The 70,233-nt window shown below is 53.1% G+C and overlaps 1 protein-coding gene and 1 long non-coding RNA gene across 3 annotated transcripts; one reads left to right on the plus strand and one right to left on the minus strand.

The window, feature by feature from the left end:
• The first annotated feature begins 4,609 nt into the window (after positions 1–4,609).
• Positions 4,610–7,589, plus strand: LOC309853696. Its single transcript, XR_014305881.1, has 2 exons — positions 4,610–6,238; positions 7,411–7,589. It is a non-coding gene; the product is annotated as an uncharacterized lncRNA (long non-coding RNA).
• A 14-nt stretch (positions 7,590–7,603) lies between these two features.
• On the minus strand, positions 7,604–31,721 carry WFDC1 (WAP four-disulfide core domain 1). 2 transcript variants are annotated; one of them, XR_014305876.1, is made up of 8 exons: positions 31,195–31,721; positions 19,084–19,267; positions 14,962–15,045; positions 13,872–14,012; positions 10,668–10,709; positions 9,394–9,465; positions 7,924–8,022; positions 7,604–7,873 (listed from the first exon to the last, which is right to left on the minus strand). XR_014305876.1 is itself a non-coding variant. In XM_082712064.1 (7 exons), the coding sequence occupies exons 1-6, from the start codon at positions 31,348–31,350 to the stop codon at positions 9,407–9,409; spliced, it is 666 nt and encodes a 221-aa protein (XP_082568190.1). In that variant the 5' UTR covers positions 31,351–31,698; the 3' UTR covers positions 7,604–8,022; positions 9,394–9,406. The 2 variants fall into 2 exon arrangements, 1 of the variants encoding a protein (XP_082568190.1); XM_082712064.1 differs by having other exon boundaries at positions 7,604–8,022; positions 31,195–31,698.
• Positions 31,722–70,233: the final 38,512 nt, after the last annotated feature.

Genomic DNA, 70,233 nt, shown 5'->3' on the forward strand with positions numbered 1-70,233 from the left:
CATAGGCTAAGTGCTGTGACTCCTCTCACGTGCGCGGACAAGGAGACTAGATTTCCATCACTCTGCTCGAGTTCTCAGTTAAACGTAGGTCCAGGAGTCTGTCCTCTTGAAATTAACAGTATGTAACTCGTGTTTCCAAGCCTGAGGGACAACCACACCCGGGGCGACTGTCCTGGGTGTTGGCTCTGAGCCCAGCCCCCACCGCCTGGCCCTCAATCTTCCTGGAATCCAGAGCCGCCCCCCCCCCCCCCTTGGTTGTTTGTCCCTGTTTCCCTGCTCAGCCCTGGAGGCCCGGAGTCTCCCAGAGGCATCGAAACTCCTAGAGCCGGGCGGGCCCCTCCCATCCTCTCTCTGGGACTTTAGGGAGCCCATCGCCCGGGGCAACTGTGAGCTCCTTCCCCCCTCCATGTCTTGCCACGTCACTGCCTTGCAGCCTCCCCGCCTCAGGGGGGTTCCCTGCTTTTCCCAGCAGCCCCCCCAAAGCTCCTTCACACCTCCCCAGAGGCCCATCCCCAGCCCTGCCCCTGAGAATCAGGCTCCTCTTCCTCTCACCTTGGCCTTGCCACCCGTGTCTGGTAAGAACACTCGCTGGGCACCGGGGAAAATTCTAGGTGCTTTCTATACTTGACCTTTTGCCCTTCTCACAGCCAGCCCGGGAGGCACGTGCCACCAGCTGCGCAGTGTCAGGATGAGGACACTTTGGCTCAGGGTTTCCAGGAAGTAGGGGAGGAGCCAGACCCCACCCACTAACCATCGGGCTCCAGCGTGGCCAGATCTAACCAGAAAACAATACCACGTAGGGCCGGCCCCTCAGCATCCTTTGGGAGCAGGAGTTAGAACCCGCATAAATAGTAAACGGGGACAAAAGGCAAGTATGGGGAATCACTTCCGTGGGTTGTCCGTCTTTCTCCAGAGCAGAAGTTCTAGAGCTGGAGCCGGCCTCAAGAGTCCCAGGGAGGGGGTGTTCAAACACACAGGTTGGGATGGCTTGCCCAACCCCAGAGTCTCTGACTCAGGAGGGGCGGGGACTGGGCCTGAGAATCTGCCTTTCTAAAGAGTTCCCTAGTGATGCTGCTGGCCTGGGGAACCCTGCTTTGGGAACTGCTGCTCCAGTGAACTTGCCCACCTTGGGAGCACAGGACTGGGCTGGGACTGTCTGTGTCCTCCCAGGACACGTGGAGGGGGTGCTTCCAACACGAACTTTCCCAACCAGTGGTCTTGTGGCGATGAGCATATGGGTACGTTTAAAAAAAAAAAATCCTCACCTGTTCGAGACGCATTCTGGACCCTTCATAGGCGATGTGTAGGGTATCCAGGATTTACTTTAAAATACTCCAGTCTCTGCCCTTGCAAAAAAAATTGAGGGCTCAGCAAAACAATGATAGCTGGGTGGTAAGTCCCAAGAGGTTCTTTACACCATTTTTCTACACCTTGTTTCTATGTGAAGGTGTTAATGATAAATCTTGCTGATTTCACGTTAAAAAAAAAAAAACAAAAAAACTCTTTGTCTCCCACATGTAGTAACTGGATAAACATGAGTAAGAAGCCAGTGATATCCAAGCTTCAATTCTTTCTGCTGTCAACGCAGATGCGGCATCCTTCCCGCCCGCTGGCTGAGCAGGAGATGCAGTAGGCGCTCATCCTGGTAGGTACTCGGGGAAAGGACGACCCCAACTTACTCCGCTTTCGCACATTCTCCAGCCTGGGCCTGGCTGGGTAGTGCCTCATGGGCCTGGCACTCTCCCACCTCAAGGCACCTGTTCAACAAGTTCCTGGGTTGAATATGGAACTTGCCAGAAGCCTGCCCTTCTGGAGCAGGAGGTGTGGGTGTGGAATGTGGGGCGGCCGATCACATGCATGTCCCTTGGGAGGTGAGGCCTCTCGGGAGCCTCGGTGGCTGCCCCACGGGACCCCTGGCCTGGTTTCTGGAGGTGGTAACCAAGGCTGGGGCAGGAATTCCCTGGCACCCAGTTCAGAGGCGTTCCGGTGGATTCCGGGGAGGGGGGCTCCGGCTCGCCAGAATGTCCCAGCCGAGGCCTCCCCTGTTCTGGTGGCTGTTTCGTCTTGCTCTGTTTGGGTCAGGCTTTGATCATACGTAAGAGAAACCCGCTTATGCCAGCCTCGGCCAGAGTCAGGGGCGGCGGGCCCCGGGGGGGGCGGGGGCACCGCGAGTCTGTCCTGGGACCTCAGGACAGGGAGGGCGGCCAAGGCTCTTACCAGCTGGATTCCAGTCCTGGAACGGGGTCAAGAACCCCTGCGGCCGCCCTCCGCGCTTTCTCCGTCTTCCTCCTCCTCCTCCTCCCTGGACGGCTGGCGGCCTCGCACGGCCCCAGTCCCCTCCCGCGGGTCACACAACCGGCGGGGCGGCCGCCTGCCCGGGTTTCCTGCGGGCCCGGCCTCGGGCACACGCTCCGCCGCCGGGATCCCACGACGTCCCACAGGAGCCTGGGAGAACGTGCTGCTCTCAGTTCTCTGCCTCTCGGACCAGGACACCGGAGTGACGAGAGCGTCGGGAAGTTCCCTGAGGACACAAAGCCCAGAGCAGAGGCGGAGGCCGGAGGCGCCTCCTCCCACGCCCGAGCCAGGTGCCTGGGCACCTTCCCGCGTCGAAAAGACTCAGGAGCACGATGGGATGGGGGAGTCTGATTGGTCTACCTTGGGTCAGGTGACACAAGGCTGGGCCAATCAGCTGTGGGCAGGGCGGGGTCTCAGCGTACCAACATGGCGCCCCCCAGGCCCAGCGTCAGAAAACCGTTCTCCGATAGGGTGGTGGGCATGGAGCTTGGTCCCCGCGATCTCCCACCTCTGTCCCCTTCCTCCTTCCCCAAACAGCCTTACGTGGACACGCAGAGCTCTGCCGCGTTTGTCTTCCCGCTGAAAGGGTTAGATGAGACTCGATTTCGAATCTGATTTCTGACATTTTCCTGATGGTCTGTTCTTGGACAAATGACTTCTCCTCTTTGAGCCTCAGTGTTTTCAGGTGTAAATGCAGACAGCATCCCGGCCTCTCAGAGACATGGGGGAGAGTCGAACGAGGTAGATAATAACCCGGGCAAACCCTTCTGTGGCTCCCCATTGTTTTCATGGTGAAGTTCAAACTCGAGCTGGGGACAGGCTGGCACCGTTCAACAACCGGCCCCCTGTCCTCCCACTCCCGGAGGCCCCCCTTTCCGAACCCTGCCCAACCGCTTGCAGTTCCTGGAACGTCTCTGGTCTGTGCCTTTGCGCACACTCTTCCCTCTGCCTGAGGTGCCTTTCCTCTACTTCCCCGATTTAAGTTAGCTACCTTACTCCCCATAGTTGGTTAAATTGGGCCTCCCCTCAAAAAAGAGGTGTTCCCTTCCTAACCCCCAGAACCCTGGAACCTGTGTATGAGGCCTTCTTTGGAAATAGGACAGATATACTTCAATTAAGGGTGCTGAGATGAGATGATCCTGGATTTAGGGTGGGCCCCAAATCCAATGAAAGGTGTCCTTGTAGAAGAAAGGAGAGAGGAACTTGACACGGAGGGACAAAGACACTGAGGGAAGGCCATGTGAAGACAGAGCAGAGATCACATGATAATGCTAGAATTTTAGGCAGCAGCCCACAGGTGATTGCAGGAAATCTGTTTTGGCCAGAGTGACTCTCGCCTTCTCATCCAGGGGCCTGCTCACCTCTTCCCAGGTGAGAAGCAGGGGGATGCCTTTCATGGGATTCTAAGAGGATTTGCCCTACACTGTCTTCACCTGAAGACCCCACCTGCCTTCTTTTTTAGACAGTCTCACTGAGCTCTGTGTGAATGTTCTAGAAAAGACTGGGGGTGGGGGAGTTAGTTACTCCTGGCAGCTCAGGTGGAAAATGGCCCCAGGAAAACTAGCTAAATTGGTCATCCCAAGGAACAAGGGAGTGTTTCACTGAAGTTTGCTCTTACAGAAGAACCTTGTCAGTGGGTGAGGCCTCTAGGTGGCCCCAGCATTCAGCCAAGTGCCCCCAGGGTCCAGCCACTTTTCAGGGGCCTTACATGAGGCTCTTTGTCTCCGGCAGGCAGGCAGGGCTCGGGCAGCCCCTGGGCTTGCCTGTTCTTTCCCAGTCACCCCCCCAGCCCCGCCGTGAGCTCCTGCTCCAAGGTGCCATTCACTGTCAGGAGGGACTCAGCCCTCTCAGAGCCCGGGGCCACCCCTGACCCCATGGCGGTGGACCGGTCCCCAGGCAGCCATTGAGGTGGCTGTAGCCTCTGATGACTCCTCCATATGGGAAGAGAGAAAACTCCAGATGGTGGATTCGGAGAAGGGGCGGACGCCTCCAAGTTCTGGAAGAAGGAAAATGGGAGGTTGGGCTCCTGATAGGCCTGTTCCAAGCCGTGAGGCCTTGGGCGAACTGCTTCAGCCTGTGGAACTAGGGCAAACCTCCGGAGCGATGCAGAGCTCCCGTGCCAGCTTCCTGGTGGCGCTGGTGTATGTGTTACGCAAGCTGTCACCGCGGGCGAGGCGGGCCTCCCGGGACGACTCGTCTCTCCGTGTGTCCCTTAAATGTACCATTATCGCAAATAAGGAGTGTTTAAAAATGTTTTTTAAATAAGAAAAACAGGTAGACAACCTCAGTATAAAGTATAATCTGACTTTGACAATTAATGGGGGGGGGGGGGGACAAATACGTTCTCTCCTTTATACAGTCTTCTCCAGGAAGGCTTCCTATAATTTGTACTCCCAAGGAGGACAGCAGTAAGTGTATAACCTCTCTCTGTGCTGAATGACTATAGGTGGGAGAATGTCCTAATCGAGTCAAATGTTTTATTCAAATCTCAGTACCTGTGCGTTCATACAACTACACAAATTACAGGCTTGTTCTCCTCGATAAGGAAAAAGAAAAAAAAAAAAAATCCGTACTTCCCAAAGACGAGAATCTGATTTTTTAGGTCTATATCTTCACCCTCCCATTTACTAGCTGTGTGACACTTGCTAAGTGACTTTATTTCTCAGCACCTCAGTTTCCCTAATATGTAAAATGGGTTGATCGTGTCTTCCTCATGGGCTTGGGATAGTTCAGATGAGTTGCTTGTGTCTGTAGGAGGCTTACGGAGGTGCCTGCAACACAGTAAGTCCCCAGAAGGAGCTGGATCCTGGGTGAAGGTTCCCATGAGGACTAATGTTACAATGTAGGGCAAGGGCTAGAAGCAGAAGGAGTTCCTCCTAAGAATGCATTGCCCACCTTTCACTGCCTGGCTGTGTACGACCTTGGGCAAGTCACAAAACCTTCTGAGGTTTGCTGTCCTCCTTTGTAGAATGAGGTCTCTGGTGTGGACATCTAGAAGACTGGCTGCCGGCCCCCAAGGTGCGCGTTTTCCTGGGGCACCATCCCCACTGCTCCCCTCATTGCCCCTGCTCGTGGCAGAGCTGACAGTTCCTTCTTCAGCCTTCCCTTGGCCTCCGTTGATGACCCCAGAAATGGGTGCCTTCCCCAGGGTGCCGGAGGGGTGGCAGGCAGGGCACAGGTGTACAGGATGGAGTCTGGAGCTGCCGGGGCCTCGTCTCACATCATGGGGAAGATGGTCAGTCTACCCAGAGAAGACAGAGAGAACTGGGGGATTCTATCCCTGGTTCCAGCCGCCCCTAAACCCAGGTGAGGCCCTGTCTTCCCAAGCAGGGGCTGTCGGGTCTTCCTTAGACACAATAACGGTAACAGTAGTAGCAAGGAGCGCTTACACATACGTACTGTGAGCCAGGCACTGAGCCCTCTAGGTACTAACACTTTTACTCCTCCTAGCAGTATCAAGAGGTAACTTCGCCCCCTTTTACAGATGGGGAAACTGAGGCACGGCGAATAACCCGTGCAGGGTCACGCAGCCAGCAAGTGTCAGAGCCACCATGTACCACTCTTATGTGTACCTGACAAAGGAGCTGTAAGTGAAATGGATAGAAAAGGTATTTCCTAGAAGGTCATCGTGTATGGACCCAACTCTCCTGAACTGCTTTTCCACGCCAGGTTACCAGTGTCTGAGTCTTTCTGCCAAGATGGTCCTGTACGTCCCCAAGAGCACTTGTGACACAGAATTTCCCAGAAGGCTGTTCCTCTGTTCTTCTTGGAAGTTTCCACCAAGCTTGCTTATGCCCCACCTGTTATGTTTCGACATCCTCGTGTGCGGGCAATGATGCACAGTGTCTGTGACCACGACTGGGGCACACCCCAGCTTCAGGGAAACGCGGAGGTGAAGAAACGGGGCATCCTGGATTCACCAAGCAAGCGTGGTCTGTGCTTGGTAAATATTCTTTGCCAGAATGGATGTGTGAATGAGTGAATGAATGCGGGACAAGCCAGTGGGGAGGTTAGTGAATTTCCCTGCACCTGAAGGCTGCACGCCAGGGCAATTTACAGATAGAGGAAGGGACACCAATTAGAGGCTCATTATTTGGGCTTCCCCGGAGTTCTCAGTGAGGGGGCAGCTGTGCCTCCAAGGGACTTTGGTGCCAGGCTGATAATAAGGAATTCTAGCCAGACCTGCCAAGCACCTGCTGTCCATAATCTCCCTGATGCCTCCCCAGTGAGTCTGATAGGCAGCTACTCTTACCAAGCCCACCCCACTAAGAAGAAACTGAGGCTCAGACAGGCTAAGTGCCTTGCCCAGGATGGGAACCCAGGATGACCAGTCTCTCATCTCCACACTGTGCCCTCAGCCCTGATCAGTCTGGCTGTTCAGCGGACCCCCTCCACCCTCAAAGGCTTCAGCCAACTTCAGGTCCAGGTTCCTCCCAGCCCAGTGAGATCAACCCTCCAGGACAGGGGGGCTACTGGGGATTTCACGGGTGAGCCAAGCTGTGAATCCTGTAATCATAAATTTCACAAAGGGGCTCATGCCTGGCTCGGACAGACACGAACCTCACTCCCCAAAATGGAAACCGGATTGGTCTCTTGTTGGACCTGCCATTCTTGGAGAAAGTCGTCTTCCCTTTCCATCAGGAGGAAGGAAGGTCACAACGTCCGCCCACACGATGTGACAAAGGCACACTCTATGTAGGTCGTGTATGAATCACTGGGCTGTTTCCCTTTCATGTTTCCCCACAAAAATAAAATGAAACAAAACAAAGACCCTAGTAGTTCTTCAGCAACATGGAGGCACTGAGGTGTCCGTCACCAGTCTTTCCAGTGGACTTGGAGCGCTTTGTTCTACAAGAGTGTGCATTTTATGGGAGAAAGCGTGCTTCTGGGGTCAGGGAGGTGCCTGGCGCCGGGGCTGCTTGTTTTTCGAAATATGGGAACGTGGGTGTTTGTCTTCCACCGAAGCCCACTTTGGAATTGGGAAGGTTGAGCCCTGCAAAGTTAGAAATTATCCTAACAAATCACTTCCCAGCTGGTGATTCATAACCTATACCCCTGGGGCAAATGATACATTTTATGTTAATAAAAATAACTTTTAAAAAAATCACTTTCCAGGTCCACCTTAGAGGGATTCGACCCAGAGTGGCGCGCACATGGCTGGACATTCCAAGGTTCCAGAAGGAAAGCTGCGCAGACACCTCATCCCAGGGTCCCCCTCCCCCACCCACCCCCAGGTTTCGAGGGCTTGGGCACATGCAATTTAAGATCTTGGGGAATTAAAACCATGAATCCCACCTGAGTAGCCAAGTTCCTTTCCATTTTATAAGGAGCGATTTATTTTGAGCACAGTTGGGATAGGTACGCACCTCCCAGAGCCAAATCTGGAAGAAACGTGTGGTAAGGGGGATGATGAACTCTGACAAAGGAGCTCCGTGCCGCTCCCGAGGGCAGTGACCTCTTCCTGCGGTGGGGTCAGGCCGAATGGGACTGCTAGGTGTGCTGTATCTTCAGGATGACAAGTCAGGGACCCAGGGCTGGGAAGGGGCTCCCACCAAGTCCCCCAGCCAGGCGGGTCATGCTGGCCTTGAAAGCCAGCTGTCTTATACTCTTAAGTATTTTTGGGATCACGCTCTGTCAAGCTGGGCATAGCCTCCGGGGGTCAAATCATGTTTTATCCAACTGTTTCCAAGACTTAGCAGAAGAATGGAGGAACGTTCTCGCAACTGGCTGGAAGAGAAGCAGAGGAGGAAGGGGCGTGAGCCACTGCTGGGGCAGAACACGAGGGGACAGTCCGCGTCATCTACTTCCTTGTCACCCGCCGCATTCATCAGTCAGATGCCGCTCTCCCTAAGACTGAATTCTTAACTTACTTTCCGTCTCTCTGGGGACCGTCCTGTTTAGTTCCTTACATATCGCTCCCCATCATTCCCATTACATAGATAAGGAAAGCGGGACGGGAAAAGTTGAAGGCATTTGCTGAAGGTCACATGTGGTGGGTCAAGAATTTAAGCCCAGCTCGGGCGGGCTGGCTGCTCCCAGACGCCGCCGCCGCAAGCCGCCTCGCGTGGCCCGCTCTCCCGTGCTGTCCCCAGCGCTTCCCCGTGGCAGCTCGCCGTCCTCGGTGGGTCAGACCCACTCCAAGGACCGGTCCTGTCATCAGCAGGTAATAGACACGTTGGCACCCATCCTCAAGGGCTCAAGACTTTCCCAGAGGACTCACGCCGGAATATTCTGGAATCTGAAACCCAATGTTTGCCTTTCAAGGACATTCTGGGGAAATCAGCTGCTTTCAAGGGCCTTTGTTGGCTGTGTGAAGACATTTGGCCTTCACGGGGTTGGGTATTACTGGCAAAGATGCTTCCAGTCCTTGGCACCCACAGGCACGCATCTCACGCTGGAGAGCGTCTGAGAGCAGGGCTTGTGCCTTCCCTGGGGTCCCCCTCTGGTGACAGCCTCACCGCCATCATTCTGTGCCTACCCCAGTGGCTCCCTGTGGCTCCACGAAGCCAAGGTCTCTCCCGCCCCGGGGACTTCCGCTCTCCTGGCTTCTTCTGCACGGACACCTGCTCCCCGGGTCTCCCCAAGGCAGCTGCTTCTCCTTGCAGATCTTGGCTCGGACGTGACCTCCATATGGTCCTTCCCCAACCTACTCTTCCTCACGCCCCATCCGGTTCCCTCACAACACTTACTGCGGGCTGATTTCCTTGCTGCCTTCTCTAGCCTCCCGCAAGGAGGGAAGCCCCTAGGAGCAGTGCTTGGCACTTGAGAGTATCAGGTGACCGAGGGAGCGAAGGAGGGATGGACTTCAGGGGACAATGGAGGACTCATCTGCTGTTCATGGACGCATTAAGATAAGGAAAGGAAAGTTGCAACCCGGTCTAGTATTTGGATTTAGGTCCGGATGGGAGAGAAATGTACACTTCTGGCTATACACCACGTTCTCCTACGTTTACTGCCATATTGTAAGAGAATTTTTAAATTCTACCCCAGGGGAAGCCCTAGTCTCCGCTCTCATAGTCAATTTGGTGATTAAAGCTCCCAGGACACCTGGCTGGGCAAACCCTTCCCTGGCCATTGGCCACCACTCCTCCCACTTACCGGCACCGCTGCCTTATGAAAAGTGCCTCTGGGGTCCTTTCCCAGGCTCCGCCACATTCTTAGAATCTCCCTCTGCAAAAAGACCAGGGTTGCGTCAGGGCAGTCGAATCTTCTGCTGCTCCAGTGCTCATGGCTCACCAGCCACAGCCCAACAGAGTTCAAATACCAGGTGCCCTGGCCCTGTCCCCTCTTCCCCAAACGTGGTCCCCGAATCCCAACTTGCAGCCTCCCCCCGCCCCTCACCGCAGCCACACCTCCGGTGCAGGGTGGTCCTGCTGCGTTTCTGGCCCAGTCTACTGCCATCCCCCACTTGCTCACTACACACCAGCTACAGTAACGGCCAAGTTACTTCCAACCCTAGGATTCTCACACTGGCTGTTCCTCTGCCCACTGTTTCTTACTCTCTGGGCTGAGCTTAAATATCTCCTCCTTGGGAAGCCTCCCTTGACATTCAAGACTAAGGGGTCCTTTTTATGGTGTCCTGTATGTGACCTCCATCACCCTAATCACTATTATTACTAAATAAGCACTTGGAGGCTCTCCATGTCTGTATTTCCTGATTGACATGAGCTGCATGATGGCGGCGACCGCGTCCACCAGGATCACAAATGTAGTCCCAACTCCCAGCACAGAATAAAGGTTAACGCTTGCTAAATATGTGCTGTAAGTTCTTAATAACGATATGATGGATGGAAGGATGGATGGATGGATGGAAGGAAGACTGAAGATGGATGGACGGATCAAGGAATGAGTAGACAGACGGGTAGCGTCAGCCGTACTTTCAATGCCCTGAATGAAAGTAGAAGGACTTAAGCATATCTGGTCCCAAGTTCTAACATTTAGCAAAGCCTTTTTTTCTTCTATGAGTCCCTCTTCAGCTTCCACCTCGTCTGTTCATATCAGGCAACGGGGCTTCTACTTTATTCCCCAATCCTAGTTCTCATTTTGTCCCCAGTGGGACATCCCTAACCTGCAGCCTCTCTCCCAGGCTGCAGCCTAGAAAGGCTCCCGCCTATGTCAGACGCCACCTGGAGGGCTTCTCCGGATGGAGGACAGATTTCCACACCAGAAGCATCGTGGCTTCCCCCCACCAAAGGGCCCTCCGATGGCATAAAAGCAACTGGGAAGAGTCCGGGCATTTCCCTTCAGAGCCGCGTCTAACTGTAGCTCTCCAAACAGGCGATGGGATTCTATTTTTTTTTTTTTTCACCCAAGAAATCCTTACCATTCCTTTTAGTGACTGCTGCAAAGAAGAGTGGTTTTTCTTCTCTTACCTGGGTATTCTTTGTAAAATTTGTGTCGGAGGACTCGCCCATCTGGAAAACACAGGAGAGGATTAAGCTCCTTCCAGTGAGTTCGTGTGGCCAAAACCATTTCATAATAGGATCGAGGAATTCCTTGTGTTTTCACTCTCATTCCCTCCCAGGTGCCCACAGAGCATCCAGAGGCTGCGTGACGTGTGCTGTCACGGCGGATGGGATGCAGAGGCAGGCGTGAGACCTGAACCCTCCTCTCTGCGCGCACATACCAGAACTGCACAAATGTAAATCCGGGGCCACGGGCGTCTGCGGGGCTCAGTTACGACCTCTGCCTTCGGCTCGGGTCGTGATCCCACGGTCCGGGGATCGAGCCCCACGTCGGGCTCTCTGCTCGGTGGGGAGCCTGCTTCCCCCCACACCTCTCTGCCTGCCTCTCTATCTACTTGGGATCTCCGTCTGTCAAATAAATAAATTAAATCTTTAAAAGAAAAAAAAGATGAATTGGAAGCCGAATTTCAATATATCATTCAGCAAGTGTGATTACAAGCTATGTATTACACATGGGGAACACATGGTACTTTTCTGAGTCTGTTCAAAGGGGTTTTGAATGTCCTCACTGCATTGGACAAAGTAATGAGTAGCTATCTCATTGCACTGCTTCCCTAATCCTCTCTGGACCTCAGATTGCTCACCTGGAAATGGGCACAAAATTAGCAACTCATGGGGCGCCTGGGTGGCTCAGATGGTTAAGCGTCTGACACCCCCTTCACGCCTCCACGTTACCAAACACGATCACAGGTCATTTTAACAAAGCAGATCTTCCCTGCTCAAGGCAACACGATTCTCTGTCCTTTGCACGCAGCACTGGCCAAGCTGCTCGGTCAGAGGCAAGCCTGGGGGACACGGGACGTGTTGCCTCTAAGTGACCTCAAACTCACTCAGAGAAATGCACTGACTCCCTGGGCCCTGCTCTCCAAAGAGGCGATTTACTGCCTGTGTCGACGTGCATTTTCCTCTTGGGAAAGATGTGAACCCCTCAAATGCTGGTTCCAAGCTGATGTACCATAAAACCCAAATGGTCCCTGGCACCCTCTAGACACTGGCTCTCGGAAGAGACTGGCGTCCTAGAGGTGGGCATGAGATCTGCAACTTATTCTCAAACAGCCCCCCAAATAAATACACCAATGTATATGGAGACACAGCGGGGACTGGCAGGAGGAAGAGCGAGAGAGGACGGTAAAGTGAATGTGACCGGATTTTTTAACAACTGATGGGCCATTGGGGTGGAGGGTTCAAGGTATTATTCTTGCCTCTTTTCTGAAGTCTGGAATTATTGCTTTAAACAAAATATATTTTTTAAGATTTTTATTTATTTATTTGACAGAGAGAGAGAGCACGTGTGCACAAGCAGGAGGAACAGCAGAGGGAGAGGGAGAAGGAGGTTCCCTGCTGAGCAGAGAGCCCAATGTGGGACTCGATCCTGGGACCCCGGGATCATGACCTGAGTCGAAGGCAGATGCTTTACTGACGGAGCCACCCAGGCAGCCTGAAGTCTGAAATTATTTCAAATATGTAGTTTGAAATGATAAGACTTAAATAAAAGGCTTCTTTCTGGTTAGCCTGGGACAAGTGCCCTGTTCCTCCCCAAGGCTGTGTTCCAAGAGAAGTTGTTGGAAATCAAGACATGTCCAAATTCCCATATAATTACCAACAGTTGCTGCTCCCTGATGCCCCTGGGAGCAAGGCTAGGAGGAATTTTGTTTACATTTCCATCTGCAGGGCTCCGAACATTCCTGGAGCAGGGGAGAACACAGACCCACACCCACCCACAGACTCTACAGCCCACGGACAGGCTCAGAAATGCGCCCCCCACCCCCGGCTTCTGGTCAGCTGTGCACACTGTTGGCAAGTTCCTCTTCTGAAAGACAGATGAGAGCATGAAGTGGCCTATTATGAGCCCACTTTACAGGTAAGAAAAATGAAGCCCCAGAAGGTTAGGCTATTTGCCATACACAGCAGTGAGGGGCCAAGGGACCATCAGAGCCCAGGCTGCCTGGGTAGAGAACACACTCGTGTTCCCCAAACAGCAGGTGGAACGTAAGAGAAACCACCAAGATGCCTACTGTGGGCAGAGAGAGAGAAAGAGACAGACAGACAGAGAGGGAGAGAGCTCAAGTGGTGGGGAAGGGGCAGAGGGAGAGAGAGAATCCCAGGCAGGCTCCACACCCAGCACAGAGCCTGATGCAGGGCTCGATCTCACCACCCAGGGATCACAACCTGGGCCGAAACCAAGAGTAGGACGCTTAACCGACTGAGCCACCCAGGCGCCCCGAAATGCATCCTTTTGAAACACTTGCGGGAAATACCATTCTCCAGTGAGGAAAAGAAATGCTCAGGCAGATCACGTGCCCTGTTGTGTTCTTTGGGCCTCGGTGTAGATCGAGGGTGCCAGCCCCTCAGGGCTGAGAGATGCAGAGGCGGGGGCTGGGCCCTGAGTCTGGGCTCAGAATCCCAGGAGCTCAACTGTGACAAGGCCAACTCACACTTCCCTGTAATTCCAGATTCTTCGCTTGTCCCGCATTTCTTCCAAGTCCTGGGGACCTTACGCCCTGCCTAAGGCTCGGAGGGCTTTAGCGAAGTATCACCAGCCGTCCGTGCTCACCAGCCGGCCTGCTTGGGAAAACTCACGTCCACTAAAGCAGTGCCATTCCTGCCCCTCTCTGATCGCTTTGCTATTTACTATCCACCTCCAGGGACCGAGATGACTGAAGTCACACCGAACGCTCCTGCGGAGACCCTGGGAAGTCAAGGGTTCTCAGACAATTTAAAAGATAGCTGATCAGATGGATATTAAATATCCAATGTTCCCTGATCACCTAATTCTCCTTGGCTCTGCTCTGAAGGCTTTACACTACGATTTAAATGAATTCCCATAAGGGTGCACAGTGGCCCCATTTCACAGACGAGAATACTGAGGCTCAAGGTTCAAAGGCACCGATTCCAGTTAGGAGGTGGCAGGGCTCAAAGACCTGTGTCCCACGCAGGCAGGGAGGGGAAGGATGGAAGACAAAGGTAGAAGCACAGAAGCAGGAGGGCAGGAGGAGCTCTCGGCCAGGCTTCGGGGGCACTGGTGGTTGTCTCTGGGACAGGGGTCCCATGTGGGGTGTTCTAGGGGGAGGGGGCAGGGGCCAGGAGCAAGGCTTGGGCGCCCACACTCACCTGCCTGCCGGCGCTGCTTGACACACTGCCCGCGGTTGGGGATGCCCTCGGCCGCATCCCCAGGGCTCAGGATGTGGCACTCGTAGCCTGAGGGGCAGAGGAGGGGTTCCGCCCCATCCTCCGTGGTGCTGCAGGCCTCGGCTGGGGGACAGACACGTGGCCAGGTGTCAGGTGGAGGTCATGAACTAGAGGGCCTGCCTCTGCTCTGCACCCCACCTTCTAGGCCATGCCTCAAGTCTCACTCACAGCAGTGTGTTTGTACACATACATGCACACACAGGGGCCATGCAAAGTCACGTGATCTCAAATGCCCTCGTGTGCCATGAGCTACATACATGTTCACCTACACACATGCTCATGCTTATAGTCACGTGTTCACGCACAAAAGCCCGACACACACACACACTCACAGATATGCACACGCTCCCTCACACAAGTCCTGGCCTGTACACATGATTCCCGAACAGGTGCACACGCTCACACTTACAGCCACTGGTATACACGTGCATTCCTACACAACTTCTGATGTGCACACATTTGCACACCATGGCTCTTAGATGCACACTCACACCTAGAGGCACACACATTTTCACACGCGCCGATGCACAAACATTCACACAGCCCTGAACAGCCACACAGGTGCACACACAACCGCACACCCTGGGGCAGTCATGCCCACGGATGTGTGCAGGGTCACAGGGAGAACCCAGTCCACACAAGTACAAGGACACACTCATGCCCTCCAGTTCTCTAGGCCCCCGGGGCCACCAGCCTGCTCTCCACCCACCTGGAGAAGGCCTCATCCTCGGGGAACAGGGAACGCCTTATGATGATTTTGGGGAACTGAAAACCAACCCCAACCCCCTGCCTCTCACATCTGCACCCTGTGTGGTGGGGGGAGCAGGAGGCCCCATTTGCAGGGCGCGTCAAGCCCTCTACTGTTCAGGGGCTTCGGAGCGCTGGGCCCACCGGCAGCCGCCACCCTTCTACGTATTGGGCTATCTGAGAGCAGACAGCCTGCTGGAGCAGAGGCAGCCTGAGAAGCAGGGCCCTGGCTCAGACGTCAGGTTGGGCTTCACCCGGCACATACCTTGCAGCACCTCCTCAGGGCCATCCAGAAGCCAGCCGTTGCCGCCAAGCCATCGAGGTTTCGGCTGCACCAGCCAGTCTAAAACTAACGAAATAATACATGCTTAAATGGAGCCCTCCCCCTGCCGGGCCCCCGTCTGACAGTCGAGAAATGCCCCAGCTCTGGGATTTGGGGAGCTACACCTCATGAAGAACACAGAGGCTGCCTACCACGTATTTGCGCTGCCTTTCAGTAGCAGAACTTTGAGTTTCCTCGAGGCACTGGGTGGCCAAGCTGGAGACTACATTTCCCAGCCTTCCTTGCAGCTAGGTATGGCCACATGGCTGAATTCCAGCCAATGGGATATGGGCCAAAGTGATGACACAACTTCCTGTGTTGCCCAGGCAAGGATGCCTGTTTGCTCTCCTCCCTCTGGCTCTCCCTCTTCCTCCAGCTGGGGAGCCACTTCCATCATGCAGAGCAACAAGATGGAAGGAACCTGGGTGCCTGGATGACAGGAATGGTTGCGTTTATGCTGGCCTATTAGCCAAGAGAGGAGTAAATGCCTGATAGATTGGACTCTTGGCTCCTTTTTATCATCACAGCATAGGCTGCTCTGTGGCCAATATATTTTTTAACAAGAAGAGCAACCCACATGGTAGATCGTAAAGTGTTCAAAATCCCAAAGCAGGGGTCGAGAGCCCAAATGCTTCCAGGGAGCAGGTAGGTAACACACAGAGGAAAAGCAGGTCAGGTAGGACCATGGTAAACTGCCTCAGTGGGGCAGCTGCTGGTCAGCTTTGGCCAGGACTCCCCTGTGTTCCTAGAGCCTATGGGTTTGGTTTTTGTTTTGTTTTGTTTTTTAACTTCGGGGATTTTTGAAAAAATGTAAACTCCTGGTTTTTAAGTGTTGGCAATTAATTTTTAAAAAATGTTATGCACCATAGAGGCATCTGGGTAGCTTAGTTAAGTGTCTAACTCGTGATTTTGGCCCAGGTCATGATCTCAGGGAGGTGAGATCAAGCCCCACATCAGGCTCCATCCTAAGTATGGAGCCCGCTTGGGATTTTCTCTTTCCCTCTCCCTCTGCTCCTGCCCCTATCCCCCCAAATTTTTATGCATTATGTAGATCAAATAAATTGGTCTGGGATCACATTAATTTATGACTTCTGCTTTTGTTGGACTCCAAAATATGACAAAAATAAAGAGGTTGATGTGCTGTCTAGCATCTTTGAAGGCACATAGGTGGATATTGGTAAAAATGCTGGTTAACCTTTTGTTTAAAAGAGCACAGATGGGGGGCGCCTGGGTGGCTCCGTGGGTTAGGGCCTCTGCCTTCGGCTCGGGTCATGATTCCAGGGTCCTGGGATCGGGCTCTCTGCTCAGCAGGCAGCCTGCTCTCCTTCCTCTCTCTCTGCCTGCCTCTCTGCCTACTTGTGATCTCTGTCAAATGAATAAATAAAATCTTAAAAAAAAAATAAAAGAGCACAGATGATCTTAAGACAGTTGCTCACAGCGGGCAAACTGGAACAGAAGAGCAAACAAGCAGGTGGCAACTGGTAACTGGAGGGCTGACCGGAGGAGTCTCCGCAGGCTGACTTCCAGTCTCCTGTTCCTTCCCTCCTCCTTCTTACTACCTCGGACCAGGTGATACAAAATGTTTTCGATGCTATTTTTACCAAATAGGAAACTGTATTACTATTTCTTATTTGTATTCCTTTCTTTGTCAAAGGCTCCTAAGTAGCAGGAGATACATATTCCCAGTTTGCTGCATTTTTAGAAACTGAAACTTGGTCGTGGTCTTGCCTTAACCTGCAGACCCCTAAAGGCCTGGAGGCGCAGGGTCTCCCCTCTTTGGACCTCCATAGAACTTCCTGGGATCACCTAGAAAATGAACTCTCTGCACCACTGTTCTTACTTCCAAGACCTCCGTTGGAGGGAACCGACCTAAAGATTGCAATGAAGTGTGTCAGCTGCTTCCAACCGGGCCTGGTGCATTTCAGGTCACTGGCTCATGTTAGATCAGTGGTTCTCAATTTGGGGTGATCTTGTCCTCAGAGAACATACAGCAAGTCTAGAGATACTTCTGGTTGTCACAGTGGGAGTGGGGGGACTAATGACATCTCGTGGAGGGGGGAGGTCCAGGGGTGCTGCTCTACATCCCACAGCACCCAGGTCAGCCCCCACCATACCCCAAACTAGAATTATCCAACCCCAGATGTCCAGAGTGCCGCAGGTGAGAAACCCTGTGTTCGATGTTACTATTATAATTCTTACTCTAACAAACAGCGGGAATCTTCTCCCTGGCCAGTGATTCATTGATTCGTTCAATATTCATTGAGTACTTTTCAGGTGCCCAGAGACCAGTTAGATGGTGGGCATCCAAGAGTGAATGAAATAGACCAAACCCTGCCTTATGGGGGCCGACCGGCAAGTGGGGAGAACAGTCAATGAACAAACAAAACCCAGTGTTCTAGATTGTGCTATAAAGAGAAATTAGGCAGGGAAAGGAGGGTAAGGAACGGCTACAGGAGGGTTTGCCATTTAGAGAGGGGAATCTTGCCTGAAAAAGTGACCCCCTCTGGACCAAATCTGAAGCCAGTGAGGAAGTGAGCTGTGCAGGTGTCTGGGGGAAGGAGGTTCCAAGGCAGTGAGGGACACCCATCTATGGGCCGGATCCGAGAGCAGAACCCCATGTCCCTGCAGTCAGGGCATAAAGCACTGGACACTTCTCCACAGTTCTGGAGAAATACCAGCTTTGCCTGTGATCTTGGCCCAGCAACTCAGCTTCTCTGAGTTTCTGTGTCTTCAGCTGTAAAATAAGCCTGATAACAGCCTCTCCCCACCATAGGGCTGTGTGAGCATTAAGTGAGATGATGTAGAGACAGGTTATTGGAAATGTCATGAACAGTTGCATAGTTCGTGCACTGCTCTACAGCTCCTGGCATCGGTGGTAAGTAAGGCTAGAATCCTTGGTCACTGTCACAGTCCAACGGAAGGGGCACCTTTTTTGACTTACCCACCCAGAGGGCAGTACCTTTATGTGTTTCCTCCATCAGAAGGGGGTGTCACGTTGTCTTTTTTTAATAAAGGGCCCTGTAGAAGCCTTCCTGGCCCTGCCTCTCTCTGGCCAAGCAGGGTAGACTGTAATTACGAGCATTACCGAGGGTGTTGACTACCTTGTCACCGCTGTGACCTCATCCCAAAGAAAACAAAGTGCGGTGGCTGGTGTTCCTGCTTCAGCCTTGGGAGGAGGGGTTGGACCTGCCTTCTCAAGTGGCCTCCGGCAGGCAATCTAGCCCACCACACCGGAGAGCCCTCTCCCTGAGAGGAGCGGTCTGAGCAGGCTGCTATCATCTGAAGGCTCAGCCGGATGCAGAACAGAGAGGGAGGAGACTTCCCTGCACCCATCCAACTCACTTAGGGGTACCTTTTGTTTCCCCTGGGCAATGCACCGCCCACCTGCTCCTCAGTATCCCACAGGCTCTCCTCCCACCCCTCCCAAACCTCTCCAGGAGGGATCCCAAACTCCTTCCCTTCAAAGATGAATGAGTCTTTGCGGGCTGTTTCTCCCAAAGACATCACCACTAAGACTCAACAGACTGCTTACCGCTGATCTGCTCCCTGCCAAACCAGCCACCGTTCAGAGCCCTCCAGGAGCTGCACGTTCTCATTTCAGTCCCGTTTTACAGCTGGGGGGACTTCTGGGCAGTGACCAGCTGGCCAGTGAACTTGAACCCAGGAGCCTGCATCCCCCCTTCCCCTCGGGGGCACACCTGGCATCCGGACTGCTGAGGTCCCAGGGCTCCACCTCCAATACCCCCGGGGCCGGGATCGCCAGGGAAGTGGGCGTGGCAGGGCCAGGGCAGGGGAGGATGCCGGAGACTGGAGGACCCACTGCCCTCTTGGGGCACCTGGGGTCCCCGCGGAGGGTGGCCCAGGGAAGGCGGTCCAGGGACAAAAGCCGGAGACCTGGATTCTTTTTTGAATGAGAAATCGCCCCCATCTTCTCAGGAGGGGGCATCTTCCCCGGAAGGGGCGTCTCCCCGCGGCGGTGGCGGCCGGTCGGTGTTGGGGGGGCCGGCTCCGCCCCCCTCCCCGCGCGCGCGTCCCCCTTCCCCTCCCTGTCCCCCGGGCGCCTACCTGGCGGGGGCGGCACGGCCTCCAGGCAGGCGTAGGCACAGCCGTTGTAGCAGCAGCGCCGGTGCCGCGGGCACTCGGAGTCGGCCTGGCAGCGCGCCGCCTGGCAGGCGCCGGGGGGCAGCGAGCGCGGTGGCGGCGGGCAGCGGTCGGCGCGGGGCTGCCGGGGCCCGGTCGCCTCCTCGGCCTGCGGGGGGAGAGCGCGGTCAGCCGCGGGCGGACGCGCACGCTCGTGTGTGCGTGTGCGCGGGTCTGGGGACGCACACACACCTAGACACGTGCACACGCGGGTCTCTCTGCAGATCCTCAATCGCCATGCGTTCGCGAGCTCTGAGAATTTCCAGATCACACAGACACACCACTGGGATGAACCTCGCACATTAAAAAAACGCCAGCTCAAAAGAGAACACACAGTGTGACTCCATTTAACTTTGTGTTCAAACACAGGCACACAGGGTGTCTGGTGTGAGAAGTCAGCACAGGGGCCCCAGGTGGGTGGGGGCCCAGAGGGAACCTCTGGTCTCTGGGGACAGGCCCTGTTCTGCTTCGGGATCTGGGCGCTGGCTACACGGTATGTTCACCTTGTGGGAAGCTGGAGGACAGGAGATTTGCCCACTTTCCAGTATTTGTTCAATAAAAAGTTAAAAATCGTACAGTACTTAACATGTAGGAAACATGGGCACGTGAGCAATAAAATTAGCATTTTGGAGGCGAGGTGGGGGGCTCTGTCACACCAGGCTACCCACACTGGGTCCCTCGGACACCAGATGCCGTCCATGCCCGGCACACTGTTCTGCTTCCGCATTTGAAAGTGGGCTGTGTGGACGGCAGGTCTTACATACACATCCCTACACACAAACACACAGACACTGATAGAAGAGGTTCCCTGGGAGAAAACACCCCGGCCTGCCTCACCTCCTCACCACTCCTGTCATCTGAATCCCTATCTACCCCTTGTCCCTGCTCCCCTGCAAATGCATCCGGATTTCAGATTCCTACCTCCCATCCAAGTAAGGGAAGCTTGTCTGCAGACTGGAACCCTGCGCCCTTACCCTGCTTTGAAAGATTAGCAAGATACAGTGGTGGGTGTGGAGTATTAGCGTGCAGAACAGTTTGTATGCTACACACCTAACGGTGCTTTAAAATAAGCATCTGCACACTCATGCAATATGTATAGGGTTTGCCTAAAACATTTTTGGAAGGATACACAAGGATATACAAGACACCGTTATCACAGATGGCCTTTAGAGAGGAGCATTCGTTTTGAAGCCAAGGAGGATTTCTCATTGCCTGCTTCAATATTCTTTTGGCCATGCACACACTCTTTTTTTCAATTTAAAGAAGGCCATCAAAAATTTAAAAAATTTTTAAATCCAAGAGAAGTACTTCTGAAGCATTTTTGTTGACAAGAAAAACACTTGTTTAAAAAAAAAAAAAAGAGCAAGGAACAAAGCGGCATATGCACTCTGACCTCAAGGGAGTAAAAAGAGGAAGGTCAAAGATGGGTCCACGTTCTTCCCTTGACCTCTACCCGACAGCTGCTACGGTGGCGGCCAAGCCCATGCGCTGCTCCTGGTGCCCTGCAGGGGGCGCAGGTCACCGAGGACTCTTACACGACCAGGCGCATCTTGGTATTGGTGCCAACGAAGGACCAGGGGGGTTTCAAACTACCTCCTAGGGGGCTCAACATTTGGCTCCTAAGGAAATGAAGACTTCAGGAAATTGGTGGTTCTTCCCCAAAACAAAAAGGAGATCCCGGAGACCACAGCATGGATTTTCAAACCGGCTCAGCCTTTTCGCCAGCCCCTGCTCAGCCCAGGCCCTGTAATTCCCGCATCATGAGTAATTTTCAAGCTGCAAGCCTGCAAGCCATCGGCTCTTAGTTCTTTTTTTTTTTTTTCCGGGATTAACAAAATTGGACCCATGTTGGGGCCCGACCATTTTCATCCTAATAGAACGTGACAGCTGCCCGGGCCTCCTTGGGAGGGTGACGAGGCCGGGGTGCATGTGGTCGGGAGGAACCCGGTGGGATTTTTCTGCCCGGCCTGATTGTGAACGAGGCCTCATTTACAGACCTCATTGCAACCTTCAGATCATAAATGAGACTGTCTCCTGCGCGCTGCACCTCCCGGTCTGGCTTCCCCGTCTGGGAACATTAGGAGGCCCACGCTGGGGGCGGGGGTACAGAGATGGATCTGAGCTGTGTGCCCTTGTGCTCCTCTCCCAGGGAAATTCAAACCTCGGGTCTCCCAGAATTTGGAGAGAACAAAAGAGATAAGCGCCTTAAAAGTCAAATCTCCCGAGTTATTTGCGAGGTGGCCCAAACAACAGATGGCTGTGGTGATAAAGCACTGATTTCACCGAGGGGCCCAGATTAAAGGATTAACTGTTCGGGAAAATATTTCATGTCACACAAGGTAATGCTCAAAAGGATCCTTTAAAAGCATGTTTCCCAGAGTTCTGAGAAAGAACTGACTTTATCAGAGAGATAAATAGATCACCAACACCCACCCCACACACCCCTGGGTGTCCCAGCCTGGGGGAGGACAAAGGGTTAAAGGTCAGATGGAGTTGGCTGGCTTCCCTCCCCTCAGCCCCTCCACTTCCCAGGCTCACCCCCCTCTCTTGCTCATTCCGTCAGCTGTCTTGACCTCTCTGAGGTCCCGGGAACAGTCCTGCCCCTGGGCCTTTGCACAGGCTATGTCTCCTGCCTTAGATGCCGGCCTGGCTCCGCCCTCACTTCCCCCAGGTCTCTAACTGACACATGCTGTCCCCCTGCACTGCCTGTAGCTCCCCCTGGGTTTTGTTCCCACCTGTGTCCCTGGTCCCCACAGCAGGGCCTGGAACAGAGTAGGCACTCTGCACAGATCTGTGGTGGTTGAATGAATGATGACGGTTGCCCAAAATGAGGTCTGCCACTTGCCAGTGGTTCCCCAGGCCTCCCTCCAAGGGCTTCTGTGTTGGGACTGACCAATCTGCAGGCACAGCGGTGCTGTGTGGTGGGCATTGCTGTCCGGGCAGCCTTCACTGCCCGGGAGCCATGCCTTGTATCAGATCCATGCAACAGACACCTCTTCCCAAGCACTGACACCCTCCTCTGGTCACGTGAGGCCAGCGGGGGAGGTCCAATGACTACCCACATACACTGGAGCCTGCAGAATGAAAGGTCTGCCCCAGGCCTCAGGCTGAGCAGAGTCACGAGCCTAAGGAGTCCACTCCTCTGTCCCGAAGCCCAAGATTCATAGCATATCAGCTATGAATCTAGAATCGAGGGCCTTGATGACTGAAGGTCTGCTCAGGCCCCTTCCTCCTCTTGGCCTTGTGACCTTCCACACACTGTTCCCTGCACTCAGAACTGACTCCAGCTGCCTCCCCTTCCTTTGGGGCAAGAACAGAGGAGCATCTGACTTTGGGTGTACCAAGAGGGGTGGGGCTCACAGCCTCATAACAGTACAGGCTGAGTTCAGCTGGGATCTAACTCAGGCTTAAGAACTACACAAGTCTGGACTTGTTTGGGGGCTTGGGGGCGGTTAAATTTTTTAATTCGATTGAGTTAACATATAGTGGACTATGAGTTTCAGAGGGAGTTTAGTGATTCCCCCATTGCGTCCAGCCCCCGTGCTCACTCCATCACGTGCCCTCCTGTCTGTCACCCAGTTGCCGCCTCCCCAGCCACTTCCCCTCCAGCAACCCTGTTTGATTCCAGAGTTAAGAGTCCCTCAATTTGTTGTCCCGTTTTCGTCTTATTGTACTTTCCCCCTCCCTTTCCCTATATTCGTGTTTTGTTTCTTAAATTCCACCTTTAAGTAAAATACTATGGTATTTGTCTTTCTCTGATTGACTTATTTTGCTTATAAGTAATAGCCTCTGGTTCCATCTGCGTCATTGCAAATGGCAAGATTTCAGTCTTTTTGATGGCTGAGTAATATTCTGTCGTCTTTATCCCACATCTTCATCCACTTGTGTGCTGATGGACACCTGGGCTCTTTCCATAGTTTGGCTACTGTGGACACTGCTGCTATAAACATCGGGGTGCTGGTGCCCCTTCGGATCACCGTGTTTGTATCCTTCGGCTCAATACCCAGTAGTGTGATTGCCGGGTTGTGGGGTAGCTCTATTTTCAACTTTTGAGGACCCCCCCCCACTGTCTTCCAGTGTGGCCACACCAGCTTGCATTCCCCCCGACAGTGTGGACTCCCCTTTCTCTGCATCCTCTCCAACACCTGTCATTTCCCAAGTTGTTAATTTTAGCCACTGTGACCAGTGTGAGGTGGTCTCTTATACAAGTCTGGGTTTGAACCCTGCAGCTCTGGGATCCTACAGGAAAACCACTGATGTATCTGAGCCTTGGTTTCCCTCATCTGCAAAACGGGCACGCATATCTCCCCTGCTGCGGGTGTCTGTGGCAGGAGGCCAGGAGCTCACACCTGTGCCACCGGCAACACCGGTCTGCTGGAATTCTGTTTGCTTTTCCTGTGGTCGACCTGGTGGCCCTGAAAGCCTCCTGTCCCCCAGCCAGGGGTCTGCCAGCTCCTGGTAGCTTTGGTCTTCGCATGCCCGGGTCTTCCTTCCTGCCTGCCTCCCTCACAGGATGGTTTAGGTCTGAGGCTGGGACAGATGCTACACGAAATGAAAAGCTTGTCCCTGCCCCGGAAGAGTCGGGATCTAGCTGGGGACCAAAGACGCACCTCCAGGAGACGCTCAAGCAGCAACGCCATGCGGCACTTGGCAGCATTGTCCTGTCTCTGTCAGGCGAGGGCAGACAACTGGCAGAATCCCTAAAGGATGGGGGCATGTGGACACAGCCATGCCCAGTGCCAAGGATGCCCTGAAGCGGCGTCCACCCCCGCTCCGTAGTTACGATCACTGTCCCCATTGTACAGGTGGGGGGACTGAGGCACACGGCCACCACCCCGGGAGGCGCCAGGCTCGGGACCTGGGCGGCCTGATCCATAAGGACAGCAGAGCAGGTAGCATCTACGGGGCTCCGCTGTCTGCCGACGCCGAGCTGTGAGCTCCCATACTCAATTTCCCGGAGACCTCCCACACGCTGCAAGGCCGCTGCTGTTCTGAATGCACTTGACAGATGAGGAAATGGAGGCACCGAAACATGACAGACACTTGCCCGAGGCCACCCAGCGGGCGAGTGCAGGGGCGGGATTCGCACCTGGGTCTGTCCTACGCAGGGAGCGACTTCCCACCCTTGCCTGTGAGTTCCCTCCTGGTTGGTCATCTCAGGGGTGTCCCCCTCCCATGCCCCCACCACCTGCCCGCCCGTGGGCCAGCCCCAGCTCAGGACGCAGTCAGAGAACTGTCCCCCAGCCCCCAGAGATGCATTCTAGAAAGAAATCATCCCGGCCCTCACCCTCTGCAGCCCCATCAGCCCTGCCCTCCGTGACCACTCAGCGGAAAATAAAATAATGGCATGTCAAGTCCCTCAGACAGATGAGGCAGCTCACCTCAGACTGACGGCATCCTTCATGAAAATCCCAGGGTGACCATAATTTCCATCTCTGATTTTCCTTCCTGCTAAGGGAGCGTATCCCAAGTCCATTTCCAAATAGCTGCTGAACACATATTTACAGCACGACGTAGACCAGAACTCTCCAGTTCTGTATGCCTTACTTGGATAAAAATGACTCCCTGAAGGTTTCCCACCGAGTGGCTATGTTTTTTTACTCTTCAGGGAGATCGTTCTGGAGACCTCTGTGGGTCTGCCAAGCCATTCTGCTGCCAATACCCTCAGGAAGTAGGTTAAGGAAACTCCGGGTGTGGACTCTTGCAGTGGAAAACCCGATTCTTCAAGTCCAAGTCTGGCTTCTAGGGAGGCAACCAAAGAAGTCTGGATAAAGGAATCATTGCCTATCTGCACCGTGGAACACCACAGAAGCCTTTGAAGAGAAGACACAGAGCCACCAGGTCAACATATGGAACTATCGACATATGCCGCTCAGTGAAAACTACAAGGTAGAAAACAGTACCAACAAGCCGGACACAAATTCCAGAGAGTGTGGGGTGGCATTTCCACACACCGTCCAGACAGGGCAATCCAGAGCTGGAAAGCAGACCGGCAGCTGCCAGCGACCGGGGCAGAGGGGAAGGGGGAACCCCTGTTAGCGGAGACCCGGCTTCCTTTCAGGGTAATGGAAATGCTCAGGCACGAGACGGAAGCGGCAGGCGCAGAACGTCACGCAACTGCACGCTTTAAAACGGTTAATTTCACATTATGGGAATTTCACCTCAATAAAACGTTTTCTACAATAGGAATAAATACCATCAAGAAAAAAATGTCTGAGTGTCATTGTTTCATGGAAAAGTCTAGGTGCACCCATGCCAGAATGTCAACGGAGCTTATGTCTTGGAGGAAAAATGTAGATCTTTGTTGCGTGGTTATGACTTTTTGTATTGTCTGAACTTCTTTTACAGTAAACACTGTTTTTATAATGAGGAAACAACCGCGCGCCACCGCCATTTAAGGAGAAAGAATCCAGTCCCCGACGCTGTCCCCGTTTCCCCGCATCCCTCCCCGGTGCTCTCGACCCTCTCCGTTCCGGGGCAAGCTCTACTCTTCTTCGGAATGTTTCAGTGACTTAACAGCCAGACCAACAAAAGTGCACCCCAGGACTGATTTGATTGGCGCCGGAAGAAAGCCAATTTTCCTCCAAGCATTACTTGCTCTTCCTCTGGAATTCGGACGTCAAAGTTCTAAAAATATGCCTCTCCCTGGAACAGAGGCTTCGAGTTCAGTGTGCCTTGATGAATGCCATTTCCTGACACCCTGTGACCTCAGAGCTGGGCTCGGGGAGCGGAACTGGGTGCACCGCTGAGGGGACTTCCTCAGGGAGGTCCTCAAAACCCCGGATCTCACACCAGGGACAACCCCTCTCGGTGCATGACGAGAGCAAACCGGCATCCATGCACACTGCCGTGCACAGGAAGTCTTCTGGAAATTTCCATCCCCACCTATCCTGTTCTGGAAGGTTTTAAAGTAATGTATTCATTCATTCATGGTACATTCACCGTTCCCAGGCCTACTACATGCCAGGCACTGGGCTGGCTCTGAGCTGAACTAGAAGATGTCCCTGCCTTCACGTGGCTCAGTTCCAGAACAAGTGACAAACCCTAAACCAGACCGCACACAGATAAAGAAAATAAAAGTTGTTAATGAAAACTAAATCCACAATAAAACAGCAGTCATGCAGGTGATAGTAATGGAACTAAATGCTTTGAAGAGGTCGGGATGATAGGAAAACATTTAAGGGAACGGCCTCCAGAGAAGAGCGTGAAGTTAAGACCAGCTACGACTGGGGTCTGGCGGGGGCCAGGAGCGAGCGCTGGAAACACCTGCCCGGGGTACTGGGGACGGAGGGGACGACCGTCCAGTGCCCGGGCCACGTGGATCCCGTGGGCCTTCAGAATCCTTACCATGTTGTACCTTGGGTTCCCACTGTCCCCTTTCTTTAAAATTATTGTGGCCGAATATATATATGATATAAAGTTTGCCACTTTAACCGTTTTCGACGATTCAGTGGTACTAATTCACAATTATCAGGCAACCAGAGCATCTATTTCTGAAACGCTTCCATGCCCCGAACAGAAACCCCATTCTCACCAAGCAGTTCCTCCCCATTCCCTGTCCCCGGCCCACCGCCCCCTAATCGGTCTGTCCCTATAAATTTGCCTCTTCTGGACATTTTGTATAGAGCGATCGTACAGGACCTGGCCTCCCATGACTGGCTTTTTCACTCAGCCTACGTTTCAGGGCTTATCTGTCCTGTCACTGGTGTTAATATAGCGTTAATGTAATGTTTTTGTAACATTCCACTGCATGGAGAAGTCATATTTTGTTTCCTCACTCGGAGCTTCTAGACCGTCGGGCTGTTTCCAGCTTGGGCGGTCCTGGCCCACAGTGCCGCTCAGACACTCACACACTCTTGCACGCACACGCCCAGGTTATCACCACACACGGCCTGGAAGCTTCTTCCCTTGCCCACTTCCACCTGGGGTTCATTCCAGGACTGGAACCTCAGATGGGGAAGCCGGGTCCAAGAGAGGAGAAAGTGATCTGCCCAAGGTCACCCCCAAAATCACACTATCCAGTTCCTCTTTCCTTCCATCTACCCACCCAGCCAGCCAGCTCCCCACCACCACCCCTGCCGCATTTCTAAAATGATTCTAGATGCCTACGATGTGCCAGGATCTGAGCTAGACACAAGGCCATGGCCAAACCTACAGCGGGTTGTCTCACTTCTGCATGCCACACGCCCCCAGGTAGGAGCCACAGAGGCTTGGCCAGGAACACCCCAGGGCCCACATGCAGCTCCTGCTCCTCTGAATGGGGGCATCCCAGCGGTCCTGATGACGGGGTCCTGTGGGGGTGGGATCTCACATCTTTCAAGGAGCAAGGAAAGTCCCGAGCCAGAACACTCTCCACCAGGGCCTCGATGACCTCATCTGGAATTGTCCAGCATCAGGAGTGCTGGTGACAACCCTAGCAGCCAGCTCTGTTGGTGCCCAGAGGCAGACTGGGGGAGCTGGGGCCTGACCTTCAGTTCCGCGTGTTCCCACGGTGTGACCCCCCCCGCGTCTTGGCCTGTCCTGTGTGCCAGCTGGGCGAGTCCCCCACCGGACAGAGGGAGTCTTCTGAAGACCAGAGCAGACGGGAGGTATGCACAGCTCCAGGCCTCCTGTCTCTCCCGCTCTTGCTAACTTCGCAAAGCTTAGAGATGTGATAGAGAGTTCCGGAGCTCCCAGAAGTAACAAGGGAAAGGAGAACCAGTTTGGGGAGACTGAGGAAGCCGGGTCGCAGTGGGCAGGGGCTGGTAGCCGGCTCCTGGGGGCCCAGAGCTGCCTGCATGCGGGAAGGGGTCCTATGGGGGGGGGTCACAGAACGGCACCCCTTGCCCCTGCAGCCCCTCGTGGCCCCTCCACCAGGCAGGCCCTCTGGGACAGTGGGCGAACTGTCCAGCCACGTCCAACCGAGGGGACAAAACAGACTCAGCCACAGTGACATGCAGAGACCGTTGAGCCGCCCACGACATGGTGGCTGCCATGGGCCCCACGTGGTGGGATTTGCCGAGAGGCTCCTGAGAGCTAACGCGGCAAAGGCCTGTCCTGACGCCCAGCAAGTGCTCGGGCAGGCGCCGTTCCCCCGGTGCCAGGGAAGATAAGCCCCAAACGCCCGCTCCAGGGAGCGGACTGAGCCCCCTCCACCTCAAAAATGTCACCGGGCTATTTACAAACTTTCTGCTTCTGTTTTCTCCAGCCTGGAGAACCAAATATTTGGTTCTGTGCATTTGTCTGGTCTGGTTTTCTTTTTAATAGCGCACTTGTAGAGAAGGGGGTTCCGGGCCAGGCATGGGGCAGAAAGCTCCCGCCCCCTTTCTCCTGGAGGGCACAGCCAAGGCCCCCGCTCCCCATGATGCAGAAGGGGCGCCGAGGCTCCGAGAGGGGAGACCCCTTTCTTACGACAAGCCCTGCAGTGGCCTCCTTGGGGACAGCAGCAGTGCCTCCCTCTCTGCTGTGTCTCTAAGTTCTTGGGCAGTCACAGGGACACAGGGTTCAGGAAGGGCCCTGGGCCCGATTCGCCCACGGCTGGAGGGACTAGCCGCGCCACCTCCCTGTGACGACAACGCCCAGACACTAATAACCACAAGAGCAGACAGAATTGTAAGAAGGAGCACAAGCACGAGCAACTGACAGAGTCCTAAGAAGGAGCACCTACTTCCCGTTGACATATGAATCACAGCCGTCCGGGGGCCTCGCCCAAGGCTGCAGACCTGCCTCAGTCTGGGGTGCGGGGGTGGGTGCTGTGTAGGAAGGTCATGCTTCTCGGTGTAGCGGAGCTGTTTCCTATATTCCGAATTTCCCTGTTGGACATTTCCAAGGGCCCTGGAAGTCCTCTGGTCTCTTCCCTTCGTTTCCCAGGTAATGACCAGAGAGGGGCAGTGAGTGGCCCAAGGCTGCACAGCTTATTAGAGATGCCACCGAGATGAATCCCTGGGCCGGGTGCCCACAGGTCAACAGCCTGGATCCTTCCCCAGGCGCTTTCTCTAAGGCCGATTCTGGCACAGACCTCTCGTGTGTCCCAGCACTGGGGGGGTGGGGATGCTGGTTACTGCTGATAACAGGGGAGAGCTCCAATCCAGGGAGGGGCGGACTCAAAGCACTCACATTCTGGCAAACGGTGGCTAGGACCAATTTGGTTTCTGAAGACCCCTCCCTGGCTCACATGCACATCATCCTGACCACCCTGCTTCCCCTTCCTCCTAGAGAGATGACGCAATCCGCTCCAATGACACGCTGGGACAAAGGGGGGGATCAGACTAGACGATGTATTGGAAATCCCTCTGTGGTCCCAGAACCAAAGTGCTAACGACCCTGGAAGACGAAATCGTCCTGCCAGGCCAGCAGAAGAGGCTGGGAGTGTCAAACCCAAGCAGGGTCCCCCCTCCTGTGGTGAGCACTGCCCCCTCAGGGGCTCCCAGATACAGTTTTTGCTTCAAGACCTCTGCCTACATTGACTCTTCTTCAAGGAATGTCCTTCCTCCCCCTAATTCTTAATAGCTCTTCAAGATCTGGCCAGGATCTTGCCTCCTCCAGGAAGCCTTCCGTGATTACGCTGTCTCATACAAGCTCTCCCTTCTCCAAGCATCCACCACCACTTCACTTGCTACGATTCTGTTCCGCTCCCAGCGGCTGGCTGCCTCACATGCAGAACGTGAATCCAGGAGGCCACAATGAGCCTCAATACGATTTCATGCATCTCACCATGGCAGCAGTCATTAAATGTTCCCTTTTACCACTTAGCTAGCTGGAAAACTCCTATTCATCTTTCAAAGCCCAGTGTTGAATGTCCCCGACCCTGGAAAACCCTCCCTGACTCTTCCTGGGTGGAGCCAAACTCATTCTTCTGTGCTTCCAATGCATCTCCCCATAATTCACTCCCAAGGATGTACGGAGCGCCGAGTTACCCGCAGGCAGCGGGCAGGGCACCAACACTGAACTGAATGAGAGAAAAGCAGGCCCCACCCTGGGGAGCCTACATTCCACCGGGGGAGGCAAGCCCCTGCCAATTTCCCAGTGACTTAATGACATCACCAAGGCGCACTGAGCTCTCACTAGGTGTTAAATGTTGCATGTGTTGTGAGTCATTTCATCCTGAGAGCGCCAGAGCCTACTCCTTGACCCTCCATGCTTCCGCGCCCCCTGCGTGGGAGGCGCGCAACTTCCACCCTCCTGCCCCCACTCACTCTCCTGGTCCCCTCCCTGCTCAATTTCCCTCCTTGGCCCTTGTCACCAAACACGCTATGTTCCTCTTATCTCTTCCTTACCCTCTGCCTCTCTCACAATCGTGAACTCCCCAAAGCAGGGACCTGCCCTCTGTGTGCCCACAGCCTAGGACGGTGCCCCGTCAACACCGCTGACCCAACACATTTGCCCAAAGGAATGCATCACTCTTTCGTTTTCAGATGAGATCACTGGTGCTCAGAGATGTCATTAACTCACCCAACGTCACACAGTTGGTGAGCTGCAGAGGCTGGAAGCAAACCCGGGCCCCTGGCACCAAGGTCCACGCTTCTTGCCACTTGCTACATTGCACCGTCCCCTCGGATCACCACCGCGTGTCCCCCGACTGCCGCCCCCACCTGACAACGTCGCCCTGGAGGGTGGGAGCTGGCGCCCTCATCTTGTCCTCCCGGGACCACACACAGTGCCTGGCCCGGAGCGGTTTCCACTCACCGTTTACTAAATGAGTAAACAACCCCATGAATGTCTAATTATGTTTTATAAACATCTGGTTATTGATTGTTGAGACAAAACTCTCAGTTTCCAGTCCCTGGAGTCTTAGAGGGGTGCTGTGAGGAGGACTCCACTGTGGTCAGCGAAAGCATGTCCCAATCCCCCTTGCGCATTGCCCGCGTGCCCTCTGCTCCTCTGCTTCCAGACCAGGAGCCTTCTGAGGGCAGTGAGTTCCTTCCCTGCCCACACCCCCAACCCTGGCGTGCTCTGATCAAGACGCTGCCCTGCGCGAGTGTGCAGGGACCACCTGCCAAACAGACAGCGTCCGGGGGTCGCCCAGCCCCTCCCCGCCTCTCTTCCCCAGGCACTTACGCGGGACTTCTCGGCCAGCCTCGTGTGCAATGCCCGTTTCCAGAGATTCTTGGCAGAGCCGGCTTCGAGAAGAAGCAGCAGGAAGCACAGAGCCCAGATGACCTTCCTTCGGCCGCTGCCCCTCCTGCGGCTGGAAAATGGCATTTCCTCCCACATGTTCAGGGAAGAGGGGCCCTCCGGCCGGGTGGGTGCTGAAAGTGGGGAGCCGAAGTGTGCACGGTCTGCCACGCTCTTAGCTACACTCGGCCAGGTCGCTGGGATCCTGCGTTGGCGCCCAGCACATGCCCTCACCCTACCCCCACTCCCGGTGGTGGCCGGCCCTCCTGGTTATTTTTAGCTGGGCCCTATAACATCTGGCCCTAGAGGCTCCGCCATAAACGTCTGTGGCCCAGGCAGTTCAGACGGTGGAGGCAAGAGGAGGGGGCACCGGGCCGGCTTGGAGACGTGGCTGGGAGTTGCCCTGTCCCGCTGGGATAACGAGCACTTCCTTGCAGACTGGGGCAGTCTCTCCTCCCCAAGGAGGTGGCTGGCTGCGGGGGCTGGGGGGGCGGGGGGGGGCGGGCACACAGGGGAACCGGCCCAGGAGGGTGGGTGGGGGTTGGCGGCTTCTAGCTCGGCCAAGTTTTGAGCTGAGCTGACGAGCCATCTACGGGCTTCTGCCCGTAGAAGCCTCTCTGGGAGAGGTGCTGCAGGGGGACTGGCTGAGCACGTGGCCGTGGGAAAACAACTCACCGCCTTGAACCCTGGTGGCCTCCTTCACGCGGGTGTGCCAACAGTTACGTCGCGTATTCTTGGGAGAGTTCGGTGACGTTTGACCGTGACCCGGGGCACATGCGTCGTGAGTGTGCCGTGTCAGCCTGTGCGTGCTCTGGACACATGCAGAAAGCGCTGTGCTCAGTATCTGACAGTCTGCTGCCTACTTGCAGCAGCCCCTACTGTGATGCCCATTTCACAGATGGGAAAACAGGCACAAATACTTGCCTGAGGTCAGGCAGCAGGAGACCAAGTTGGGGCTCGGCCCCAGGCCCATCTGACCCCTGCGACCTACCGTCAGGAAGGCGGAAGGGGCCCAGGCCCCAGACTGAGCCACGCCTGGGCGGCATACCAGCTTGGCCATGGAGATGTGACGCTGGGAAAGCCTGCCCTCGGTCTTTCATCTGTGATGCTAGGTTTGTGGTCTTAGCTCCGGCGGCAGGAGAAGCTCAGACACCCCCATAGGAGCGCTGCAAGGTCAGGGATCTCTCACTGTCTACACGGGGCCTGGCCCGCGGGAGCCCCCAGCAAGTCCTGGATGGGGTACAGAATAGGTTTAGCCATCACGACAACCGTCCGAGGAAGTACGCTTCATCTGCAGACGAGAGATGGAGGGCAAAAGTCAGTCCCAGTACATGGCACGGGATGGCACACAGTAGGTGCTCGATACATGCTCTTTGGCGGAGAAATCAGCTCCACGGCAGTACTGGGATCCCAAGGACCCAGGGCACCGAGCTGGGACCCATCTATTCATTTCCTGCAAAGATTAACTTATAGAAATGACCATCCAAAGTCTTTAGGACAGGAGGGGGACACCCGGGCACACGTGTGCTCCAGGCTCAATATGGAAGGAGAAAGGCTCTAAGGAGAGAAGTTACTATGGAACAAATCTGCCTGGGAAACCAGCGGCTTTCCTTTGATCAGCTACACTACGGGCTCCTGGCCTGACAGCCCGCCTGGACCGCCCCACGGGCGCCGTCAGGGCCAGCCAGGGCCAGGGACCTGCCGTGACTGGGGGGCCGCCAGCTCCACCCGGCTTTCTGCCAGGCCTCGGAACTTGATGTTCCAAGCAGTGGAGGTCTTTCTGGTTTATCTGAGTTCTGGAGCCTGGATTTGATCCCAAGCTTCATGGGCTGTCCTCCCAGGACCAACTAACCCATGAGTGTGACTTCCTGCCGCTCCGGGGGGCGGGAGGTTTCCTCTGGGAAAGCCTTGGAGCCAGGAGGACTTTTATCAAGTCTCCTCTGAGTGAGGGACCCACTGGGGTCTGACAGCGGCTGCCTGCCAAGGGCTTCTCTCCCTCTGAAAAAAGAGGAAACAGTCTCCTTTAGAAATATTAAGGGCACAAGCACGTTAAAGGTCTCCCACTCCAGAGCAGAGGACGGGGCCCACAGTCACAGGGTCTAGGAAGAAATCTTGAACCTCCACCCCTGATAAAACTCCCCCGCCCTATCACTGGGCCTTTCCAAGGAAGGCAGAACATGTTTCCCATGGTGATCAGATCAAGCCAAGTGCATACTTTAGGAAAGGGGCCATGGTGACTTTCATCCATAAATCGTACTAAAGTGCGAATGACTTGCAGCAGAAAGAAATATAGTGGCACAAGAAAGATGACCAGGATACATTTGTTCATCCATTCAAACATTTGAGTACCTACCTGGTGCCTGGCCTGGGGATCCCAGGGTCAGTAAAACCAGACCCAAACCCTGCCCTGCTGGGCTTTCCTGCCAAGTGGGCAAATCAGGAATTCACCAAACCATGATTTTCACGCACAGTTAGACAGCACTTTTCAGTGCAGGCATGGCTCGAGGGCTGTAAACATACTCATTTCATCTCTCTGAACTCTGCAAGTCAGGTACGGTTACTACCCCGATGTTACAGATAGGGAAACTGAGTGTCAGAGACATGAGCAACTTGGCCGAGACGACATCCTGGACAGTTCGCAAAGCCGGGAGTCACTCCCGGACACTCGCTTTCAGAGCCTGTGCTCGAAACCGCTGCTCCATGTGCTCACGGGGAGCCAAGCTGCAGGTGAGGGGGCGGGGGTGGATGCTGTTCGGAGGAGGCCTCCCAGGGCTCCCTGGAGAAGCGGACACACACCTGAGCGCTGGAGAATGAGGCTGGACAGACGGCCTCGGTTAGAGCGCGTGGCTGGGGGCCCGTCCTCCAGGTAAAATTACTAAGTATCAAGGATCTACTACAAATGCGCTGATGAGAAGACAAACAGAGGGGTGCCTGGGTGGCTCAGCGGGCTAAGCCTCTGCCTTCAGCTCAGGTCATGATCTCAGGGTCCTGGGATCGAGCCCTGCATTGGGTTACCTGCTCCGCGGGGAGCCTGCTTCCCCCCCTCTCTCTGCCTACTTGTGATTTCTCTCTGTCAAATAAATAAATAAAATCTTTAAAAAAAAAAAAAAAAGAAAAGAAGAAAAGACAAATAGAACCCAAGTTGGGGCATATTCTTTTTTGTTTGTTTGTTCTGATGTTAAGAGAAATTCAGATACTTTCCTGAGCCCCCTAAAGGTCTCGGGGGCCGTAGGCAGCATGCCTGAGGATGGCCCTGGGTCCAAAAAGCACTGTGTGACATGGGGCAAGCCTCTGCACTCTCTGAGCCAGGGAGCTGGGTAGTGTGGACGAGCCCACCGGCGCCCGGTCCCTGCCAGCCCCTCCTGACCATGTCCTCTGGAAGCGAGGGCAGCCCCAAGTGGAAGAGGGCCTCAAGCTGGCACTAGGCCTTAAGCACAGCCCAGCCCAGCCCAGCTCTGCTCCAGGCTGTGAATGAAAACAGATGTCCCCTGAGCTGCTTGTCCTTGGACAGCCAGACCCTGGCCTCCGTTCACCCCATCTCCCCGCCCTGTTACCGACCCCCACTCACTGTCTCCCATTCCACTCACTGCTGATGCCCTCCCTGTTAGGGAACTCCCAGCTTCTGTACCCCCTTCAGCAGGCCTGCTCGCCTCCTCCCCCTGCCCTTGCCCCAGAGTGAATGGTGGCCCCAGGGCCAGACCTCCCAGGAGAGACCCCCTGGTGCTGGCTGATGGGACCTTCCCCGGTTCCTTCGCATTCAGCGTTGCTGCAGGAGAAAGCATCCCCTTTCAAGCAGTAGGAAGCCCTGAAGCCAATGCACACGGGTCAAAAGTCAGGTGTGAAGGCTGGCCTGGCTCTCTGCACCCTTGACCGCGATGATGCTCTGGTCCCATCAGCGCCTCTCTGGCTGCCGGGCCAGGGTCCACCGGGCTTCTCTGGCTTCTCACCCATGTGACTCAGTCACGTGTTTTTGTTTCTCCCTCCAGAGCAAATCTGATTGTGAAACCCCTCCACGCCCCACCTCCTAGGCCCCAAGCCGCAGCCCAGCCCTACTAAGGCACGGACAGACACAGGCAACCCCACAGGCCTCGCACATCTATTTTGGACTTGTTCAACCCGGCCGCACATTAGCATCTCCCACAGGAGGGGTTTTCAACCAGCCCCACAGCCAGGTCAAGCCCAGAACCAAGAACTCAGAACCAAGGTCAGTGAGATCAGAACAGGTGGCATCCAAAGATCCCAGCGTGATTCCTGTGAGCAGCCAACGCCAGGAGCACCAACGCTGCCGGTGTGTCTCTCAGAGGAGCCCCCAGACCCCCCCATGCTCCCTCCCACCCCCCTGCTGCTGCAGCCCGGCCTCCCCACAGGCTGCTCCCCTGCCCCTTTGCTCTAGGGCCTTTGCCTGCGCTGCTCCCTCTCCCGGACACCCTTCCCTGATGTCTTACCAGGGAAACTGGTTCAGGATTCCACATGTCTCCACTCTCAGCAAAACACTCCGCGGCTTCCTCCCAGAAACATTCCCTGATCTCCAGACCAGACCAGTTCCCCCAGAACAGGCTTTCATAGACCACATGCCTAGGCTGGAGGACAATCGAAGTGATGTTTCTTGTGACAATGCCTAACTCTCCTAATAGGTGGTAAGTACCGTAAGGGTACGGATCGTCTCTTCATTTTTTTTTTCTTTCTCACCCACGATGCCCACTGGACACAGTAGGTGCTCAGTGAACATCTGCTGTGTGGCTAAAGGGATGCTCCCATACCCCACCCAGGGCTCCTGCCCAGATGACTTTGCCAGGACTTCTTAATGGTAGTCAGTGACCCTAGAGCCCCCCACTGCATGGCACCAAAGTCCCCTGAGCTGACTGGACAGATGTGACCCGCGTAGCCACACCTGTCCCCACGCTGTCTCCCTTCCCCAGCCACTACCTATGCTAGACAGCGTCTTAGGAGCTGGAGACACCTGTCCCTCTGCCGGCTGGGCTGGAAGGTTGCTCGGCGTCTTTGTTTTTTTTTTTGTTTTTTTTTTTTAAGATTTTATTTATTTATTTGACACAGGGAGAGAGAGAGAGGCAGAAGCAGGCTCCCTGCTGAGCAGAGAGCCCGATGCGGGGCTTGATCCCAGGACCCCGAGATCATGACCTGGGCCGAAGGCAGAGGCCTAATCCACTGAACCACCCAGGCGCCCCTTGCTCGGCGTCTTTGACACTCGGGGCTCATCCTCTGTCATGGCGATTGCGCCCTGCACTAAGGGACACTTAGCCTCTACCCACGAGATGCCAGCGGTAGTCTCCCCACTACCAGCTGTGACTACCAAAAACATGTCCAGACATTACCAAATGCCCCCTAGTCTGGAGACCAAATCGCTCCAGGGCGAGCCTCTTCATTGCTGGAGCCGACCACAGTAGAACAGAGTAGAGTAGGGACTCTGGCGTAGAGTTGCTACCAAACCGTGCACACCTATCTGTCTAAATCACACATGTGCGCACACGCATGCGCACGTGCACACACACACACACACACACACACACACTCATTATTTAGGCAAAAAGCAGCACCCAGTAATAAACTCACAGGAAGCATGAGCAGAGGTCCGGGGCGTGGAAGTCCACATGAGGTTCTGCTCCTGCTGTGATTGGTGAGCCCAGCGAGGCACTGTCCTCCCCAGGCCTCTGCTCCTCGTCCACAGCAAGACTGCGGCGCCCCTCATCCCTGGGCTACTGAGCTCATGTCAGTACAAGTGCAACTTAGCATCGCGGCCATCAGTGTTCCTCCAACATCCAGTTCAAAGCACATTCTAGTTAGGGACGCATACCATTCAAGCAGACAACGACCACACAAAGGGGGCCAGATGCGAGTGGGCGGATTTGGGGAGAAGGGCATGTTGACATTCCCTGTAGAATTCTTCCATGTCTCAGTTTGGGTGACATCGAGACAAAGAGGTCTAAAAATTTAAAAGGGTACAATATATAAAGAGTTCTTGTAACTCAACAAGAAAACAATTTAAAGCCAATTTAAAAAATGGTCCAAGGACCTGAACAGGTATGTCTCCAAAGAATCTGTACAGATGCTAACTGGTCCACGGAAACGTGCTCAGCATCACCAGTCACCAGAGGAGGGCAAATCAAAGCCACAGTGAGACTTCCCCTCCCCACACTGGGATGGCAAGCACCACGCATGCACACACACACACACCCACATACGCAGAACACAGCAAGTCTTGGTGAGGATATGGAAAAACAGAACCCGTGGACATCACTGGTGAGACTGTAGCGTCCTTTGTGCAAACATCTGGTGGGTCCTCAAAAAGGTAAGCACGGGCGCCTGGGGGACTCAGTCGGTGAAGCATCTGCCTTCGGCTTAGGTCACGATCCCGGGGTCCTGAGATCAAGCCTGCATTGAGCTCCCTGCCCAGCAGGAAACCTGCTTCTCCCTCTCCAGCTTGCTCTGCTTGTGTTCTCTCTCCCACTGTCTCTCACTCTGTCATATAAATAAAATCTTAAAAAAAAAAAAAAGGTAAACACAAAATTACCATATGACCCACCCATTCCACTCTGAGGTAAAGATCCAAAATAACTGAAAACAGGTGTTCAAATAAAAACTTGTAAACAAGTATACAGAGCAGCACCGTCTGCAGCAGCCAAAATGCGGAGATTTTTAAAAATTCTATAAAAAAGATTCTATAAAAAAGAAGGCAGTACTGATTCCGGCCACAGCACGGAGGAGCCTGGAGAACATGATGCTGAGTGAAGGAAGTCGGGCCCGTACGGAGTGCGCGGGACGGACTAACGTCCGGAGACAGAAAGCAGACGGGTGGTTGCCGGGGCTGCGGGCCTAGGGGGATGGGGCGTGACAGCTCATGGGGACGGGGCCCCCTTTGAGGTGCTGAGGACATTTCGGAACTCCAAGGAAGTGCTTGTTGCACAGCCATGTGAATGTGTTAAAGGCCACCGTATCAAACACTTTAAAATGGTTAAAAAATTTTTTCTGAGACGGAGCACGAGCCGTGGGGGGTGGGGTCACGGCGTGGGGGGGGGGCAGCATGGCGGTGGGGGGGCAGAGGGAGAGAGAAAATCTTATGCAGGCTCCATGCTCAGTGTGGAGCCCGATGCAGGGCTGGATCTTACCACCCTGAGATCACGACCTGAGCCGAAACCAAGAGTCAGATGCTTAAGTGACTGAGCCACGCAGGTGCCCCTAAAATGGTTCATTTTTTAAAATGTGAATTTTACTTCAATAAGAATACAGTGGAAACAAAATTTAAAAGGGCCAGGCAAGCGGAAACGGACTTGAGCTCTGTGTGCACCTGCTGCTTCTGGCTGGGCACTCGACCCTCTGCCTAGGGTCCATCCCCTCACCCCCTCCAGCCTGTGTGGTTCAGGTCCTGTTGTGGTTCAGGTCAACCTGATGGAGGGGGTCAAGGTTAGACAACCCCAAGAGACACTGATGTTAGCACCACAAAAACTTGAACCAGGCCAAGCCATCCAAGATGTTATTGGCTAAAGATGTCCTTTAAAAAAAAAAACCACACACACACACAAAAGCAAAAAAACTCTTGACTTCGGGGGATCGGTTGGGCATCAGAGCACTCCCTCTCTGCTGACAGGATGCATGGCCTAGAGGTGAGCTGGAGACTTCACAGCCCTTCTCCAGAGGAAACTCGTAACCTTCCAGAGAAATAAATGCTCAGTTCCTGCACAGAGCCTCATCGTAGGTTGTCCTGGGATATATGGAACACGGAAGGCCCCGGGGACAGGTCCTGCTGCCCAGTGGGACACGGATAAGGCCTGAGAGCGATCCCCTCTATCAAGAAGAAGATCCAGTGGGAAGACACAGACCAAGCAAACAGGTAAATTGTGCTAAATGCTCCAAGGACTCAGAAGTCTAAGAAAGACATGGTGGGTGCCGTGTCAGATGGGGAATCCCCTTCAGAGAGGGCGGAAAGGAGCAGCATCCAAGGGGCGACATCTAAACCCAGAGATGAAGAGCCCGGCAAGTGGGGGGGGGGGATCTTCCAGGCAGGGGTCACCTGCCTCTGGGCCCAAAACTGCTCCACTCTAAACTCACGTGGGGTCTGAGAGGCTGGAGGAAGCTCCCACTGCAAGCAGAGATTAGGGGAGGAAGTGCAGAAAAGGGTGGCGGGAGCAGGACTGCTAAGGAAAGTCATCTAGGGATGAGGGTGCCTGACTCCCCCAAGAAGCCTGAGCCAATCACATATCCCACCCCCCCTCTTCCTGGTGATCAGTTCAGGAACGGGTGGGCCATCTGGTCTGGACCAGTGAGTGTCAGGGGAAGTGAAGTGTGATACTTCCGGGAAGGTGATGCTCACACCGGACAGACATGCAGGAGAGTGATGTTCCCTCTGTGCATCTGGACTTGACCTAGTTAGGATGCAATGCCAGGATCTTCAGCAGCCACATTGCCACCATGAGAAGACAGTTAGGAGAGGGAGGCCAATACTAGTATTGGGGGGAAGGGGGGGGGACCCTGAGTCCTTGCTGACTTTGCTGAACCACTGAGTTGGGCCAATCCTAGAGTCATCCCATGTGGGCTTCCCGCTATATGGGACAAAGTCATCTTAGTAGTGTTAAGCTGATTGACTTACAGCTCTTTGTCACTGACTGCCAAATACATCCTGACTGATAGACACCAAGTTCACGCCCAGCCTGGCAGATAAGCATCCATGAAAGCAGAGGCTACAGGGGAAAGAGTAGAGGAAAGTAGCATTTCTTGAGCACCTACTGCATGCCACGCTTTGTACGAGGCACCTCTGCAGGTCCCTCCTTGATCTTCAGATCAGCCCTTCCAGACATCCACCACCCAATCATCGCTACTTAACGGAGAACTAAATAGGCTGAAAGGTGACTGCGTGATTCCAAGGGGCGGGACCGGGTCATGGCCCAGGTCTGCCTTGGCAGCTGGCCAGCCTCTTTCCAGTGGTGCAACTGTGCTGCCCCAGCAGGGGGGGGCCTCAGCCTGAGCTGAACACTGGTGTCTGCCAACATCCATCATCCCCTCAAAAGATGCTGACTTGGGGGGCGCCTGGGTGGCTCAGTGGTTGGGCCGCTGCCTTCGGCTCAGGTCATGATCTCAGGGTCCTGGGATCGAGTCCCGCATCGGGCTCTCTGCTCGGCAGGGAGCCTGCTTCCTCCTCTCTCTCTCTGCCTGCCTCTCTACCTACTTGTGATTTCTCTCTGTCAAATAAATAAATTAAAAAAAAATCTTTAAAAAAAAAAAAAAAAAAGATGCTGACTTGGCCAACGGCCAGCAGCCCCCAGAGCCAGGAGCCCACCGAGGGAGGCGGGGAACTTAAGCGGGTCCCATCTGACTGCAGAGACACAACGGTTACAACCCAAGAGATAATTCCCTGTGAACCCTTCCTGCTTCCCTCTTCCTCCCTGGGCTCAACAAGTCAGGCCACTTGGCCAGGAGCGGTCAACGAGGCAGTAAGACAGCCTGAGCTTTTTTTTCTTTAATTAATTAGACAGAGAGAGAAAACATGAGCACACAAGTCAGGAAAGGGGCAGAGGTCAAGAATCTCAGGCAGACTCCCCGCCACTGGGCGCAGAGCCTGAGGCAGGGGCTCAACACAGGGCTCGATCTCACGATCATAAGATCATGACCTGAACCAAAATCAAGAGTTGGACACTTAACCGACTGAGCCCCCCACAGACGCTCCAGGACACCCTGAGCAGCCCTTCCTGGCAGGGACCATGGAGGCTTCAGCTTGGCAGGAGTTCAGGAGAAGAAGACACAGCAAGTCTCCTTGGCCCTTATTATTCAGTGCCTGGTGCAGGTAAATCTATCACTTGGCAAACACAAGCTGTCCCGCCATCACTCACCATGGACGGGCACATAAATTCAGAAAGTGACTTCTGCCTGGCTGAGCACGCAGGGCCCCAGTCCTGGTGGGCAGGAGGGAGAGGTGACGGCCCACCCCTGGGGCCCCCTGTCCGACCGTCTTCTTCGTCCATTCCTCGACAATCAGATTACCTAACTCCGATTCCCTTATCTTTCGTATTACCAAGGCACAGGATTTGTATCAGTGGCAAAGAGAGGGGGTGGTGTTTCTCGGGCCTAGGACCTGGGTCACCCCAAAGAGTGGGAAGCACAGGTGTTTCTCCCCCGTCCGGGGATGCTGGAGCCACAGACGAGACACCGCCCCTGACCAAGGCGCATCCAAGGTCTAGAGACGGGGAGAGACACCCGGGCTTCTCCCTTCCTTCCGCCCTCCGCCTCCCCTCAGGGCCTCCCACTGGCTGAGCCTAGTGACATGAGAGCAGGGGACATGCTGTCAGGGGAGTCGGTCCCCTAGGAATGTCCCCCAGAGTGGTGAGGAGGGCGGATCCGGGGCAGAGAGGCCCAGGCCCAGCGCAGGTGGTCCCACCCCTGCCACCTCGCCACCGAGCCACACACATAGGTGACTGCATTCTCTCCCTTCTCCTTCCTCTAATGAGATCAAAAGCTGATAGAACCCAGAGTGATGGCAAAAATTCCCATTCATTTGTTCAACACTGATTCACTGAGCATCTATTAGGTGCTGGCTATTCTTCTTGGCCCTGGGATCTGGGGAATGTGCATTCTAACTGGGGGAGTGGGGAGAGACAGACTACAAACAAGAAGCAAATGGATGAACAAGAAAATCCCAGAGCAGTGGGCACTATAAAGAAAGTAAAATGGTGATGAACCTCGTAAGAATGAGCTGGCTGGGGTGGTCGGCAGGAAGATGTCCGTGAGCAGGTGACGTCCTAGGCAAGACTAGAGTGATGAAAATAAATCACCTCTATAGAAAGAAGGTCAAGGCATATTCCAGGGAGGGGGTACAGCAGGTGCAAAGGTCCTGAGGCAAGTACTAGGCTATTGCAAGAATCATGACGTAACTGACACTGTCACAAGGTCTCAACTTACTGGTGCGTAAACAAGAAACATATCAATGGCGCCATGTGGAATCTGTCTGCTCCACACTGTACCCTATCAGGACACTTGGCTATAAAATCCTGTCCAGCCTGTGCACACTCCAGGCTCACATCTAGCTCAGTGTTCTCCTGAAGACAAGCTAGGTTTGAGGCCCAAGGCGACCACACACCAGGCTGTTTCTCCAGGCACTCAGGCCCTTTGTCCTTTGGGGCCAGCTGCTCCTGCCAGAGACTGTCTTCGCTCTTCTTTCAACCAAAAGAGCAGAGCCTTCTCAACTATGTAACAGACTGCTAAGGGATGAGAGCTAGGGTGTCAGCAGGCATCCAGCCGACCGATCAGAACCACCTGTGACACACCAAGTGGGCAGGAAGCAGGCCCCAAGCCAAGATGCACAGCGGGTACCATTTATACCCTTGGCTCTCCCATCGAAAATGCTCCTGTTGACTTTTTCTGGACGGTAGAACTAGGGGAAATCGAGTGTCATCTATAGTTTCTGGCTTGTCTATAGTGGATCACGTATGAGTCAGAAAATGGATGGCCGTGGGTTCCAATCCGGCTCTGCCAATTTCCAGAAACGTCCCCTGAGCTCTGAACTCCTCTCATCTTCCAGCAAATGGCATGATGATGGCACCTGCCCCATAGGACGCTGCGTGGAATCAAACAGAAACCCCGCAGAAGTCCTCTGCATAGAACACGGCACAGGGTCCTTCTGTTACCATCAATTGCAGTAGTGTCCTCATAGGAAGCTCTAAAGAGAGTCTAAATAAGGGACTTTCTTGGGCCTTGTGATCTGGGGGCGCACACGGACTCACGGAGGACACTAGGAAAATAAAAGGCTGAGGAGTGATCTCCTGCCTGCAGATCAGCCAGGAGGAAAGGGCATCAGGCGGGGCTGAGTGACAAACATGTCTGGGACCAAGAGACGTGTGTGTCACTATCAAAGGCAGCAGTTAGAAAAGCGGAAAGCTTCAGGACCAACCATGAACAGCAGCTGAGCAGACGGTGTCTGACCCCCAGTCCCACAAGGAGGTCAGACAACAGCAGGTGGGGTCCCGGGGGCCTCCAAGCTGTCCCCACCCACCACTTATTCCTCTGAAGGGAAAGCTGTGAATTCTGCATTCACTGGGGGCTGGGGCTGGCGGAGGCAGAGGAGGGTTATAATAACAACTAATTCTAGTCCTAAAAGTAATCACATTAGGGGTGCCTGGGGGGCTCAGTTGGTCAAGCATCAGCCTTCAGCTCAGGTCATGATCTCAGGGTCCTGGGATTGAGCCCCACATCGGGCTCCCTCTCAGTGGGGAGCCTGCTTGTCCCTCTCCTGCTCCCCCCCCTTGTGCTTTCTCTCTCTCTGTCAAATAAATAAATAAATAATGTTTTTAAAAAATCTTTAAAAAAAAAGTAACCACACTTAGTGTTTCTCTAAGCCTAGAACTTCACACACTCACTTAATCCACACGACGACTCTAAGAGGCAGGCACTGCTCTGATCCCCATTTCACAGATGGAGGAAGTGAGGCCCAGAGGTGGCTTGCCCAAGGTCACCCATCTGCTTACTGACTGAGCTGGCTCCATTACAATCAGAATCTCTCTGTCACCTCAGGTTTCCCTCTGTCATTTGCTGTGCTAACAGTTCACCTTGAAGATGACCCTCAAGTCATGTGATGGCTCAAGATCTGGGCCAACCCCCCCCCCCGCCTGCATGCCCACAGGTACCTCCAGTCACCTGAGTCCAGGATTCCCTGAAACTAGGACCCTACTTCAACACCATCGCCCAGGCCCTGTACCTCGGGCCAGCCTGGCCTAGAGGAGAACTTCCTCCCCCACAGGCTGGCAGAAGGGCCCACACCCTGCCCTGCTCCCAGAGGACGATAAGGGAACCTGGACCCTGGCTGGGCATCTTCGTGGTAAAGTCTCAGGGCGTGCTGGGGGCCAGACACACTCCCGTCAATTTGCTTTTGCTGGTGCCCTTCCCTGCGCCTCACTAAGCCCTACTCCCCATCGTCAGGGCCCGCAGACCCTCTTAGGGTTGGGTAAAGGACATGGCAGCTCCTGGAGGACAAGTGGCTGAGGTCCTCGGTCGCGAATCATGAACCCTTTCCTTCAACCAGAGCAGCTCTGCGATCACTTCCTCCCAGTGTCACCTGCTCACTGAGCAAGAACCCACCAGGGCAGCGCCAAGCCACCCGCATCCAGCACTTCCCACCCCTAGAGAAAACTGGGCACTTTCCCCAAATTCAGGGGGACAGTCTTAGGAATTAAAAACAGCCTCCTGTATTTTTCAACAGTGCTTCTGTGCGTTAGCCACTGTTCGAGGCATTTACGAGCATTACCTTATTTCATTCACCGTGAGTGTTTTTAAAGTCCCCTAGAGATCAAGGAGCAACACCTCGGATTCTTGATAAATGTGTCTAACAGAAGTCTGAGAAAATTGCTCCAAGGTGGGTAGAGTAAGTGAACACAATTGAATTTGCAGGAGGAATAGGAGAAGGAAGAGGAAGGGAGGAGGGAGATTTATCTGAACTGGAGTTGCCAACGGATACTGAGAAAACTAGTCGCCCCAGGTAATATCCAGGGGGGGCAGGAACCGGCCATTAATTACGAAGCCGGTGGCACAGGTCTAGGACGGATGCGGGGCTGACTCACGACACCACCTGCTGGAGGCCGCCGGCCACTGCTGAAGGAAGGAGGGGGATTCACCTATCGGCAGGTAAACACCGTGTGGTTCCCAGCTAGAGAGCCCCCTTAACTCATTTCCTACCTTAATAAAATGAAATTTGTCCTGACTTGGCTAGCACTGGTCTGCCTTTTATCTATCACCTCCCCTCACTTTGCGAAGCACACAGACTACAGGGAAAGATGACGTCATTGAAGACGCCGCTCACCGCACAGTATATAATGGTAAAGTGGTTGGTGCGGGCAGGAGGGACAAATGTTCTGGTGTAAGAGAACCACTTCAGAGAATGAGAAGTATTTAGGCAGTGGGATTCCATACCAAAGTGGTGCACACCTCCGCCGACTTGTGGAGGAGAAAATGTTGATAACGTATTGCTAAGACATACAAAGGAGTTTTACAACAGAATGTATATTTGAGGTTTTACAAAAAAAAAAAAAAAAAAAAGTGTATTTCTACACATATGTGTGTAGAAAAATGTGGAAGATGTCTCTGAACAGGTGACATTGTAGTCAAGATGGGAGTCATGAAAAAGGATCACCTGTGCAGAGAGAAGGTCAAGGCATATTCCAGGCCAGGGATACAGCAGGTGCAAAGGCCCTGAGGTGAACACCAGTTTGGCATACTGTGATTGACATGTTGAAGGGTCTCGTTTTAGGGGTGCCCTCAGCCACAGCTCCATCCTCCTCCAGCCCAGCATCTTCCCAGCCACGTTGACCTGTTGTCCCTCAAAACAACCAAATCCATTTCTGGACCAATCATTTTCACTTGCTATTCCCTCCACCCACAATGCTCTTCTTCCCCTACCAAAGGTGGCTCAGTCATTGGGCCTCTGCCTTCAGCTCGGGTCATGATCCGAGGGTCCTGGGATCGAGCCCCGCATCGGGCTCCCTGCTCAGTGGGAAGCCTGCTTCTCCCTCTCCCACTCCACCTGCTTGTGTGCCTCTCTTGCTGTCTTGTTCTCGGTCAGATAAGTGAACGAAATCTTAAAAAAAAAAAATGTTTGGGGCGCCTGGGTGGCTCAGTGGGTTAAGGCTCTGCCTTCAGCTCGGGTCATGATCTCGGGGTCCTGGGATTGAGTCCTGCATCGGGCTCTCTACTCAGCAGGGGGCCTGCTTCCCTCTCTCTCTCTCTCTCTCTCTCTCTCTGCCTGCCTCTCTGCCTACTTGTGATCTCTGTCAAATAAATAAATAAAATCTTTAAAAAAAAATGTTTGCCTCTTTGACCCGTATCATTTAAGCTTCCGTTCAAATGTCACCCCCTCAGAGAGAGAAGAATTCCTGCTCACGCTAGCGAAAACAGCCACCTATCATTTTCACTGCCCTATTTTACTTCTCCTGCCACACCTATCACTCACACATTTCCCTGTTTATTTTGCAAGTTGCCTGACTCCCACTCAAGAAGGTCAGCTGCATGAGAGAAGACCTTGTCTATCTCACACACTGATCGCTAGAAAAGAACTTGGAATACAGCAGGCATCCACATACGGATGGCTGGTTGGCTGGGGAGACGGATGCTGGGGAGACGGCCGGCTGGCTGGCTGGCTGCCTGGCTGGGGAGATGGACGGACGGGCAGAGAACCGGTGGAAGGAAAGATGGAAGAATGGGTTGGATGTTGGATGGGTGAATGGATGTAGGAAGAGATGAAAAATCCCCCAAAAGGTGGCTACCAGACTGAGCTGTACTGTTGAAGCTAAACACCTCCCATCTGTGTCTAAAGGGGCCCGGCTGCTCTATTCCCTTCTGATGGGGGGACTTTGGTTGCCAAGTGACAGAATTCAACAGCCTGTTTGTGCCCCTAATCCTCTGAATCAGACTCCATAATGATCTTACTCATCAGCACGTATCTATATTTCAGGAACTCCCCACGGGATGCCTGGCTCCCCACATCAGCTATTGATTTAGCTGCTTTCTCACAGGCCTTGATAATCCCAGTTCAAAGCATGAGCACGAACTTCTCCCACCACCAGCGGGGTCCCTCTGTGCTCTGGCCTTCTTCCAAAACAAAAACAGAAACCCTGCTCACAGCACTTCACTGCTTGCAACCCCGGGGAGCGATCTGTGACTCACAGAACAGGTGCAAATTCCGGGACACTCGAAGTCCTTCCATCCTGGCTCCCGCCTGCCTCCCCAGCCTCATTTCTCGGTTCCCACCATATGAGATGCCTCGCTAATGTGAGAACAGACCTTGCTGCCCCGGGCCTCCAAGCACCCATACACACGGTCCTCTCAAGCTAGCACCGTTATCCCATAGCTCCAGCTCGGGAATGGCCCTCATTCTGGAGGCTCGAGTGTCCTGGCACGGCAGCTCCACTTGTCCCTTAAAGACAGTATTGTCACAACAGAAGGCACTGCCACCCCCTGCCCAAAGCTGACGCCGGTGTATTATCCGTGTCCTTGAAGGATCCACCCCGTGCCCCAGACCAGAGACCCGGCAGGAGCCACACCAGCCTTTTCCTCGTCCTTCTGACCCCATCAGATGCCAAGTGTCAGCTGTCCCAACTCTTGAAGCGCCCAAGCCCCCACTCCAGGCTCCCACCCTCTCTGCCACCACCAGGTCCCCTCCCTCCAACACAGACAAGGCAAAGGCCCCCACACTTACCACCCCGGCCCCATCCTGGCGCTATCCACTCAGCCCCACGGCAGCCAGCCAGCCAGACCTCGATAGAGCCTTAACCTGGTCCTCGCAGGCCACTGCTACCCTTCGAACAAAACCCCTAACCCTAGCCTGGCCTCACAAGGGCTTTCTGGTCTACCCCATGCCTACCCCTCCAGCGAGTGACCACCATCCCCCAAGCCCCAAACTCTGACTGTTGCTGCACAGGCTTCCTTTTCATTCCTTCTAGGCTTCAGGCCCTCTCAGCTCCCAGAGGCTATTGCCTCAGCTCAGAACAGTCTTTCCCACCCGTCTTAGCCCAGATAACCTTTGTCAACAGCATCACCTCGTCATTGTCATTGTCCTGTTAACCAGAATAAGAACATCTGAGAACTTCTATGTGCCAGACACAGTGCTAAATGCTCTACAGGCATACCCTGCTGGGCCCTTAGAGCAACTCTAGGGAGCAGGGAAGACTGTTCTCCACATTTTACAAGGGAGGAAAGTGAGGCAGAGAGCTCAAGTGACGGGCTCAAGCTCTTGACAACAGAAACTGGGACCGGAAGGCAACAGAGTCTGACCCCAGAGTCCCCCTCTTAGCCCTGAGACTCTAGACCCACCCCAGAGGGAGGCCCTAGCTTCTCGGGAAAAATGATACTGATCGCTAACTTCCAGGTGTGATATGAGGATTAAGTGAAAGTACCTTGCAAATGAACACGGTCAGCTGTTGGCTGCCAGTTTTTCACTTTGGATCAGCCAAGAGAACAACTCTTCCTTCTAACCCAAGTCCAGGCTACTCTTCTGTGCCCAAACTGCCCAGACACACAGCTCTCTGCTCCCTTCCCTGCCTTGTCCTTCTGTGTCCTGCCTGGTGCTGGGCTGTCCTGGCCAGGCCCACAGGGATGGGGATGGGGACAGATGTCCTCCACTCACCCAGAGCAGTGGGCCCTAGGGGGCGGTCGGTGAAGGAATCCAGAGAAAGGACTCCATCCAGTGCAAATCCACCAGTGAAAACCACAGCTCAGATGCAGGAGACGGACCCTTGTCGGCATCTAGAACACACCCTCGCTGAACACTCCAGATTAAAGGATGATCTGACCCAAACCTGCTCTCACAAGGGAGAAATGAGGGGGAAAAAGGGATATTCCCATCGGAAAACACTCCCAAGATCCTCTCTTCCTGGAGTCGCAGTTTCGAATGGCTACAGGGCCAGGCGGGGGACAATGACGGAACACGGCAAAGCACATGACACAGAAGTTAGGATCACAGTGCAATGCCTGCCAGGTGCCCTGTGGTTATTTCAGATACTTGTGAATCTAAATTTACCCTACAGACACACGTCCAAAGCACAGAACTCACAGTGGATTAGCAACCGCCCGGGGCTGGGGGCGTGGGGGTAAATGGGGAGTGACTCTAGCAGGTACCCGCTTTCTTTTCGGGGTGATGAAAACGTCCCAGAACCGGAGGTGGGGCTGGTTGCCCAGCCCTGCGAATACACGGAAACCCACGGACTCTAACACCGTGAGTGGGTGGATGTTCTAGTACGTGAGTAACAGCTCAATAAAGCTGCTTGAAACATCCAAAGGATATAGAAGAGCAACAACGGATGGAGCTCGATGAACTTTCACAAAGTGAAACGGAAATGAGCTCCAGCTCCAGCTCATTTTCTGCACCCTTCCCCTACTCCTAAAAGGTAATCGCTATCTTGACCTTGAACAGGATGCTAGTTCTGCCTGTTGCAGGCCTTCTCATGAGTGGGCTCATTTGGTGTGCATCCCGTCATGTCTGGCTTCTGTCACCCAGTGCTGTGAGATTCTCCCATGTGGGGTCTCCATGGCTGGGGGTCCACCTTCACGGCTGCCAACCCTCCACGTGTGAACACCCAATGATCCATTCATCTGTGCTGCTGGGCGTCTGGGCCCAGCTGTGTTGGAGCTGCTCCCACGAGAGCTACCGTGGACGTTCTTCTGGGACGTGTCTGCTGGTCAGAGGACTCACCCTGCTGAGTAAGGAGGTGGCGGCGGAATTACTGGGTCACGGGCTTAGTAGATACTGCCAAATGGGTTTTCACAACAGTTGTTCCAAATTCCACTTCCTTCACCTTGTGTTTTAATAACATCCCTCCGAGCCTCGATGTACTCATCTGTAAGATGGGGCTTACACGGGGTTGTTGGGAGGATCAGGTGGAAAGCCACCTGGAAAGCATCTGAAGGCTCCAGAGATGGGATTTATCATGGCTGTTGCCCCACTACTGACACCCAGGACTGTCTCACTCGGAGTCCATCATCTTCCATCAAAACCCACGCACACCGGTAAACACCGATTGCTAAAGCTGAACACGGATGAGCACAGACAGCTTCTCACTGGAGAACTCACAGCGCTAAGTCATACCAGGGTCAGGCCCCACCGCGTTGCTCCAAACCCTGAGGAACTACATCTGGATGGCTGTGTTCGGACACCCACACTCCCACGTACGGAGCAGTTCTGTGAATCACGTGGTCCTGAATCACGCATCTGTTCTTTCAACTGATCCTTTTCCCCTTTTACTAAGGTCTGAAAAACCTTAAAAGTTTTAAAGTTTGTCATTTATGCTAAAACCAAAAAAAAAAAAAAAAAAAAAGGTATGTCTTTAATTTTATTCAAGTTTATACTAAAATCAAAAACCAAAAAAAGAGACAAAGACGTCCAGCTTCGGAAAGCTGCAAAGCCCTGAGTCGCGTCCGTAGTGTCCTTCTACAGAAGGTTAACGTTGGAAACGGCTTTCTAGTTACATTTTGAAATGGTTTCATGCGCTATTAACCACTTTGTAGAGGCATGAATTTTCCCAGGGCACCGTTTTTGCCACGGGGACTGATGGCCTGCGAAGGGAAATGGGAACCTGGAGGCTGCAATGTCCCATAAAGCCTGGGTTTCATGACCACGGAGAAGATTAAGCTCCTGGGCGCCTCATTGTTCATCTCAAGTGGTGGGGGCGGGGGGGGGGGGGCTTTTAATCTCCAGGTGAAAGCTGCGATTCAAAGGGTGATAACAAGCAATCCTGTTCCAAATGGTCTAGAAAGGAAACACAGCCTGCCCTGATGGCTCGTCTTTCTCTTTTTTCTTTTCTTTCTTTTTTTTTTTTTTAATTCCCTCTCGTTGGAGGCATCTGATGAGGACTTAGTATAATTAAAGTGGTGGCAAGGGCCGGAAGATAAAACAGCTATTTGAGGGAGGGAATTTCTGAGCTTAAAGGATCAATGAAATCCCTGGGCTGAGATATCAAATCATTAGCACCTCCCTAATCCAAAAGCAGCTCAATGCTGCCAGGGAATGTGGAGAAGGGGCATGGAGACCCTAGGGCTGGTGCTAAGCCAGGGAGGTAGTCTGGGAGTGCAGACAAGGCAGGTGGGCCCCTGGGGTCAAAATCCCAAAGCCTCTGTCCGGCCCTGGTGAACTCTGGGTGCCCTGCCCACTGAACTCGCTTACTGAGCCAAAGGTGCTCTGAGGCCAGATCCTTTCCCTATTTTGCCTGATTGTACATATCTCAGATGGCCTCAGACCCCAAATCCCAGCCCCTGTCTCCTGACAGTGCTTAAATGCCTGAGTTCACTTACCAGCTCCAAAATCCTGAAAGCAGTACCAGTCCCTCTGGTCGCTGTTTCCTCCTCTGCAAAAAGAAAAAAAATAATAATCCCCCATCCTAGGCTAGCTGGGTGTACTAGTGAGCACGACGGCAAAGCCCTGGTCTACGGCGGGGCTCCTCAGGCGTCGTCTCTCTCCCTTAATCTTTCATCTGAATGGTGCCGTGTTTTATTTCTCTAAACTCACAGCAGGTGGAGAGCTTGGAGGTTAAAGGAGACTAGCTCTGCAGATTCATTCTTCCAAACCTTTCCAACGTGAACAATTTCTACCTGTCTCTACTCAAGCTAATACGGGGCCCATGCATACCAGAAACAGCCATATAGGTGGTTAAACATTGAAATCTTTCCATATCCATTAGCAAATATCCCATCCCTCTCCACCCCCCAAGTGCCCCCCGACTCCAGGCTCCAGGAACCCACCCCTTGGACTCCCCCATGGAAACAGAAGGGTTCACCCTGGGCAGAAGGAGCCTCTTCTGGGACCCTAGAGCCCACTGGATCTACTGAATTGTCAGTGCCATGCTGTTGGGCTCACCATGCTGTCAACAGGAATATGGGCTTGACCATCCCCACGCAGAGTGGAAACTAACTGGGGGGTCGTCCTGGAGGGAACCAGCTCGAAGTCAGTCTTCCAAAGAGAAGAGCCAAGACCTGAGCACAGGAGCTACTGGACATGAGGTGGGCACATGCAGGGTGTTGTGGAAACCTATTAAATGCATCTCATGCCCTGCTCGTGGTGCCCACCGACCCTCACCTGATCGAAATCCTGACTCTGCCATTTACAAGCTACGTCATCAACGGCAAATGACTTAAGCCCTTTGGTGTTAAGTTCCTTATGTGTAACAAAACCAAACCCGCAGCTTTAATACGTCAGTACCACTGGCATTTGGGCGCACACACTCCTTGCGGTGCAGGCTGTGCTGCGCGTGGAGGACCTTCAGGAGCCTCCCGGACCTCCAGGCACTGGGCATCCCCAGCGCACACCCCACCCTTCGGTCAGGACCATCAAAACTGACCCCAGGCGTTGCCTAACATCCCCTCGAGCCAAAACCATCCCCGGCTGACAGTTCCTAGTTTATTAAGGTTATTCTGAACGTTAACAGTTTAGGGCCCAACAGGGCCCGATATACAGCTGGCGGCGGTCGTTCCCTTGTCCCGTCAGTGAAGACCGGATTTGCCCTTCAAGAACTGTGGCTGGCGCCGGACAGCCGCTCGGTGCTCTTTCACACGAAAGGTCAAACGTTAACAGTTCAGGGCTGCGTGGTGGCTCTGCGCCACTCCTCCATCCCTAACCTTCGACTTCGTCTTCAGGAACCAAGGTGACAGCTGCAGACAACAGTACCGGAAAACGGAGAAAGGGAGAGGGAGAGGGCACTTGCCTGCTGGCTGGAGGGCTCTTAAAATAGATCCCCAGGTGCCGCCATGTTGACCTGCGACTGACATCCCATTGGCCAGAACTTGGACACATGGCCACAGGTAGCTGCAAGGGAGGCTGGGAAACGTAGTCTTTATTCCGCACGGCCACGTGCCCAGCAGACATTGCGTTACTGGGCAAGCATTGAGAATTGGCTGCGGGAGGTCAAGAAACCCTCGGGGCCTGCTGCAGTCAGGAAGCTGATTAAAGCTAAAGGCTGTCAGCGCCACCAGGCCAGGAGGGCGATATAATCCTTGGAACAGCTGGTCCATTACATTTAATAAACCACAAGACAAGAAATATTGGCACAGCCCACAGGAAATCAACACACAGGCTACTGGTCTTTAAAAAGAAATCCTGAGAAACGTGATGGAGCCTGCACCCTTTGGAACCTCCTCCCTCCCCTCACCCACCTCCATGTTCCATGTGAACTGGAGGTGAGAGGGAGGGAACATGGCCCGCGGGCCCAGGACCTGCTAACATTTGACCTTCTATGTGAAAGAGGTCTCTCCCTCTTCCCCTTATGTTGACTTTAAAAAGGTGCCCTGTCCCACTTGTTAGGATGGCTACTGTTTGTTTTCTTTTTTTTTTTTTTTTTTTTTTTATGAAAAACAGAAAATAAGAAGGGTTAGTGGGCACGTGGAGGAATTGCTATGGAAAACGGTAGCGCAGTTCCTCAAAAAATTAAAAATGGGACTATCGTGTGCTCTGGGAATCCCCCTTCTAGGTCCGGCTCCGAAAGACCTCAAAGCAGGAACATGCCCTGTTGTTTGCACACCCACGTTCATAGCCATGTTTCCCACAGTAGCCAGAAGGTGCAAACAGCCCAAGTGGCCAGCGATAGATGGACGGAGAAACACGGGGTCTATAGGTACAGTGGGATACCAGTCGCCCTAAAAAAGGCGGGAAATTCTGACTCCTGCTACCACATCGATAAACCTTGAGCCCATGATGTGAAGTGAAATAAGCCAGTCACAAAAAGACAAATCCTGTATAATTACACTCATAAGAGGTACCCAGAGTCATCAGATTCATAGAGACAGAAGGTAGAACAGTGGCTGCCAGGGGTTGGGGGAATTTAACGGGGACAGAGTTTCAGTTTTGCAAGTGAAAAAGCCTGGAGATGGATGGGGATGATGGTTGTACAACCCTGTGAATGCACCTAATGCCAAAGAACCACACACTTAAAAATGGTGAAAATGGGGGCGCCTGGGTGACTCAGTGGGTTAAAGCCTCTGTCTTCGGCTCAGGTCATGATCCCAAGGTCCTGGGATAAAGCCCCACATTGTGCTCTCTGCTTAGCAGGGAGCCTGCTTCCTCCTCTCTCTCTCTCTGCCTACTTGTGATCTCTGTCTGTCAAATAAATAAATAAGATCTTTTTAAAAAATGGTGAAAATGGTAAACTTTACATTATGCATATTTCTATTTATGTAGTTTGTAAATATGTATTTATAAATATATTTTATATGATTTTTTTTAAAGCACCCCAAAGAACTCTGAAACTCATCAGCAGTAATGTAAAAATATCCGGTAACAGACTGGAGTGGGAGACCCTGGCCGGATCCAACAAGGTTGGAGGCGTCGGCACCAATCGCGGCAATGCGGGTGTCTGAGGAAGATTTAGGGGCACCAGGACCTTTCAGCGTCCCCGAAACACTCTCTGCACAGAAGCAGACCTGCAGAATGATGTCATCAACCACGCTGAGCCCAGGAGCTAAAAACAGATGAACTGTTTCTAGAACAGGGACCTTTCTCGTCTCCCCCTCGGCGCTCTTAAGGTTATAAAGTGGGTCTTCATGTTGAAATAAACAATGTTAAAACAAAAGCTCACCAGTCCTCAGGGTGATCTTGCCTGGACATGATGCTCGCCTGGAGATGTGGCTGTGGCAGAGACCACAGATACGGGGTGATTCGGAACCTGATGCTCAGACAGCTTTGTTTGGGACGTCAGGTCTTTCCATTTTCATTTGATTTAGCTGCCAGCATTTAAAAATGCAAAACTGCACATAAAAATCTGCCTCCAGTTCTCTTGAACAAACGAGAAAAATCTGGCATGATGGAGCCTACTCTTCCATGTGGCAGCTCTGAGTGGTGGCGACCTGTTCAGCTGGGACTCGCCCTCCTCCGTTTACCACAATCCCCACCCCTCCCTATCGCCTCCCAGTCTCCCACAGCCCATCTGTGTTTGTGACCAGCCCCTTCCCCACTGCTGAGGTTTTTGCCAACTATATGAGAGGTAACAAGAATGACAGATTCTGAGAATGTCTTATATAGATAGACAGGAAACTTACAGATAATCTCAATTAAATCCATTTTATAGATGGGGAGATTGGAGACCAAAGAAGATAAATGAGGTGCCCAGGATTTCAGAGTCCATGATGAGCCACGCTGAAATGAGAAATCAGGTCTCTGGGGTCCCATTCCTTATTTCTAGCTGTTTTCATGACTTTAAAACACACGCGTGTGCAAGCATGTGGCACAAAAGCCAGTGCCCTTGGCAACAGTAGCAGCCACTGAGTGTTTACTGATCGCCTGTTAGGAACCCAGGAGGCACCCATCAGGCCTCCCCCTGCCACATCACTACCATCCTGAGGGGAGGACAGGGAGACGGAAGCTTAGCCCAGGAGTGAAGAGTCCTTCCTGAGACCATACCTCCCGCAGGGGCTCAGCTGAGGTTTCTGTGTGGGTCTGTCCAATTATCGAGTGCTTAACCACAGTTGCAAATCCTACCCCATTCAGAGACAGTAACCATCTCACCCTCTAAGAATTACATCAACCCCAGGAGTTTAATAGCTTCGAGGCTGGGAGACAATCGGGCTTGATGATTCTGAGCTCAGATGGGAATCTAGCTTCGAGCGCCCAGGATCAAAACTGGGCTGTGGGAAACCATTTGGTTGCCTCCTTAAGGGGCTGCTATCATCATTTGACTCCATAACTAATAGCCTAGGTTCTACCCCAAACAATAGCAAGTCTGCCATGCAAATCCGGATAGCTTAAGTGTCCCCATCGACGTCCTGGGATTTTTCTCTCTAAATAAATTGGCAAATGGTTGTTTCCCAACCACAAATCAACATATCATGAATCGGAGAAGCCAGAGTCACGGCGAACCTCACTGGACACTTTCTGCAGTAACGAATGTATTTCTGCTATTGAACTGGCCTCAGAGAAAAGGGGACCTTCGAACTTGGGATCCGTTTTTCTATTTTAGTCTTTTGAAGCTGTGTGACCTGGAGCCAGGCACTCAACCTCTCTGGGCCCAGACATCCTCATCTGTCAGACTGGAGTGCTACCACCATAACAGAGACCCGCCTAATCAGATAAGACTGAAACACCTCGTGCGACACTGTAAATGATAAAGCATCCTGCAAATGTCAGCCTCGACTCTTCTCTCCTCCAGCATGAAGAGCCCGCTGTCAGTGTGTGACAATTTGGACCTCCTGGTTTTTAATCTAGGTTCATTCTGTCTCCAGTTCCAGGGCTTTCCCTTAAATAATTAATTTCTCTTCATACTTTGATCTTCAAAGCCCTCAACACCTGCCCTCGGTGTGAGGCGGTGCAACTTAACACAATTACATTCCCGCTACAGCTAAATTAAATCCCACCCGTGCGGCTTGGGAAACAGCCTCCGAAGGTAGCAAAATGATTACTGACCCTCTGGAAGGGGCTCCAAATGACCGAGAGGACGGGCCCGACCTGGGGTTCAAGACTTAAGGAAGTGCCACTCCTCTGCCCTTGAGCCTCCTCAGCCAATGCCCCCAGGTGGACACCCCGGCAGCACCTGGGCGGGCTGGGGAGGGCGTGGCTACGGGGCACTAGGGGCGGGGCTGTGCGTGGGGCGGGGCGAGGGGTGGAGTAGGGCTGGGGATGGGGTGCGAGATGGGGTGCGGGCTGGGGGAGGGGTTGGGCATTCCTGGGGAGCTCCAGCAGTGGGCTGAGCTGGAACCTTCCATTCGTCGCTCCCCACTTGCCTGTTTAGCCACTGGAGAGGGCCCTGCCCAAGGTCACTCTGTGACGTCCTGTGCCTTTTGGTTGGCGGCCCCCAGGGGGGCACCAGGAGCACAGGAGGGCCTGGAGGGAGTTACTATGACATGTGACTCAGAGGTGCCGGAGGACAGCCTGGAGTGCCGGGGAGAATAGGACATCTGGAGAGGGGGCCAACCTGGTCTTCCCAGCCCCAAAGGCCCACCAGTATGCTCATTTCTGTGCTTTCTCTGTTTTCCATGGTGAACATCAAGTCCAGTTCCAGGGTGTTCTGAAGGCCCTTTGGGAAGGTGGTCTCACCACTGCCATTTTCAGCCACAAGAAAAGAAACCGTCAAGTCCTCTGCACCCATCAGCTGGCTCTAATCCTCACCTTTACTTGCAAAAAATAGGCAAAAGCAAACAGACAAATTCACCTTTTAAAACCTAAAAAAAAAAAAAAGTATTTGCAAATTAATTTTGCTATGTTATGTTTACAAGGATGGAGCAGTATAGCGAGATATTTAAGGGCAAGGACTCGGATGTCAGACCGGCCGCCACCCTGTGTGACCTCAGACAAGTTGCTCAACCTCTCTGAGCGTGTTTCCTCATCTCTGAGATCATATCTCACAGCTGTTGGGAGGGCCAAGATCGTGACGAAAGGTGTGCAGCAAGCCCTCGAGCCTTTATTATGAAGTAGGTGTGTGCACATGGGTCTGAAGATGTGCGGGACAAGATGGGAACGGATTCTTTTCTGGGAGGAGGGTGTGTATCTGGATTTTTTTACATAGCCATATTCTGTACAAATATATGAAAACAACATATGCTCGCTGTAGAAAATGTGGGAAATTATTTGGAAGAAAATAAATCTTATTTCCCGTAACCTGCACCACCATCTCTCAAAGGGAGAGATGGTGGGCCATTAAGTATCCTCATCGTTAACAATGTAAGCCCTACATGGGATGCAGAAAAATGAACAAAAAGTGTCCTTTCCTTTGGATTCTGGTCCTAACATCTCAGCACAATCCCCTGGAGATGGAGGTCAAGGGTTTCCCCCACTCCATTCATTTCTTCTATATATGCGCCTGTCCAGGGCTTAGTGTACCCCATCCCATGTCAGCCCCGGGCCGGGGGCATAACTGGCAGGCTTCCAGCGAGGGCCCAACTTTCCACTTCGCAACAGCACTAGGTTTGAGTCTGACAGACCCAGGCCAGTCCAGCCCCCGATAGACACAGTGCTGCCGGGGTCTCAGTCTTCCCTCTTGCTGGTGGAGGTGCCAGCCCTACTTCTGCACCACCAGACTAGCTCTAAATCAGTAACTGATGGTGCTGTCTGTCCCTCCTATTTATTTAGCCTTGAAGGGCATTGAATGCAAACGCCAAAATTTCTGCTGACAGCAAGGCAAGTCAAAGAAACGTTTCCTTTTAGGGTAATAAATGTTTCTGTGTTCTAGCAGAGAACAAAGCCTTTGCACTTTCTTAAAAATCAGGTCAATTATTCTTTTGCTTTTAGCTTCTTAATCTTGCCTGATTGAGTGCTTCCTCTAGAATACTGAGGATCCTTAGGACGACTCGCTTTCCTGGTGACCTTCTCCCTCCCTTCTAAGGAAAATCACTGCCCTAGATTTTTCAAAATCTTCATGAAAGCAGAATGTCTGGAGCAAATAGCCCTTAAAAGATGTGAAGAGAAATTATGAGATTTTTCCAGCAATACAATGGGGTTTATGCTTCTGATAAAACATATGTACACACCCACACAAAATGCTGTTGTCAGGACATTAGAAATGATTACAACTCTGTTCTCTTTCTGCTTTTTTTTTTTTTTAAGATTTATTTATTTATTTGACAGACAGAGATCACAAGTAGGCAGAGAGGCAGGCAGATACAGAGGAAGGGAAGCAGGCTCCTCGCTGAGCAGAGAACCTGATGCGGGGCTCGATCCCAGGACCCTGAGATCATGCCCTGCGCCAAAGGCAGAGGCTCTAACCCACTGAGCCATCCAGGCACCCCCTCTTTCTGCTTTTAAAGGATTCTGGGTAATTCTATGGTTGTTTCCCTTTATTTTCTTGTGTAATTGTACAACCTTCCATCAGTCATCTCTTTACAAAGTTATTATGAATAATACCACCAAGGATAATGTCTAACCTTGGTTGCTCTCTTTCTGTTGGACACTATGTTTAGTGCTCTGGGTTCATTGTCTTGTGTATTCCTTATAATAATCCTCATTTGGAGGCAGGTACTGTTGGGCTGTCCTTAACCCCATTTTACAGATGAGAAAACTGAGTTTCAGAGAGTCAAAGTAGCTCTCCCAAGGTTACAAAGTTGGGAATGGAAAGAACCTTTCTATGACACACACCCTCGGTTTCTAGAGCCAGCACACTCAATCCCCACGTGGTTCTTGAGCTTTGTGTTAAAAAGGGAAGAATTGTATATGCACCAACAAGAGAGAATTCATGTCTAAACCTTCTGTCCAGAGAGAACCACTTAGCGCCTAGATGATATTCTTCTATTTCATTTTTCCTTGTTTTTCTTCTTATCAAATGCAGTACGAGCTTTCTCTCCCATCAGCACAGGCATGCTGTCTGCTGTGTGTGGAGGACCACGGGCCGATGTTACTAGAAGCTCCACACCCCTCCCAAGATTGGAGGAACCAAGAAAAAAGGCATCATCAGAAATGACCAAAGAGGAAGGACATTGTAAAGGAGCCGTAGTCACCTTGACAGGACCACAAACTCTTTGACACTCCTCCCATTGGCAGGGGAGTTGTGGCCCAGTGCGCAGTGGCCAGTGTGCAGGCCGGCTTCTGACTTCTTGGACCCAGAGAGCGGAGCAGACATGACATCTGTGACTTTAAGGTTGGGTCATAAAAGACCATGGAGCTCCCACCTGGCTCCCAGGAGCACTGAGCTGCCATGTTGGAGAAATCCAGCCACCCACTGCGACCACACAAGCAGGCCGAGCCCAGCCTTCTGCCAACCCTGCCATCTTGGAAGTGGCTCCTCCGGCCCCAGATGCTGGAGTCACCCCAGCTTCAGTCTTCCAGCAGAGGCCCTAGCCATCAAGGAGCGGACAATCCCGTCCCGTACCCTGCCCAAATTCCTGTCCCTTTGTGAGGACCTATTTAGCCAGAGCAACTCCACCTCGGTTAAAAGCCATTTTGCTGTTTGTGCAGTAAAACTTAAACTGACCCTGCCTCCCCCCAGACAAACTTACTTAGAAGCAAATCTGGAAAACCAGTAACATATGGTCGGCCAGTTCCTAATAACAGAGCCCAGAATACAAGGACGAGTCAGGCCAGGTGGAGACATCCAGTCAGTAAAAAGCACACATACTATCTCCCTAACCACCAAAGAATGTAAACCCCGCCTTTTATGCACCAAACTTGAACGCCAATTCTGACCAGAGTAATAGCTTCGTCCAAACAGCTACTATAGGGTAAATTGTGATTCAATTAGCCACCTGCGTGCGGCCTAACATGACGATGCAATGTTACAGTCTCACTGTGTGTGGCCAGGCTTTTGCTCTATAAAAGGTAACCTGTAAGATGGGGAGGGGTCGCTCCCTTCAGAGACGGCCCTGGCCGGTCAGTCTGACTTCGAACACTTGGCATAAAGTAAAGCTTTAAGTACCTTTCACCTTGTCTCAGTCTCATTCCTTTGGTAACGGACCCAACACCATGATTCTTCTTTCCGTCCGTAATAAGCGGGTTCGGGGTGGTTTGTTTAACAACAATAGACTCCTGCACCAGACTTTGGTACCTGGACATGGGGAGTGACCCGAGCAAGCCTTGAGCTGCATTCAGGGATTGGTCTGCTTGTCTCTGAGGCATCACAAGTGTCACGAGACTAAAAATGCCTCAGAAATACCAACGACCCCATTGGCCTTCCCCAGCTGGGCCTCCAGGAGCAGGCTTGGCTACGAATGGGCATCAAAATATTATTTATTAATTTATTTTAGATTTTTTTTATTTATTTGAGACAGAGAGACACAACGAGAGAGGGAACACAAGCAGAGGGAGTGGGAGAAGGAGAAGCAGGCTCCTCATCGAGCACGGACCCTGATGCGGGGCTCAAACCCAGGACTGTGGGATCATGACCTGAGCCTAAGGCAGTCACTTAACCACTGAACCACCCAGGAGATTCAAAATGTTATTTTTAAAAAGGTTTTTTTTTTTTTTTAAATAAATGTCTCACACCGATATAGAATGAACATGAGCCTATTGTGCTCATGACGGAGGGAGCAGGGTGGGGGGTCAAGGAGCACCTGAGCCTCCCCCCCCCCCGGCTTACAGGCACCCAGGAATGGGGGGAAGGGGCTCAGTGAGACACAGAACCAGGGAGGGTCCTGCAGAGAGGGCAGGGGAAGCACAGCCTCTGGTTTCCTTTGCCAACAGACAGAAGTCACGGTCACCCCGGCCAGATGCGAGCGCGCCACTGAACACGCTCCCTTCAACATTGGGACCTGATGAATAGTAAAAGGAGTCGAACAAAGGCATGATTCCTTGGAGGCTGAAATATAAATAACTCCCTGCCAGTGGGGCCGGTGTCACATTGAAAGGACACGCAGGCATCCGTTTGCCTTATTTTCTAGTTTTTCTCATCACTTTCCTGTTGAGAATCCTGGCAGCAGAGCCCTTTACCACCTTGTCCGCACACTGCCAGGTGGCTCCAGACCCTAGCACCTTCCTCGGGACATCCTGACCTTGGACAGGAGCCCCAGTCCCAGAGACGTAGGCTCCCACTTCCTCCAGTCCGCCCCACCTCCCCTTCCTGCATTAGGCACCTCTAGCCCCCAGGACCCGGGGACCCTCGCTCTTCTCAGAGACCTGGTAAGAGATGGATGATTCTGGAGGCAAAGCACCCCAAAGCGGAGAAAAAGCCAACTGCTAGTAACAGGGGTGATGTATCCATGTGTTCATTGGTCAATTTCACAGCCAAAACAGTTCATTACATTTACAAACATTGTGTCACTTTATTGTCTCATTTTGAAGCAGGCTGTCTGCAGCAGGTGCCGAGGGCCGGGAGGAAATGAATTCCTGAAGCCCAATAATACACGTTGCCACATCTTTGCAAAACAAAGCACTTGGACGTGGCCTGAGGGTGCATGCACAAGGTCGGATGTCACCTGAGATGAGACCTCCAAAGGCAAGACCGCCCAGCAACAGGCGTTTCTCCCTCCCTGCGCCCACCCCAGAGCCTCCCAGTGCCAAGAGCGCAGGAAGGCCTTGGGCCTCAACAGTCCCATTTCCTGCCATGTGGCATTTTCACATCCTGTCACCTTCATCCCTGGACAGACCTTCGCCCGCCGAACGGTGTGTCCCAGATGCTCCCCACTCCAAAGCCACAGTGAGCAGAGAGGGGACTGTCCCCAAGGGGACATCCAGGAGGCTGCTGTGCAGGCACAGATGTTTCCTGGGCTGGGGGATGGAAAGGGGGGGGGGTGCGGAGGAGGGGACCCTCTAAGACCCCCTTCCCCCTTTACAGGAAATCATTCATGACCTGAAACGTGCCATGACCCTGTGGGGTTTCACTGGCTGGTCCACAGACTCTCAGCCAGGCTGCTCTCAAGCGTCCCTAGGGAATCCTACCAGGAGGTCCTTCAAGAGGTCATTGTCACCTCCTCCAGCTCCTTCAAGCCCAGCACCCCACTCTCCTCCCGTCCACACACAGACCCCGCCTCTGCTCCTTCTGAACCATGCCCACCTCCCTCCCACTGCCTCCATCCAGCCAGTCCGTACCTTCCCCGTCACGCAGTCTTTCCCTGGCCTTGAGACCCCCAACCACCCTCCGTGTATCTGCCCTTAGGGGACATCATACTGGAACATTTTCTTCCAGAGTTCTTTTGAAGACTCTGTAATGTCTTTGGAATAAGATCCAATGCCCAGGGATGCCTGGGTGGCTCAGTCCATTGAGCGGCTGCCTTCGGCTCGGGTCATGATCCTGGCGTCCTGAGATCGGGTCCCACATCAGGCTCCTTGCTCAGCCGGGAGCCTGCTTCTCCCTCTGTCGCTGCCTACCATTCTGCCTCCCTGTGCTCTCTCTCTCTCTCTGACAAACAAATAAATAGAATCTTAAAAAAAAAAAAAATCCAAGCGCCCAGCCCATCATTCAAAACCATTCTCCCTCTGATCCCTATTTCTTGTTCTAACCTAATCTTCGTCTGTCCCTCCCTGCTGGCACCCACCCAACTGCCCAGACATGCCTCTCCCTGTACACTTCAGCCCTCAATCTGGCACTCGCCCCAGCCCCCAAGAGGTCGGTGTCAGGGTCACGGAGCTCAAACTCCTACTCATACTTCTACACCCAGCTGCAATGCCCCTGCCTGCAAAAATCTGCCTTGGATTCTCTCAGTTAGAATCAAACTCAAATTTCCTTGTACTCCCAAAACCCAAGTAAGTTGTGTCTGTCTCCCTGACATGCAGTCCTTAAGGCTGAGACTGTGTCTTACCCGCCTCCCCTCCTCAGGATCCCTTATCTTCCGCCTAGGGCAGAATTCAAATGGGCGGGAATATTGGCAAGAGCTGAAGGCCTCAAGAGGGTATGTGTGGACATCTCCGGGGCACCAGCCAACCCTCCTGACTAAAACACACATGAAACATCACTTCCCTATACAATCACCGGTATCTATTGTATGGGGTCAGTGTTAGCCTAAGAAGGTTTCAAGAGGGGACGCCTGGGTGGCTCAGTTGGTTAAGCAGCTGCCTTCGGCTCAGGTCATGATCCCAGCGTCCTGGGATCGAGTCTCACATCAGGCTCCTTGCTTGGCAGGGAGCCTGCTTCTCCCTCTGCCTCTGCCTGCCATTCTGTCTGCCTGTGCTCGCTCTCTCCCCAATCTCTCTCTGATAAATAAATAAAATCTTAAAAAAAAAAAAAAAGAAGAAGAAGAAGCTTTCAAGAGGCGCCTGGGTGGCTCAGTGGGTTAAAGCCTCTGCCTTCAGCTCCGGTCTTGATCCCAGGGTCCTGGGATCGAGCCCCGCATCGGGCTCTCTGCTCAGCAGGGAGCCTGCTTCCCCCATTCTCTCTGCCTGCCTCTCTGCCTACTTGTGATCTCTGTCTGTCAAATAAATAAATAAAATCTTTTTTAAAAAAAAGTTTCAAAATGATACCCGAAGATTGTCAATGGTTTAAGTGAACAGGATCAAAATGCACGATCTGAGTAAACTTAAGGCCTCACGGTGCATTTCTTTCTCAACCTTGGACCCCTCTCTTGGCCTCTGCCCTTCTGAGGCAGGAACACAGCCCCAGAAAAGTCATTCCGGGTGGAATGTGAAATGATAATGAGTTCTCCCCGAGCGGTTCGCACCAGACCGACCAGGTATGAAGTCCCGGATGCCAAGGGAAGTTTCCTTAACTTCTTCCAGCCTTGGCGTTCCCATCTCTGCAATGGGAGAATGACGACCTGCCCGGTCTCTGGGCTGTTAAAAGGTGAGGATGTGTATGCGGTTCAGTGTGGGGTACACAGAAAGAGTTCGGGGGTCAACGGCGGTGACAATGCTCTGGTCATTCTCGGCGCTCTAGCCTTGCTCTGTCTGAGTCTGGAAGGACAGACCACCAGACGTGCTATCTCTCGGCCACGAAAATCTTGTCTGTGAGCGCCAAGAGCTCACATTTCAGAAACACAGAAATCTGATGATGGACAGGACATCAGCTGACATTAGGGAATTGTTCATTATTGTTAGTGGCGTTTGATGTGATAATGGTTTCGTGGTTCCATAGAAAATTACCTCTATTTTTCTGGATGTCTGTGCTGAAGAATTCAGGGTGAAATGTCACAGTGTCTAGTTTACTTGGAAACGCTTCAGGAAAAAAAAACCGTGCATTCATACATAAAGTCGACATGATAAAATGCTAGTAATTACAAGCCAGGACAGGACCCGTCTTGCAAATTATCCACCTGGGTGAAAAATGTGGTAACAAAAAGCGGTCAGCCCTGGCGGGGGTGGGGGGCTGAGGCCCCAGCTCTCCTTCCTCTCTGTAACTTTGAAATATAGTGTTCCGTCTCCGGCAGGGGGTTGGGGGGGAGGTGGCAACCCCTCCTCCACCAGGAAGACCTCAGTGGCCAGAGCTCAGTGGCCTCAGGGGCATGGCCCGGGCAGCTACAGCCCACAGCTTCCACAAACTTCCCCAGGACAGACTCACTCTCCAAAAGAGCTTGCAGCTTTTGCTGGGGATCATTATATCTTAAGCACATCTTTTTTTTTTTTTTTTTTTAAAGATTTTATGTATTTATTTGACAGACAGAGATCACAAGTAGGCAGAGAGGCAGGCAGAGAGAGAGGAGGGAGCAGGGTCCCTGCTGAGCAGAGAGCTCAATGTGGGGCTCGATCCCTGGGGATCAAGACCGGAGCTGAAGGCAGAGGCTTTAACCCACTGAGCCACCCAGGCACCCCTTAAGCACATCTTTTAAACTCCTCCCTTCTGGAAAGGATACAGGGAGTGGGAGGTGGCAGGATGGTCCAGGTAAAGGGCACAGAGCTGGCGTAGCCCGGCTCCTTTCAAAGCCATTCTCTGTGACAGCCTGGTCATAACACGGAGCCCGAGGCTGAATCCAGCCTGTCCACATGTCTTACGGGGTCCTCCACCGTCGTGGGCGCTCCAAACAGAAACAAAACCAGGTTTTCCATTTAAACACAGCACAGGTACTAGAGTGTCCACGTCTCTTGCACAAATTCAACTCAATGTGTACTCATCCTCCGGGGGGGAAACGGATCAGGGGACACGAACAGCCCTTGGGACCTGCCTCACACCCCCAGAGGTCATTGCGCAGACGTGGATCACCATAGATTAGTTCTGCCCGTTCTCGAATTTTCCATCAATAGAGTCATAGCTGGCCCTGCTCTTCCTGTGTCTTTCACAAAATGTAATAACTGTGAGATTCTTCGAGGGGAGCCCACGCTTTACTTCCTCCTGGGGGTTGGCGTTGCGATCTGTGTCTGCTGCTAACGGGGTCGGGATCAGCCTTCCAGCCAGGCGTGCAGGTTTCTTGTGGGTATTTACTCCCAGGACAGGGAACTCGACACTGTGACATTTCACCCTGAATTCATCCTCCTTACGCTGGGTCGTCCCACAGGTGCATGTTCAGCTGTGTGGTGCTTTATCAGCCTCTGAGTCGGCTGGTACTATTTAGAATTTGAGAGATTTAGCCTCAAAATCAGTATTGCAGCTCTTCTTTCAAAACGTAGAGATACTCAGCACTGGGGTGCCTGCGTGGCTCAGTGGGTTAAGCCTCTGCTTTCAGCTCAGGTCGTGATCTCAGGGTCCTGGGATTGAGCATCGCATCGGGCTCTTTGCTCAACAGGGAGCCTGCTTCCTCCTCTCTCTCTGCCTGCCTCTCTGCCTGCTTGTGATCTCTGAATGTCAAATAAATAGATAAAATCTTAAAAAAAAAAAAAGATACTCAGCAGTGGACTCACATGCCACCTCCATGCGATGGGGGCTTGTGCTCCCCGAAGCACCCAGCCAGCATGTCTTGTGTCAGCCCCCCGGCTCCTGGAAGCACCTTAACGTTGGGACTCTCGGTAGCAAAAGATCTGAGCGTGCTTTGACTTCAAGTCCATTGTGAAAATATTGTGCTGCCTCAGTTTCCCCAGGGAGGTCACGCTGAATGACCTCCGTGGCCCAGAGACTGTGATGAGTCCCCTCCAGTGGGGTCCGTGATCTCCCCTAGGCTCACTCTTCCATCTTGCCCCCCTGCAATGGTACTGGGATACCTTTTAACTTAAAAAATTTTTTCTTAAACCAACACATGTGGGGCGCCTGGGTGGCTCAGCAGGTTGAACCTCTGCCTTCAGCTCAGGTCATGATCCCGGTGTCCTGGGATCGAGCCCCGCATCGGGCTCCCTGCTCAGCGGGGAGCCTGCTTCTCCCCTTCCCCTGCTCATGCTTGTGTTCCCCCTCTCTCTCTGTCAAATACCTAAATAAAAATCTTTTAAAAAAATAAAATAAATCAACACACGGCATCGATCTAAAAAATGAAACAATACGAAGTGATCTAGAGAGAAAAGGAATGCCCTCTCCTTCTCACCCTTTCTCCGAATCTCTCAGTTTCCCTCTCCAGCAGCAACCCCGGTTTTCCAGGTTTCTACCCGTTTGTGAGTAATACATATTCTACGCACACGCGCGGTCCCCTTGTCTATTTTTACACAAACCAGCGCCTTCAGTAGGATCTGTTCTGCACCTTGCACTTTATGTATCTCACAGGTCGGCTCACAGAGACTCCCCGGGTTCTTTGTAACATGGGTAGAGCTCTCTCTCTTGCCTTCCCCACCACCATGTACCTAACCAGTCCCTTAACGGGGGATGTTTTGGTCCTTTCCAATCCTTTAGTACCATGAGCAATGCTGTAACCAATATCTTCATGCATCTATGTTTGCACACGCTTCTCTGCCGAATAAATCGTTGCTGTAGGCCACAGGGCACCTGCATTGCTTATTTTGATCAAGAGTGCCAAACTGCCCTTGACAACGCTTGCACTGATTCATTCCGCCTCTAGCAGCACCTGAGTGAGCACAAGTGCGTTTTGGAAAACACACCCCTGATCGTGTCACTCCTGACGTCAAGCACGCTTTCCCAACTCCCCGGCTGCATGATTAAATCCCGGTGGGGAGCTTTCAAACCATCCTATAAGTAGGGCCCCGAACACGGACGATCAGATCTCACTGATCTGGATGTGAGTCAGTGGCCGGAGTTTAAGACGACCCCATCTTAATCCCCAGGAACCTGCAGATACGTGACTGACGTGGCACAAGGAACGTCAGCACAAGCGATTAAATTAAGGACCTTAAAATCCAGAGATGATCCTGGATTAGCTAGTGGGCTCAGTGTAATCACAAGGGTCCCTATCAGAGGGAGGCGGGAGGGTCAGAGAGGGAGACATGAGGACAGAAGCAGAGGTCTGAGTGAGGCGGCCACCAGCCGAGGAATGTGAGCAGCCCCTGGGGCTGGAGATGGATTCTCCCCCGTTGCCCCCCTCCCCGGCAGGAATACGGTTCTGACAAGACATTGATTTTAGCCCCTGAAGACCCATATTGAACTTCTGGCCTTCAGAACTTCAAGATGATACATTCGTGTTATTTTAAGCCACAGTGCTTCTCTTTTCCGTTACAGCAGCCCTGGGAGACTCATTCACACGGGGCCACGGTGGGCCATCCCTTATCAGAAAAAGATTCGCAGGTCGCAGTCCTTCAGAAGAGAGAGAGGATGGGCTGCCAGAGGCTGTCCTGTCTCCGAAAGCTAGAGGATGCTGGAAAGGCCGGGGCCAGCCTGCTTTCCCTATTCCCCAGAAGGGAGGAACAAGGCGGGGAGAAGGCAGTGGCGTTAAGTTAGAAGGTGATTAGAAATTGACCAAGCCAGGGCGCCTGAGTGGCTCAGTGGGTTAAGCCGCTGCCTTCAGCTCAGGTCATGATCTCAGGGTCCTGGGATCGAGCCCGCATCAGGCTCTCTGCTCAGCAGGGAGCTTGCTTCCTCCTCTCTCTCTCTCTCTCTCTGCCTGCCTCTCTGCCTACTTGTGATCTCTGTCTGTCAAATAAATAAATAAAATCTTTAAAAAAAAAAAAAGAAAGAAAGAAATTGACCAAGCCACAGGGAAGGACTCCACGAGTGCTCGGGAGGCAGGGGCTGGTGGGCTTGGATATCAGGCTAAAGTCAAAGGTCCTCTAGCCCCAGCAAAGCGACAGCCCTGAGAGACGGCACTGAGGCTGTGGAGGAGCACTGGACTGTGAGTCCCAGCTGAACCTGGCGCTGCCGTGGACTGGCCATGAGAGCTCAGACAATTATCCCCTTGTCCTCCCTAGGAGACTTCAGGGACTTAGACTGAATCAATCCACCTCCATTTTTCTTTAAAAACAAACAAACAAAAAATCCTATTTGACATCAGTTTTTTTCAAACTCCTGTCTTCAAACAAAATCTTTCTTGTGTGACATGGACATAAGTTAATACTCATAATAACAGCAAGAGCTTAAATGAGATTTCCTTCATGCTAGGCACTCTTGTGAAAATTCGTTTGTTCAGTTCTCACAACAAATCAGTGTGTGGGGGGGGCGCTACCATTTTCATTTCAAAGATGAGGGAATTGAAGCACAGAGAGGTTAAGAAACTTACTCAAGTTTACCCAGGAGGGAAGTGTTAAGTTCTTGATTTGGAGGCGTCTGGGTGCCTCAGGCAGTTCAGCATCCAACTTTTGATTTTGGCTCAGGTCATGATCTCAGGGTTGTGTGATCGAGCCCCATGTCTGACAATGCATTGGGCGTGGAGCCTGCTTAAGATTCTCTCGCTCCCTCTCCTCCCTCTCTCTCTCTCTTTTAAAATAATAATAATAATAAATACAATAAAAAGATTCTTTTTTTTTTAAAGATTTTATTTATTTATTTGACAGAGATCACAAGTAGGCAGAGAGGCAAGCAGAGAGAAAGGAAGGGAAGCAGGCTCCCCACTCAGCAGAGAGCCCGATGTGGGGCTCGATCCCAGGACCCTGGGATCATGACCTGAGCCGAAGGCAGAGGCTTTAACCCACTGAGCCACCCAAGCGCCCCAATAAAAAGATTCTTGTTGGAACCCACACACTCCAGACGCAAAGAGAGCTGAGAAGCTGAGGGCAATAAGCTAGAGGTTAAGGTGAGATCAATTGAGAGAGGAGGGGAAAAAACCAGCATGAACTAGAAAGATCATTTTGGAGTCTGATTTAGGAGAAGTATGGGGGCAGCCCTGGAGTAGAGAGAATTGGGGAGTCAGGGGAAGGGCGTAGAGCGTGTCTATCACTAACAGGTGCCCGGGAGCCTCCCTGAATGGATGGAGTGTGAAGACTGGGCCATGGGGGGCCCAGGGATTTGGGGAATCACACTTAGACACACTCACTATGGGAAACCAGTCAGAAAGGAGTGGCCACATTGAAGAAGAGAGTCTTTCCCCCGTGTCCGACCCTTTGTCACCCTCACCCCAGTCCCCGTAGTCATTGCTGTAGAACGCCTGGGTTTCACACAATGCAATGTGAAAGCTACTACCCTCGACCACCTGTCTTTCTCTGGCCCCTCTGCTCCTGCCTGGCTTTATCCCCATGGCCCAGGCCGCAGAGAGCCCACGGAGGCCACCAGCTGCTGCCACCCCCCAGGTAGCTGTGAAAGGCCCACGCTTGGACCATCTCCACTCCCAAACCCTGGCATCAGAGCTCAGAGTCTCTGCCATGCGCAGATTCCAACTAGCAAGGTGACCTTGAGCAAACCTCTGGCCTGGACCTCCAGGCCTCATCTGCAAAACGGAACGGATGATAACTCACCTTCGGAAGCCAAGAGACCAGGCCCCAGAACCTCTTAAGAAAATTAAGTAGAGCCGAGGTACATCAAGCACCTACAGGGGAAGACTGCTCTGCACCAACACGGCTATGACTGTCCTCATCTGACCAGTGAGAAAACTGAGGCCCAGAGAGGGGAAGGGACTGACCAAGGACACACAGCAAGGTGGTGCAGAGCCGAGGCCAGGACCCAGGTTTCGAAACGGCTCCTCTTCCTCTTCACCAACTGGGAAGCCGGACCCACAACAGGATCTCTCTGAACCCTTCTCATTCCCATACATTTTCCAAACAAGGAAACTGAGGCTCAGAGGCACCAAGGGACCTGCCCAAGGTCACAGAGCCATTCACTTGGGAGCAGGGGATGGGGGGGGCGGGGCGGGGAGGGGAGGGCTCCACACTCACCCCTCCCCTCCTCGCCTGGAGCTCCCACCCAGCGCACTTGGCTTCTGGGCTTCTCGGACTGAGCCTATCCCCCCCAGCTGGTGAGAAGCAGGAGAGTTCCTCTGGCAGCCTTTCCCTGAGCA

The sequence above is a fragment of the Mustela nivalis genome, assembly GCF_964662115.1.
Source record: "Mustela nivalis genome assembly, chromosome: 18".
NCBI classification, from domain to species: Eukaryota; Metazoa; Chordata; class Mammalia; order Carnivora; family Mustelidae; genus Mustela; species Mustela nivalis.

Excerpts from the sequence above, each read along its gene's own strand:
- WFDC1 (XM_082712064.1), bottom strand. The coding sequence starts at position 31,350 with ATGTGGGAGGAAATGCCATTTTCCAGCCGCAGGAGGGGCAGCGGCCGA. Across the intron at positions 14,013-14,961 it reads CCCTGAGGAGGTGCTGCAAG|CCGAGGCCTGCAGCACCACG; the intron begins GTATGTGCCGGG and ends TCTGTCCCCCAG. Across the intron at positions 9,466-10,667 it reads ATTTTACAAAGAATACCCAG|AGGGAGATTCTAAGAATGTG; the intron begins GTAAGAGAAGAA and ends GTCTTTTTGCAG.